A 72,089-nucleotide genomic window follows, 5' to 3' on the forward strand; every position below is an offset into this window, starting at 1 on the left:
TCCGATGGTATTTTAGATATGATTGCTTGGATGAGATGGTATGTCTAAGCTTGAGGAAGAAAATGTTAGTTTTGTTGTTTATATTGGTTTTATGGTTTGATGAGTATGTGTGAAGGTGAATTTTGGCATTCTTTGATGATCTGATGGCAGTATATGTGATATATGAGATATGACATGTGATGTGCAGATTTATATTATGATAAGGTTAAATCTTATTAAAGTAGCTTTTATAGTTGAATTGAGCTTATTTTTTGTATTACAAGTTGCTTGATTTTGCATGATGATAGTCTTGTAATATGGTTTATACTTGAAATACTCTTGATTATATATCATAAATAGCTATAGATGCATGTTGCCTTTGTATAAGTTTAATGGTTTAATATCACCCTTGTTTATGTTTGTAATGCCTCATAGTTACCTTGCATGGATTAGACCCCTTTGTATAGGATTGGACCTAGAAGTGAAGGTAGTGTACATACCTTGTAGGGTAATGATGAGGGTAGGAATGACCTAGAAATTACCTTACACTAGTGTTGAATGAATAGAAAGAGGCCTTATGGCTAAGTCTCCTCTATTGTTTTCCCCTAATGTTGTATGACGCTTGACGTTCATGGTATGGTTGAGACCTTATATGGTTGGGTAGTATAACCTATCTTGAATGTTATGGATTTCGTTTGGGTATTAGGCCTAGAGGAATGATGATGGTTGAGTGACATTGGTCTTAAAGTAGTTTACCCCATGCGGGGGATGATGATGTGATTAGTAATGTTAGGTATTTCTCTCTTGTCCTTCTATTCATACTTGAGCTTGAAAATTAAGAGTTCCTAGTAGCTTGTTCATGATAGGCGTCTTGCATAGAAGTATGAATGCATATTTTCCATATGTTATATATGTCTTAAATGACACAATGTTATGCATGTTTGGAGATTTTAAATTGAATGAAAAATATTTTTGATCAAATTCATATTTTCTAATGTTAATTGTGCATCTTGTTATGTTAGTTATGCATTTAAATTCATGAGATAAAGTATGAAACATTTTCATGTCACTTTTAATATGTGGTATTTTAAGCCTTTAATGAGAACCTGAGTCTCCTTAAAATGAAAAAAAATGATAAGTCTTTTGAAATTTATGTGACTTGTGATTTTGGAAGTATAATTGTAGGATCACTATTTAAAAGTGAAGTCATGTCTACATCGTGTGTTTGTGTGTGCCTATAAATTGTAATATTTTCCCTAAATGATGCATGTTTATGAAAGCTATTGTCATACTAGAAATTGAAACTATGTGAATGACTTTCTATTGTTGTGATGTGTGTGCTGTGAATTACCATTTTGACATTATTAGGAAGAAACTATGAGCATGCTTTGGTTAAAAAGTTGAGGATTACTCATTCAAAATGAATTTACCATTGTGTCTTGCTTGGGTATGAAATCATGAGACATGTAAGTGTGTTGTGGAGAAGTACATTTTTTCCTAAGCAAAACTAAGCATGGTATAGTTGAGTATGGCCCTCATGGAATTATGCCTAACTAATAAGGATCTTTGTTGATCTACTTGACTCAAGTCTATGTGCATTGAAGTATAAGTACTTACTTGTTTCTTCAGTAATGTGGAATCTGCCTATGTGTGATCATATAAGATGAATTCTTAATAAAATGAAATAAAAACACCATTTTAGGGTTAGGAGAAGGATGTTCCTCCTTTGAACATCACAAGAGACTATGTGTTTGAAGCATATAAGAGTGAGTGAATAGAGGTTTTGCTTGCTTGTTCTACATTGAGTTATAAGTGGTTTGAAGTTTGTGTTACTTGTAAGTTTGGTGCATTGACTTCTATGTTATGATGTTATGAATTTTATGGGCTTCACTATGTGTCATTGGAGTTCTTGTTGTGTTTAGAATGTTCAAAGTGTCATTCAACGATGAATGTTCCCAAGTGGGAGATATTGTAAGACCCCCATAATCAGTTAAGGTGCTTAGAGATTCACATGCGTAAAAAGGGTTAAAATATGTTAAAAACTGTTTTACATTGTGCATGCATGATTTGAAGTCATTTGGAAGTCAAACGTCTAAGAATGTCCCATAACGTTTGAAAGTTAGACTTGAGCGTGTGTATGTCTTGACATGTTTTTTACGTGTTTGTTTTCGTTGAAACTGATATATATTGTTCCTAACTTGTCAATGAATGTATTACGTAGAAAATGCCAGTTACGACTCCCCCTAGGGCCCTGCAAAAGGCACTCAAGGAGGACCACAAACACTACTTAGACACTACTTACTCCCCAAGGGCCCAACAAAAGGCACTCAAGGAGGACCAGAAACACTACTTAGGCACTCCCTTGAAAGTGTCAAACGACGGTCTTGAATGACGCCTTGTAGGTGGACCTATACCCCATCGATAGGGAGGCATTGTCCAACACTTAGCCTTGTTAAGACTCAAGCTAATTGAAAATCCTCAGACCTAAACGAGGGCCAACAGTATGGTCCGTCGTTGGGACTAAGGGACGTCGATGGTTGTTCGTCAATGCAGCCTGCTACAAGCTGCAAGGCTCACAGTTAAGTAAAAGGGTGAATAAGAAATTCAACCCACGTCCTAACCTGACACTAAGCATTTTATTTGGTTATTTTGGATATATTAAGTTGGTTTATAACATCAAACCCTCATACCCAATTCACTCATAAAAAACTAGACTTCTCTCCCAAACAAAACTCTATCTAGAAACCTCCATTGCAGATGAAACTCAAGAACAACTTTTATATTGGATGTTTATCACTTATTAATAAAGTTCTAATGGTTTTGTTCTACAATAGGGTATGTTAATCCTTCATCTTTAGATAATATTCTATATAAAGAGCTCTTTCCTAATGTTCTCAAAGAGAATTCATGATCAATCTTTCTAGCTTTCAATCTAGCCTTGGGTTCCTTTTCAAAACGACCTCAAAAGAATGATTATGATGAATTATGGATTAGATGCTTTTTCTAATGATATTTCCAATCCAATTACATAATTAACCCATGATCTCTTACAAACTATCGATTTAGCCTATGTGTGGGTTTTATGATCTTGATCTTATGTTCAATGAATTGTGATTCTATTATGTTGAATTGCATATATCTACTGCCTATTATGTATATTGATGGTGAATTGTTGATGAGTAATCCATGTGGATCAAGTTTTGAAGGTTTGAATGATATTAGCCTATGTTCTTCTATCTCTATAGATTGCTAATGTAGTGTATCCAAGGTGATTTCAATTCTAGGTAATTGTAGTATGATTTTGTTTAGGTTATGATATCTTTAGCTACTGCCCTATATTGAATTATTGATTAATTGTGAATATTGATCATCGATGATCAAAGCAAGGGGGGTTTATTTAGCTTTCTATGTTTATGTACTCTCTATTGAATTGGTGATATCGTGCACATGTTAGTATCATGTTAATGTATATTTAGATACTTCCCTATATGTTAATTGTTTATTAAATATGAATATGTATCAGTGATGATCAAAGGTTGATGAATTGGTAAGTTTTACTCTATTCCTCTAATTTTCTATGTAATGTCTACTTGAATTGTCGTTGTATGGCACAGTCCACTTCTGGTGGCGATGTTTACTTCACGTTCATCTTTATATGTGTGTTTCATGTCCTTGAAGGAAATATGATGATATATGAGTGTGTGGTTATGATCATTACACTATGTGAAGCTTATGCCTAGTTCTCAATCTTGTAGCATGTTCTAGGTATTGATGATGTTTTCTATAATTGAATGAACTTGTTAGGGTGATGTTTAGGTGCTTCCATTAAATCCAAAAATTATTAATGACCCCTTACCTATGTACCCCTTTATGAATGTGTGATTAGCTATGGTTAAGGAGTTTTGAATACAAGTGTTGAAGTAATCTTGTCTCCGATGCTAACTTATGATGTGTGGTCTATGCTTGGATGTGTATTGTGGTCCTAACATGGTTGCTGCTTCAATATGTTGTTGATAGCCAATATGTGATCATGTTTACCAATGTACACACACCTCATGCATACTTATAAGTAGTACAGGTTCATGGTGTCTAATGAAAGGATATTCTTATATGCACTAATGTCTACTACTATGCACTTAAAGTATATGTCCATGAAGTATGTTATGTATCCCTTAACTAGGATAACTTGATAGTTGTACTACTATGGACAAGCGTATAGGACCTTGTCTATGCATTGCACATGTGTGCCTTGATAGGATAGTTCCTAGGTTTGTGATTTATGTACATGAATATGAATGTATGAGCATGTTATGAATATTTCTTATATGCTATGATGTCAAGTTTATGATATGATGAAGTATGAATGTGCATAATGTCTACATGTGTGTTATATGAAAGGAATGTTCTTATAGTTACACATATACTCTTATGCAAGAATGAAATACAAGTATAAACATGTGTGGTCAAAGGGTGTTTATGCGAAAGGTTTGATCATACACACACACAAACACACACACACACACACACACACATACACACACATACACATACACACACACATATATATAGACAACGCATGAACGTATGTCTATGATGCTTGTCTGATGATCTAGTCAATAGAGTGGCTATTGGAAGGTGTTGCCAAGAGTACCCTAAAATAGATGGTGCTTTATATATATTTTGTCCATGTGCAAGTACTTCTTAGATGATTTAGGTTGATGTACTCTTATCTATGAGCTAAGCATATGAGGGGTTAACTCTCCTAATCCTATATTTTCTAATGTAATGATAATAAAGGATTTTCAAAAGAGGAAACTTAGCTTAGCACCGAGTGAACTTAGATGATGGTGCCCCTTCCCAATGTGGGAAGGCTTGTTCACTATAGTCCACACGAGGTGGATAACTACAATGCCTCAATAGGCCTACAGAGGGTTTCCATAAGTGGATAAATTTAATGCCTTAATAGGCATAAAGAGGGTTTTCATATATATCTCCAAGTTCCATAAACTATGCTTGCCACATAGGATCTAGCAAGTGTTATTACCTAATATGCTAGCATGATGTTAATGTTCTACCTTAGCAAGGTCGAGCCCCTTCCCTTGGTGTAAGTCTCTACAACCCCAAATATCCATGTTTAAACCCATGGTCTTAGTGTCAGTTAAGTCTAAGTTTCCCTAAAGTAAAATGGACAATGGAAGTAAAGAAAGGACCCTAACTAGGATAACCTAAGGGAAGTTGCTTAGTGTAGGTAAGGCATGGTACTTCACCTATGCATTGCACATGTAGTTCTTAAAGGGAGTTCTTGGAAGGTCTTCTAAAGTATATGATTTTGTTTATGTCCTTTCCATGACATCGTAGTGTTGTCTACTTGTTATGATGATATACATGGTATGAGTCTGTATTATGTGCTCTTACCATATATGCATAATGTGGGTCTTAGTGACTATAAGAAGAAGGTCTTTCTTGGCATGTACGGAGTTCCATTTACTTGATTTGTTAATTATGAAGTAAATGATAATGCTTGCAGTCTCTTGATGAGTTTACTAAGTAGGTGTGAGGTTATGTGACTTCACATGTACATTTCACTAGTAGGTTAGATTGGGATTATGAGTAAGGTCTTATGATGATTGAGTGATGTGAAGTCTAAATATGCCATTTGATTGACTAATGCCTTGTATGAGTATATTGGTAGTCTTGACTTGTATGAAGTCTTGTAATGAGTTCTTCTATGTGGTCCATAAAGTGTGTTGAGACAAATGTGAGGTATATTTCTTATTGTATAAAATGGTCCTACGAATCCTTATGTCTAATTTATGAAGGTTGTATGTATGAGTATCCAGTGGCCTAAGGTGCTACTCAAGTGTGGATAGTGTAATGAGATATTATCTATACATTTCACCATGTATCTCCAGAGGGTTACTTGGGAAGCAAAGGAATTAAGGATGAAAGGGTTTACTATAGAAGGAAAGAACGCTTACAGTAAAAGGGAAAGTGGTTACAGTAAAATGATGCAAAATATGTCTTAAATGCAATGTGTGGTTTTATATAATATATTACCATTGAATATTCCTATATGAAGTATGTAAATTGTATGATTTGAATTGTATCAAAGTTTTATTAAGTTTTCACAAAAAGTCATGATTCATGGTTTGAAGTAAAATGTCTCTTTTAAATGTATGTTTTGTATGGTTTCATACTTAGTTAAATCTTGTACTAACTCCAGTCTTCTTCACCTTTTTACAAAAAGTGTAGGTTATGAATGTTTAAAGGATGTCTCTATGGTTAAAATCTTGAAATGTGATTCCCAATCTCAAGGAATGGAATCCTTAAGTCCAAGGATTTTCTAAGTTATGTCTTACTGTAAAGTGTTGTTATAGTATACTTATGATTTATGTTATAAGGGTCGTGTCCCTAATGTTCTATAATGATGTTGAGTCTAAGATGTCAAAGAGAATTAGAGTCTAACTATGCATTATGATATTTTATATATAATGGAAGTGATAGTTCTAGCATATGATGTGCAATGAAAGTTTTAAATTTTTCGATGAATTTACCTATGAAAATGTGATGAATAATAACTATGGGCTTGTATAAGACCTCCAACAGGTCAAGTATGTCATGTTACTTCTAGGGGGTGCTCCCCGGTCGTGACATCGTGTATACCGGTCGTGACATCGTGTATACTTTGGAATCCTCTATCGGCTCTAGCGCTCCTAATCAAGATGTCTCGTCTGATGAGGCCACTAGATCTGAAGAAGTTCCACTCCATCAGATTGATCAACTGGACCCGGTAGCGATTAACCTAATTAATGGTGTGCAGAAAGGTAATGGAAAATCTATCCAGATTCCAGAATGAAAAATGCTAAGGAAAAAAATAGCCCGCACCATCACAAAATAGCACCGAGTTCTTATAGGGAGTCTCCATACAGTGCCATAGATTCACCAGTTGTTTCAATGACACTAATGTGAGTTGATGGCTCGTGATGCTGGGACATACAGTGAGGAGATTGTGCGGGAGTTCTATGCATCCTATGATGCCACTCTCCGAGGGTCTATTTACAAAAGGGTCAAGCCCACATCATGGTCCGAGGTGTGTTGGTGAACATATCTCCTACCACCACTAGTTTATATCTTAATAGCCTCAACCCTCACCCCACTTTGGCAAGCAACACGGTCGACTTCAATTAAACATGGAACATTGTGCCGACTAGGGCCTTCAGAAGGAATGCAGAATAAAAGGAGGCTTTCCTATTATAGCTAGATAGGCACATGGCTCAAGGCAGAGAAAAATGTGTTCTTTCACCTCGAGTAGGCATTCAAAAGGCCACCCTCAAATTGGTGGCCAAGTTCTTCTGGATCCTAGTACCAAATAGAATGTCACTAATTAAGACCGACAACATTATTACTTGGGATAGACAAGTCATGGTGGTTGTAATGGTCACATGGATTGCGTTTGATTTCCCTGGCCTACTATTGGTGGAGATACATGAAAAAGTGTTCAAACTGACCACCACGTACACATTTCCTTGTATGATTTTTAAGAACTGAAGGAATGTTAGAGCACCTATATTGTATGTCAAAATATGTGCATTCTATAAAGATGATGGATATTGGGTTGGTACATTATGGGACAATGTTGAAGCACCACGTGAGGGACTCGAGTCGAAGTTCCTTTGGGAACTAATCTTTTAGATGCGTAGGAACATATGAGGAAATATGGGCCTTCAACCCATACTGATGATGCACCAACATCCTCCTCACAAGAAGCTAGTCAAGCTCCAAGCTCATCTAGAGCAACTTTGTGATTTGGAGCCACTATGTAACAACTGGTCCAACTCCATAAATTAGAGGTTTATATGGCCACCTTGTTGAACCACATCAAGCCCTTGATACAGAAGTTGATTGGCGAGTCCAAAGAGTTGACAAAATAATTGAAGAAACTACGGGCCAAAAGGTCAAAGTAGTTCACAAGTTTCTCAATGCCTTCGAGTTGTGAGTTTTAGAAATCCCTTTTCCTATTTATGACATGCATACCTTCCATACCGAGCTAGCTAGTCTCTAGGTGGATTTTTATGCAATCCTTGCTACACCGACTAATGAGCCACAGGCTGCACCCTCTGCACTTGGCGATGAATCAGTCTGGGGTGGACAATTTAGTGGAGATGATGCAGAGGAGCAGCCTGTGCCTATATGTGCCCGAGTTAAGAGGCTATGATGTAGTTTGAAATATAAGTGCAAGGAGGAGGAAAGGGCCAACAAGCAACAAAACATTCTAGAGAAAAAGGCAAAGAAGGACTCTATCATAGATGAGCACCTGATACAGAAGATGGTTCGTGAGATGGTGGTTTGGGCATCGAGTTTTATGCCCATTACTAGGTTTCACCTACTGTTCCTGAGGATGTGAGCACCACCGAGGGTGCATTGAGATCGTTGGATTTCACTATTGAGGGTGTTGCGACTAGAGATGTGGTCACTAGTGATTGTGGCTCCACTATTGTAGCGGAGTCCGGGTAACCGAACCAACCCGCATATTGATGACTCTAAGGCGCTATGCGCCGCAGGTTTGCTTCACCCTAATACATATTTTAAAATTATTTTTGTATGCACTGGACCTATTTTTTGTTGGGGGTGGGGTAAATGAATTGTGAGTGATAGGGTGAATTTTGAATAACTCAACTCATAGTCCTCTGTTGGGGGTTTCTTGCCTGTGTTCTTCTGCTGCAATAAACTGTTTAATCTTCTGATGAACACACATGTTTAGGAATTGTATGTAGAGGCATGATAAAGAATGAAGCATGATGGCATAATCTTGTTGAAAAATGATACCCATCAAAAAGTGCAAAAAATCATAATGTGTTAGATCTAAGTATGACATGATAATGACCAAACTTGATCTGATGAATTAGCCAGAACATGCATTGGGTAAGCTGATAGTCTGAGAACTAAACTATGCACCAAGAGTGTGTGAGAATTGTTGATGATTCAAGCAATGTTGTGATAATCTAGAAGTTGCTGGTTAATCTTGCGAAGATAATCCACTCTAGAGTCTAGGAAGTGGTTATAGGCCTTTGTTCTAAATAGTCCACTAAATGCGTTAATGAATCCAACGTAATGACACGAATGTTCCCTTCAATGCATATACTCTGACCCTTAACGATACCACTTCTTTCAAAACCCCTACTACACCTTCCCATAATCTTGTGTCTTGGTTCAGATCCCTTCTTAAACATGTGCGCCTCGACTTAAGGTAAAAAACTAAGTTGAGAGTGGCTAATGCAAAAGTGACATCAATCTTTTCTCTGATCCATCCTAGGGTATTTTACAACTCGGCTAATGGAAAATCCATAATGTTAGGGTGTCTATGAAAGAAAAAATCAACAAAAAATGGGTATAAAAAAATCTTTGCGTTGACAAGAAAAGTAAGAAGAAGATCTAATTTTGTGTTTGAGAAATTGAGGAAAATCGCTAAATGTGAATGATATGAAGTAAAATGCGAGAAAAAAGAAAAAAAGATATAAAGAGATTCATTGTCTAAAATTCACATCCACGGTTGAAAGGAATCAAGGGGGAGAAGAAAAAATGAAAAAAAGTTAGAGAATGTCTAAAAAGAAAGGACAAAAAAGATGTATAAAAGCCTAAGGAAGGTAGAAAGTCACTAAAAGGACCCTAAAGTACTACACCTGACCTCAAGCCTACGCTACAGGCCGAGAAATTCTCATAGTGATCCTAGAACCTAGGTTTGGAGAGTCTAGCCGTAAAAATAAGGGCAAGCCTATGGTATTGAGTACTAACTGTGATTTGAACATACTTTTACACAGGATTGTTTAATGAATCCTTCTACTCAAAATCATAAGTATTGTTTGAAAAAAAGGAATTTCTATTGAAGTAGGGGCACTAGTGACATTATCGAAAAGTCTGTGCGTTGGGGATACTGAAATAATGCATGTTGTGTGTTGATTGGTATATTTCTTCGTCATATTTGGATCCAGAAAAATTATCTTGTTGATTATTTAAGAAAAGGGAATTATATTTAACCTTTAAATGAGAGAGTCGGGGTAGAAAGCTATGTGATTACCTATGCTTGAATTGCTTGGTTATACACTAGTGTCGTTTAGAGTATTAGTATGTCGCTTCAGGATAGAAACGATTTGAAGTTGAGGGTGTTTATGTACTGTGAGTTTACGATACTTTTAATGTATTTCGCTTATGAGTTCTCTCGGTCAAGGGCCTAATTCTGTTAGTTTTATGTGATTTTTGTTATGATTTCGAGAGGTAAACTCAATGTGGGGATTTGAGGATACATCTGAAGGAAGTGCAGAAAAGGGCATATAAAGAGGAAACTTACAAACCGTAGGTTGAGTTACTCTCCCGAAGATTATGAGTGTAGAGGGGCATATAGGGAAGTGTTGATAATCAAGAGTTTTGATTAGGTGTGGAACCACGGTGATGACTTAAGAACGTTAGAGTGAACTATGAAATGTACTGAAACTCCATATAAGTGATATGAGAAGTGGTCCCTACTGCTAGCTCGTAGAAGTTGATAGATATTTTGAAGATTATGAATGTTTAAAATTGCCTAAGTCCTGAGGCAATGAAGAAACCTACAGATCATAGATTGACATACAGATCGCAGGTTCACCTCGTAGCATGAAGACGCGTCTTGCAGTTTTATTTGCTTATTCCATTTCCTTTCTATTTCAAACATAGTTTTTTTTATATATATGGGTTGTAAAACTCGGTTTTGGGGGTTAAGATTTTATTATTCTTGATTGTTTATTGCTTTATGAGATTAACTAGCAAACTTTTTGCAATCGTTGATTTCTAAAGTGCGTTCTGAAGATTTTTGTTTTTGCAATTATCATTGACATTTCGGGTTTAGTGTTCTTATTACATAAATTGATGATTCATTCATCTAATAACATGAATCACGTTCTTGATAATATGGGTAAATAAATCCACAACTAGGGTTGTGGGAAACATAAGTGATTAACAAAGTATGAATAGTAATAAAGTAATTTTTAAATATTGTTATCGCACGCATTGATAATTCTTTCATTTAGAAATCTATTTAACGGTGGCCAATATTAGAACTCCCGTTTTGCTAATTGCTTGACTAAGGAGGTAGTTAATAAGAAAAGAATTATCAACACTAATTTAATGTGATAGTATCTTATAGTCTAGTGTCGATTGGTGCAAGGGTGAAAACTAAGTCACATTGATGTGATGTCTAATATTAGGTAAAGTTAAGGGTTAGTAAATTATATATACATAGCTAGAAAAAAAGATGAGGGGTGAATTTCATTAGATACCGGACCAAGGATTTAAAGATACCTAACTTATCACTCTGCATGTAATACTTTAGAAAAGGGTTGCTACTACTAGGATTAATACATTATGATCTCGTGGGGAACACTTATGACCTAGTTCTCTTCCCATCTTTATAACAATTAAAGTTTCAATCCTGCTCACTAATTACATACAAAATTTTCCAAATTTGTTTCACAACTTCCCTCTTTAATTATTTGTTTTTGGATATAGGTTAGCTAAATGAGTATAATCGTTAGTTAAGTTAAATGCTAAACCATATTCCTCTTAGGATCAACCCAACCTACAAGTTGGGTTCTTTACTTGATAAAGATCGCTTATGCCTCTTCAGGGAGGTGTAATTTGAGTGTGTCATCCCTATCCATGAGTTTCTCATCTTTAACCTATTGCACACAGACCTTTATTCTCTATATATCCATGTTCCTAATTAGTATTGTTATGCTGCCCTCCTTGCTTGATAGCCGGGAAAACCTAACAACAAACATACTCATTCCACTCCTCATATTTTTAACCATATTCGGAGTATAACGAGATAATTGGGTGAACTTCAACCCATACTCATGAACACTAAAAGAATCCTGCTTAAGGGTAAGAAATTCTCATACCTAGTCTCTTTCAGTTCCTAGGGAAAGAATCGCCCCATGAAGGCATCCTCAAAACATGCCCAACTCACAGGTGGTGCATCCTCAACTCTACCTTTTTTCCACTAGTCAAACGAAGTCCTAGAAATATTTTTGAGTTGATACACTATTATTTCAACTCAGTCAATATCGACAAAATGCATAACCTCAAATACCTTCTTCAGTTCCTTAACAAAAATTTATGGATCCTCTAAGTGCTTGAACCCATGAAACTTGGAGAATTAATCCTTGAGAACTCTCGAATACTCAAAGTATCATTCACTTCCTGTATAGCTCCTTGTTGTCGCCCGTACTTGTTAGTCACAACTTGATGTAGGATCCTTATCGCTTATCTAACTCAGCATTAGTAAACTCCCTTTGATTTTGAACTTCAGGTGCATTTTGTACCCCTTTTTCCTTAACATTCCTCCTAGCAGGACGACCTCGAACAACTCTTCATAGAGGCGTGATTCAATGAAAAAAACAAGCACGAATTAGAAAGAAATATTTTAGATATCAAACTCTAACGCACGAAATGAGTGTGAAACAAGTGAGATAATTTTCCTAGGTGTTGCAGCCTCTTAATTATAGATGTGACCCACTTCATAATGATAACTAGGACTCTACAGACATGGCATGATAGACTCCCTCGGATTCTTAAATACTAGGCTCTGATATTAAGTTTGTCACACCCGAGCCTACACCCCGGATGTGGCTGACACTTAAGAACCATTGTTGGACCCATGAAAACCATTAATATGGGTTAATTATTTAGTGGAAGAGCTAAGCATTAAATATATATCTCATACATAACGTATGAAATAATATCATAGCCAAAATAGCAACTCAAGCCTTAAATGTATAAATATTAAATTAATAAGACAAAAAAACAATAACTGTCTGTATATGAAGCCTCTAAAACGAAGTAAGATGTCGGGACAGGACCCCCGACAATCCTAACAATGAAATACTAAAATCAACGAAAAAGGATTCTGACGGGATGGAAGAAGGCTCACCAACTGACTCTGAGTGCTCAACCTTATCAACGAGCTGCTGGATGCTAATCCTAGTTACCTACTTTTACATCATAAAACAATGCAGACCAACTAGCATCAGTTCATTTAATGTTTGATCATGCGATTTAAAATGTTAAACATAACTTAAGCTTGAAAATGATCTAAAAGGAACACTAACCTTGGCTTTACTCAACTCATGAATAAGTCAACTCAAAATCTAGTGTAAAACAACATAATAGTATAATTTATTCAAAGCATCTAGAATAGTAAATAACAACTCAACTTGTTAAATATATGCAATTAAAAACTCAACTTTACTCATGTATCAAAGTAATATAATTTCTATGGGAGATTCTCTAACTGAGAACCACCACTCTTAGCCTAAGTGGTGATCCAATTTCTTACCGATGCTATCAGAATTGTCTTGTACTTTGCCGTTATGTAGGACACCTTAACTAAGTGGATCCACTTGTATATTCTAAAAGAATCATAAGGAGTCATTTAAAAAATATGATAATTTACTAACCACGATGGTTACATGGTTTATAGAGACTTGAGTTAATAAGAATTCACATGCGTATATCGGTGCTCAATACTCCTCCCAAAATATTTGTAGCTCATATGTTTTTTAATAAACAAACTTGTTTATTTGGTTTGAGATAATTACTCAAAAATTAGCTTAAAAGCTTTGTTGGAACCGATGCCCTTTTTCTTGTTTATATGCGAAAACAATTTAAACTCTTGGGATACTTTCTTTCCTAATAACTTCAGGAGAAATGAACTCAACTCTTTGCTAACTTAAAACTTAAGTCTTAGACCAAAGTTAAAACTTTTGTGAATGAATTTTGAAAAACTTAAATGAACTTCTCTTGACTGCTTCTTGACTTCTAAACTTGACTCTTAACTTTCCTTGAATTGAATGATGGATTCAAGGATTGTGATTTGTGATAGGAAAGATTTTATATTGTTTAACAGTACTTTTAAATAGCTAAACATGAGAAAAGATTAAAACAAATTATTGTTTGAGAGCAGGTCCATGATGCAGAGATGAATTTAAATTTTGATCACGAAAATACTTTTTGAGGCAGAATGGTCCGTGACCGCTCTACGACACAAAGGAATTTATCCCAAATCAGTGGAGCAGGTTCACGACGCGGAACCTGTTACAAGATGTGCCCGACTAATTTTCTTATGTTATTTTCCAGCCCCAAAATTTAGTGTTTCTACCAAATTATTTGTAGATTCAAATACCCAGAAAAATGTACCTATAATGATCTCAGAAACATCTCAATTTCAGCCTAGTTCAAGAACAATATAAAATTCAACAATATATATCAAGAACATTTACTTTCAAACACTTTTGACATAAATTCACGCTTAAATAAAAATATTTGGCATGTGGGTTAATGAACCCTACGTTATGAAAGATTTACATACCCCGTATGATTAAATCCTTGGCAAAATCCACACTAAATTTCCCAAGAGGTTGACGACCTTTGACCTCTTTCTCTTCCTTTCTCCTCTTTTTTCTTTTTTCTAAGCCGTAGCGTGAATTTCAAATTTTTTAAACTTATCTAATTCTGATTTAACCCTAAATTAATAACCAACAGCAAAACAAAACAATTGAGCAAGAAAAATACTAAAATTCCCTTCTAAAATTTGGATTAGACTTTCCTTATCTAAACAACCTAACTTCAAAACGGCATATCTCACTCATGCGAACTCATAATCGCACAAACTTGGCGTCGTCGAAAGGTAATTCAACAATGTTTCCTATGGTATGTGGAGAACATCTAACTCATCCCGAGCTAGGATTTATGGTCGTTTGAAGTTGACCATAAATTTATTTTAAAGATACTTAAAATTTTCCAGATTTTCATTATTCTTTCGAAATTGACTATTTCCTCTTTTGAACTCCTTTTTAGTTCTTTCTAGCTACATGGTGTTGCATATTCACAGTGAGTACTGTGTTTTTCCTCACTCCCTACATCTTAATTAAGTCGGTAAAAGATTAATATATGGTTATACCTTTAGTTTCAATTTATTTTAAATGCGTTAAGTTATTGATTCTGAATTCTAGATTCTTGATATGTCTTGCACTATATTATGCATAATTATTGGGTTGTGGTTCATGCTTTTATTCAAATGAATCCTAGTTAATAATATTTTGTTGAAAGACTTTGGGCAATTATTTTCATGCATTGATTTTGGAATTTTATAGTGAGCTCTAGAATATTTTAAAGTATCTTTTGGGAAGAGTTTAAGGAATCACAAATGGATCCAAAAGTACTATTTTTTACATTGATAATTAACTATTATTTATGATTAATATAATAGTCGAGTATTCCATCAATCTTTAAGCAGTATGAAATCTTAATATTCCATCAAATGTTTATGCAATATGACTTTCCAAGTTATCCATGATAAAATCACAATATGATTCTAGATATATTTTTTTATGGTTACAACCTAACAACAATGTATTTCAAGGGTTTGAATGAAACTTCTATGCATAAAAATGTATTATTTTTACATGATAAAGAGATCACTATTTTCATAAAAGTATAATGAATTTTCAGACTATTTCAGAAAAGATTTAATACAACTCCAAATACCTTTTATAGAGGCCTTTTGAGAAATTATCTCAACCTAGAGTGTCCTTTTATTTGATCTTTATGTATATTTTAGGAATAGTATTAAACACTGATTTGGGGTAAGAGCTCAGATAAATCAAGCATCATAAACTACGTAGCCTACATAGATAGGATCATACCGCAAGACAGACGACTCCTCACCTACCTCAAGAGAACATTTCATGGATCTATCATACAAGTTGCAATCTATACTACGGCTAGGTATAAGGAAGCTCTGGCAACGCAGGTAAGACATTGTATCATCATAAGGCTCATAGTGATGAGTGTCGGTTAGAGACATTCTCCAGTATAGAAAAGTAAAGTGTGTGTGTGTGTGTATTATATATATATATATATATATATATATATATATATATATATATATATATATATATATATATTTCAGTTCAATATTTATAATTGTTGCATTCCTACAATAAGAGCTTAAATGATTTTCATCATGATTTAGTTCAACATTTTACTTCAGTTATTTGTGTTATTCAACCTATTATAGACTCATACATTCAATGTACATTTTTCATTCGACCTACATCATTTCATGGTGTCAATTTAGGTACTGAGGATCATCAATAAAAGATTCTTTGAGATCACATCATCCCCTTATCCGCTTTTAGTGAGACTTCTTACTTTCTGAGGACTAAAATTTTATGATTTTCTATAATAATGCTTTGAGGTGTCGTGGGTATTTTTCTGACACCTATCTTTATACACTAGAGACTTTATAGATAGAAAATCTTTGTCTGCCTTGTAGTGTTCAATGTCAGATATTTTAATTAAAACTTTATGTTTAATACTCGATGTTTTCAAATAAATTTAAGATTTAATAAGTTGTGTTAAAAATCTTCAATTTAAATGCTTTGTATGCTTGATCTAGTCTTCCAGTTGTAGTCAACAAGGATGAGGGTTCACTTGGGAAGATCAATGTTTCTCAAATGACAGCCATTTCTAGGGTGTAGACGTGGAGTGTGACACATCTTTATATTGCACTATCTTTGACTAGTGAATTGCTAAGCTTATAGTGTGTTTGTGCTCGTCATGCATCTACAAGCTTTGAGCTGAAATCACCTGAAGACGACGATGTCCAATCTGAGTCAATGGACAACCAAGATTAGCAGATCTTGAGATTTTGTATATTTTTATGTCTGATTTGTATACGTATTATTAAATCTATACGTATTATTAAATCTGATAAGTTGTTTTTTTTTGTATATGAGCATATAGTTTGTTTGTATCTCAAATTATTTGTATTTATTAAAGAATTAATAATAGACATTTGAATTTTTATTATTATGATTTATATACATCAGGGGTGACTCAATGCTATCAGAGGCCTAATGCAAAATTGCAACTAGAGGACTAAAGTCTAAATGAACTTAATATGCTTGCATTTTTAAATGCAACGTATCTTATATTTTCTATATAAATGATTTATTCGATTTTATGAATTGATGAAAAAAATTTGCTTACTCGGACAATTATTGCATAAATTATTAACAATGAATTTAATTCAAGAAGTTGATAATTTTGTATACCCCTTGTTTTACTATGCTTATTGTAATGCATGAAAATCTAAGAAGAAATAGAAAAAGAATTTACATTTCACTTTGTTCAACACTTTTGAACTACTGATTAATTTTTTGATAGAGTATTACTCCAACTTATCAAAAATTTAAAGAAGAGAGTGTAAAAGGAGTTAAAAAAAATAGAATAATATGAATATTCGCATAGAGGCAGTGAGAAAATAAAACAATTCTTTTTTATTTCTTCTATTTAAATGGGATTAATAAGAATAAAATGATGATATCTTTTAAAAAATATATATTTTATTATAAATAATTAATTTTTTCTTTAAAAAATTAACATGTAATTCATTATTTGTAAAAAATTGAGGCCCCCTAAAATTTGGGGAATAAGGCCTTTTTAAAAAGGGATAGGAGTCTGCCCTTATATATACTAACAATTGTACAATATAGCTATTGTTCTTTTAACATTGTGGAAGTTGTAGTTCTTATGTATAATCCAATTATATTACTTTAGCAGTTACAAAAATCAATTGATAAAATATAATTCAATATGATTTTTTGCTATTTCTTTAAAAAAAAATAAGTTCTTATAAATATAATGAGTGATTCATGTGATTCGTTTCCTTGATTCGTGGGAGTATGCATTAGTCACGGGACCATTCCACAATTATCCCAAAATTATCGTGTCTATCATTAATTCAATTGAGTCTTATTTGTGTTCATATTTAATAGTCACGGGATACATACAAATTGTGACATGGGTAACTATTCAAATTATAGCTACATCTATTGGAGCAAAACTATGAAAATAAAATTTCCAAGGATTTCAAAGGTTGTTGGAACAAAACCAACTTCATAATTGACATTTACACATTCGTCCCTGTTATTGATGCGAAGAGAATTCTTTTCGTCAAATTCCTCCTCAATCGAACATTTTTACTCATAATCCCCTGATTCACCTATCTTATGCATTGTCATAATCCATTTTCTTCTTATTCTTCCGTTTTTCTCCATTACATATTCTTAATAAAGCAATCAGCTCCTCATTTATCTTTCTTAATCAACTTTTTCATTGTTGAACTAGCTGTTTTTATTGCCTTCTCAATCTTTTTTTTGCGTCCTTTAATTCAGTTGGCACAGTTGTATGAGTTGGGGTGACAGTATATGTTGCTGAGCATCTACAACTGCTAGAATTGGAGCTAACTGCTCATCTTATACCATTAGTTGTACTGCAACAGAAGAAAAAGTGCTCAGAAGGTATCGTATTCTAGATTCTACATATAGACGAAACTGTGATATGCATGAAAACCACAACAGTTGAAGATTTCACTTTAAATGTGTAGTTCCAAATACTCTTGTGTGATTTCTTTGGGATATTTCTTTGTTTAATCTAATTTTATCCTAATATGGGACTAGATATAATTGATACGTCCAAAACATGAGTGGAGTTATAGTAAACAAATAGGTATATAAAAATTATTATACGTTATATAATACTGCAAATGTATATATTTCAAACAAGTTCTTTTTTATTATAGTTTTGAAATTTTTATCAATTGAATCGATTGTTATCTAAACTATCAAAATATTGTACAATTAGTAGAAATATCAAAAATAATAATTGAGACTTCATTTGATTGAGTATATCAATTAGTGTATTATTTTTACGTGTATATATTTTGTATTACCTTTAATTACAAAAATAGGTTTAAAACATATTGATTGTTAGACTTCTAAAGGCATTCAAAATTAAGACAAAGAAAGACTTTATAAATTTAACAATTTGACAATCTAAATAGTTTGAGCTGGAAATGTCTAAGAGGCTTCCGAGAATTGAATAGAATAATGTTGGAAAATTAATTTTAAAATATAGCTCATTCTAATTTAAGTCAATTAACAAAAAAAGAAGTAGAAATGTAAGACCTTATTTTTCAGGTACCTAAAGCATTGCTTCAATGACATTCGCGTTGAGCCGCCCCTTGCATATAATATCCTGATGTTTAATGCTATTTTTATTTAATATGTGTTCCAATGACTACATGTTCCCAGAGTATGTTGGGAATTTTTTTTAAAATGCCAATATTATGAAATTTAATCTGATCTCTTAGCTACACTTTCAATATTTATTTAATATGTCAACATTTTAGTTTGTTATGGATCTGATTTATGTATTTGTTTTAGTTGTTTGATTTGAAAGACTTAGAATAATTTAATAACAAAAAGTGGGAAATCTGGGGAGAGTATTAAAAAAAGGAAATGTATAACTTTAAATTCTAATCAGTTACAAATGCAAAAGAATCTTCTTTCTCATTCGATTGGATCAACCATTTCAATCTTATTTTTTCTCCATTATCAAGATTTTGATTATGAATGGTTAAATTAATGAAATCAACAAGTGCAACATACTGCCAAATATATATTTCTTTTATTTGTATTAGAAAATATATTACTAATTGTATCTAAATATAATCTAATAATTACATATGAATATGATTTATGAAAAGATACAAGATTCTGAAAAAATGACATACATGGTAGTGTCACGAACCATCCTAGCTGGCCGTGCGGACACCATTCTGACAACTTATCTAGGAGAATACTCATATTCCAATAGTTAAACAAGCAGAAAAATTAAAAGAAAATAGAGATAATAACAATAATATGATTATTTAAAAAATATCTTTAGATACACTTTGGTTAAAATTTGATAAATAATTTAACTCTCATGGGTCTAGTCTAAACAGATACAAGATCCACTAAGTGTAGAGATGGACAAGATAAATAAAAGACATAGCTCCCATCATGCGGAAGGAAAAATAGAAGCTCCTGAATAATTTCATCATATTCACCTAACGAAACATCACCAACCTGCATCAAGACTATATCGAAAGACATAGCCAAATTAATATCGCTACAAATACTCATACTTGTAGGTATCATTTCGTCAACCTGATGCCCCCAGATAACATAGTTATCAAGTAGTAAAATCATGAATTAACCACTCACTTCTCGACCTTCTTAGTCAACCTACATACCAGGCTCTTGTTCATACGATAATCATTCTAAGACATTGACAATCCCTAGTTAAACTCCAAATATTCCAACTAACCGATCCAGTGGTACCCTTAATACCCCTATACATTACTCTATAATGCTCATATAGTACGCTACAATAAACTTCCTTACCCCTAAACTCAATATCTTTCGCCAAGGTCAAATTCACCTATGCATATTTGATCACATACACTACCCCTACTTATCATTCACAATTAAAACACACGAACAACCCTCGCTATCCATTACTCGTCCCTTGAACCCTTTTCCCTTCCACTATACCCATGAGTTTGTTCAACACAAGGATTATCAAATATAATCCTTCATAACATATAACCTCTAAGAATAACATATGTAAGTCAACACAAACATATTATCACATGCAAATATAAAATCGACATGAAGAACGACAATATATTTTTTAAGTATAAAATATCACAATTATATCAAATAATTGGCCCTCTTATGGAACCCAAACCCAAATAATTTACACACCAAAACGTGGTACCCGATCCCATATTCATGCCATAACGTGGCAATCTGATCCCATCTTTTATGCCAGAATGTGGAAATCCTATCCTAGTTAGTTATGTCGGAACGTGGCAATCTAATCCTAGTTAGTTGTGTCGGAAGTTAGCGATCCAATCCATTAACACACCACAATCACAAGCACAAGTATACTCTCAAGTCATACAATTAAAAACTGATTCATGACATACAATAATTTGTCCATCCCCAGTTATGACAAGTGTGATCAGTATTGCAACATTCATGTAGACACGTGTATAATAATGAAGCAATAACATACATACATCCAACAATTATAGAATCACAACCCTCACCTACAATGGGTTCCTCGTCACGCACATCATACAGTTGCTAATTTGACCATACTCAACCCTAATTCATCTCTTAAGGATTTTTTCTAAGGTTTGAAATATAGATCATTCGATTCACGAAGGCCTACACATAATCCTATCATCGACTTACATAGATTAAACCGTGAGCATAATTTTTTACTACTCAATTCATAATAACCTAGCCAACCTAGGCACCAAACCTTTGCACAAAGTTTTTATTTTAATTCTAGTTTTTCCAAGCCTCGCAATGGTGAATTTGGTCAAAAATCTGCAAGATCTCACCATCCTCATGCTAGAAATCTCCTTCTCCTTCCTTCCCAAGCTTACAGCCTCCCTGTTGAGGTTTTTAAGGTTTTCTACGACTTAGTTTTATATTTTATGAAGGTAGATAAAATAGGATTTCTCATAATTTACGTTATGCCTTGCTTATCCCTCCATGGCCTAGATGTCGTAGGAGCAATTACCCTGCTTTTGCTGTCCAACGCCAAATTTTTTTGCAATTTTTTGTCCTTACGAACAACTTTTTTAGGTCGTTATAAAAGTTATCAATTTACCCCTTATTCGTCCCCGAACGACCAATATGCACCCAACTGAACTTTTACTAACCGCTTGGTTTATAACGAATTTATGATAGGGGGATGATTTTTGGTTCTCAATCCTAATTTATGATAGGTCAGATGCCTTAGGAGACCGGTTAGGGATATGACACAATTTTTAAGAAAACAAAATATGTGTCCCAAAATACATATCCTAATCTTAACAGGGAGACATCCCTCCAGTTGTCACCTGATATCTCCCACCGTGGAGGTAGATCGAAAATAGAAAAGTGGGAAGGGGGGAATCATTTTCCTCATTTTCCCTTTTTTTTAATTCAAAAGCACCACGAAAATCTATCGACTTGATTTATTCAGACTCAAAATTAAAGGTAATTTTTGCATTTCTCGAAGTCTCTACTTCATTACACAATGTACGATTGTATGACTGCATTTAATAGGTTAGAATCGAGTAATGGAAATGTTTCAAAAATGAAGTAGGCTGCTTAATTTATTAGAACAACATAGCATGGTCACTTCCAAAATGTCCCCAAGGATACCACAATGTCCAGGGCGTAAGGATTTTATGAAAATATGGTTAAATCGATACAAAAATGGGTGGGGGAAGTTGAAAACATCTCTTGGCATAAACTCAAAATTTACACTGTTTTAGGGGTTTATTTACCAAAATCATTGCATATTCGGGTTCTAGGATACTTATATTACTCTAATCTGCTGCTGTTTAAAATGGGGGTTTTGGTATGAAAAGGAGCCATGGTCACGCGTGGTGTTCGTCCTAGTTGATGGTTACTTTGGCGACCTTCATCCCACTATGGAGGCCTTCTTATTCTCCAAGGGCGGGATTTGGGCCACTATAGAGGGATGCGCCAGACCAATGGTCTACACCATTAACACAATATTTTCCCTTTTTTAAAAAATTATTTTTCCTTACACCAGCTACCCTAAGGCATCCTAACTTATATTAACTTATTGCAGACTATCTAAAATAAAGGTCACAGTGAAGATAATGTACCCTTCATCCGATTCCCCAAGGTCGTGATTCGAGAGAGGCATAATGACTACCTTAAGACAAGTTTATATTCTGAAAGAGGTTTTGTGATTTACATGATAGAGAAGAAGGAGCCTACCTTCTATGCTCATCTGGTAGAGTTGGGGTGCGATCCACTGACCGAGGCTTCCCCTGCCGCTCGATCTCATTGGGTGCGGGAGTTCTATATATCTTACCCATCGTCCGCTAGGATGACCCTAGCCCCATTATCCGCATTCGAGGGTTTGACATCTCTGTTAACGCCACTAATATTAGAGGTAACAGAGGCCCCGAACAATGAATACGAGGCCAAGATATAGATGATGGATCTAGAGAGGCTAAGAGACAGTCTTATTAAGCCTATCTGTCGGGATAGAGTCTATTGGGCTACTGCTGAGGTTGTTACTAGAATGAATTAGTCACCTGAGGCTAATAGGTAGCAATATTTGGTAACTAGAAGGATCTGTCGATCGGTCCACCGCATAAATGTGACCTTTCCATAGAATTTGGTGGTGTCCTGCTCCATAGAGGGTATACTGCTGAATGTGGGGGTGCAAATCATCTCGAAATGGAAGATACTCTATCGGGGAAACACGAAGGTGTTCTTTCTCCCAGGTCTTAATACTTCCATGTGCATGCGGACAAGAGTGCCACTTTTTGACCCCTATTAGGTACTTCCCATTGATCCCCCTTCACGCTCTTTTGGTTAGAAATGGCTTTAGCAAGAGTAGGAGGACACTCATGTCTAGAAGCTGTAAGGCGGTCATGGATTCGGACGATGAGGACCCACTCTCAGGTGCACGAGTTAAAGAGGATTTGAGGCTGTTTTGAATGACTTCACCTTGGTTCCACCCAGCACTACCTTGTAAGTTGAGATTCTCCGTCGCTAGCTGCGCTAGGAGAGGAAAAGAACCTAGCAAGGGACCATTTGATGATTTGTCTCTTAAAGGTAGAAAAAATCATGTATACCTGTATCGCTCTCAGGTAAGAGATGCCCAAAGTGAAGAAGGATGATTACGTTTAGTTTTTGGAGCTGAAGGAGGTCGTGACCATCTTGGTTCAGTGGAGAAGTTATATTCCGACACTGACACATCTTGGTCGGGGGGTTCCTGAGTTTCTTTCTTTTTCCTTCTTGGGCATGTACATTTTTAAGATACGTTGTTTTTTTTATCTTTTTGACTCTCTTAAGTTATGTACGCACATGGAAGCTAGTTTTGGCTATTTTAAGAAACCTTATATTTAATCTTAAAGTTTTATGATATAGTACTTCTGCCGTTAAACATTATTAGACGGGTAGGGGTGAGTTTGGATATCATCGGAGTTTGAAATTATGGATTAGGGAAAATAGGGTGACAAGTTAAGGTTTTGCCTCGCCTTATCCCGCTTTGGCAAGAAAATGCAGCACTGGCGGCCTCACTATGGCAGGAATTATCCCTCCCCTGCAGCTCAGATGGAACCTTAACCTTGGGTCAACAATTTCCTTGTTCTTTTAGTGTTCAAAATTTTCCACAAGGTCCCCATATTTACCTATCATGTTTTTAGACTAATTTTTATAACTAGGTTATCATAGCCCACCCTCCAATCAATCTCACTATACACAATTCGATTTATTTTTGTCAATTAAGCACCAGTACTTATACATCCATGAATACACCCCAACATTTACAACTCGAATAACTTGCACGAATTAGCGAACACATTGTTCATAAAAATGTTTAGACATATGGTTTTCAATGCACAAAATCGTCTCCTAACATTCAACAATTTCAACCTTCCATGCATAATTACTTCATTCAACAAGAAGCACTCATTACAGTTCACAAGACACAATGCACAGAAAATTTTCAATTCATTAGTTGTTTCATCCCATAGATGACCATTACCAGTCATCCATGCCTTTTACAACCCTAAGGCTAAAAACCAATTGAAACCTTCCCAGTTCCATTCAACTTGTTGGTGTCCCTTCAAAAATATAAAAGATGTCTAGTTCACTTCAATGATAAAATAATTGGAATTGTGAGAAACCAATTGGACTCAACTCATACCTCAAGAGACACTAGCATGAAAGCAGATAATAGGGGGAACAATTTACTAGAATGTTTCGTATCTTACTGAAGATTAGATGAAACGTCAACACAACAATCCGTAGGTGTCTAGTCCATCATTTTTCTCTTGAATTGGGAGATCGGTAACCTTGACTAGGATACAAATTTTTCACGACCCAACCCACTGATCAGTGCGAGCACCCCCTGTAACACAAAAGTAGGAGTACCCTCATATTCCAATAGTTAAACATGCAGTAAAGTTTAAAGAAAATAGGGATAATGACAGCAGTATTATTTCATAAATAATATCTTTAGACATACTTTTAGTTAAAACTTTTAAAGTAATTTAACAACTCTCATGGATCTAGTCTGAACATGTACAAAAGCTACTAACTCAAGATAAATAAAAGAGATAACTCTCACCACGGGGAAGGAAAAATAGAACTTGCTGGAGTATTTATTCGTTTTCATCTATTGGAACATCGCCAACCTGCATGTAGACTATGTAGAAAGACATTATTAGAGTTGTATCAGTACAAACACATGTACATGTAGGCATCATCGGTCAACCCGACGCCCTCACATAACATAAGTAATCAACTAATAAGATTAACCACCCGCTTCTCCACCTTCTCAGTTAACCTATCTACAAGTTTCTTGATTATAACGTAATTGTTCTAACATATTGACAATCGCCAATTACACCCCTTAAACATTTCAACTAACTACTCCCCTCGTATCCTTAATACCCAGCTACATTACTCAATCATTGTAACATAGTACACTACAACAAACTTTCTAACCCCTAAACGCAATCTCATTCCCAAGGTGAAACCCACCTAAGAATATATCATAACATACATTACCACTACTTCTCTTTCACAATTACAAAACACGAACAACCTTCACTACACATTACATGCGCCTTTTACCCTTTTCCCTTCTATTATACCTCACGAGTTCATAAATTGTAAGTACATATACCTTCTAAGTGCAAAATATAAGTAAACACAACCACATCATCACAGGTAAATATAGAAGATATAGAATAACATTGACATGAAGAACAACAACCCATATTAATATTCTCAAATATTAGGGTTATGTCAAATAGTTGATCCTCTCATAGAACCCAAATCGAAACTATTAGCATACGGGAACATCGTAGTCGATCCTATAGTTACACAAAAATATGGCAATCAGATCCAACAACTTAAGGATAAAAAGAGGCATTGACCTATTACATAGATGGTGTGATTTGATTCTTTTTTTTTTATATTTCTTCATTTCTCTAAGTCTTACGAGGATAAAAACACATGATTCAAGAAAAAATCTATGTTTTTGGGAGGTGAGGTTTGGAAATATAACATTTTCTTAGAGCGTTTTAACCGATCTCATAGTTATATCGGAACATGAAAATCTGATCCCATCTTTTTTGTGAGATTGTGGTAATCTGATCCAAGTTAGTAATTTTAGAACGTGGCAATACAATCCAGGTTTGTTATGTCAGAACGTGGAAATCCGTTCATTAACAGACCACAATCACAAACGCAAGTATACTCTAAAGTCATACAATCAAAAAGTGGTTCATGGCATATAGTCATTCATCTATGTCATTTACAACGAGTGTGATCAATATTGCAACATTCATATACACACAAGAATCATAATGAAACAAAAACACACACACATCCCACAATCATATAATCACAACCATGGCCCACAATGGGTTCCTTGTCACGAACATCATGCAAACCCTAATTCGACTATACTCAGCCCTAATTCATCTCTTAAGGCTACTTTCTATGGTTTGAATAATAGAATATCTAGTGCATGAAGGCCTACACATAATCCAATAATTGATTTATATATATATATTATGAAGAGAGCACAAATTTAAAATACTCAATTCATAAAAACCTAGTCTACCTGGGCGCCAAGCAGTTGGATGGAGTTTTGACTTTGAATCCAGGTTTTTTGGGCTTAGCGGTTGTGAATTTTGCCAAGAATCCGCAAGATCTCACCTTCCTCACACTAGAAATTTCCTTCTCCTTCTTTCCCAAGATTACATCTGCCTTTCTGAAGTTTCTAAGGTGTTTTAACTCAATACTAAGTTAAATCTAACTATGTCTTAAAATAGCCTCTAAACTAGACTAGAAATACCTTGACAAGCCCCAGCTAAATGTAGCAAATACTAAAACTAAATGACTAAAGACTAAAATGAAACTAGCGACTGTTGTCCACGGAGAATGAGACTCACCACTGAATCTGCTGAACTAGAGATCGGTAAATCGATCTATGCGTGATCTGGATGCTGAGAACCTGAACCTACATCACGAGAATATGTAGCGCACGTATGCGTCAGTACTTGAAAGGTATTGAGCATGTAGGATAGAGTAAAGCTGAAATAAAACATAAGTAAAAAAGCACAAAAATAAGTATCATAATCTGAACGTGATGTGCTGATTTGAGAGCTGACAGGATGCAATGACCAATTTCTAATATGTTGAAACTGAATACTAAATATACTGATAAATGGTCAATGCAGAGAGTCTGACTGAACCGTGGGAGCTACTAATTACCTATAATAAAACCACATGAGCTGAATGTGGAGTCCGGTGTATATGCCCCATCAACAGGACCCAATATACCCTTCCAAAGGTATAAAGGCATACTGGCGTGATCACTAATGTGATTTCCCACAGAGGGGACTAACAACCTACTAGGCTAGTAGTTCTGGGACTATAGGGTACGCTAAACCCTAGACCAACTAGGTATTATGCTAGTCCTTATGAATTCTAAAATTAACTTATTATATCTCAATTACTATAAATGCTTGATAGGTCGAAACTTAACATGCAAACTGAGGATTCAACAACTAATCTGGTAATTATGCACTTATAACTGAGGCATGTATATCTGAAGTGTCCTAAATATATGACGTAGCTTGTGTAATTCAAGAACTAAAAAATACAAAGCTAGGGTTCTGAAATTCATGCAATAATCTGAACATAATATTCTTATTTGGAACATATATTTAATAAATTCATGAAGTTATATCAAAGTTCTAGAAACCCTAGGTTTAATAATGATAAGAGAATTAAGAAATGACTGAAACTAAGGACTCAATGGGTGAATGGAACCCACTAGTAAAATCCCACATACCTGGTGATGAAATCCACGGAAGAATACTTAAGTTTCGGGGTAGGAACTGATGGAGCTTTTGAAATTCTTGAGCTAGGGTTCTTGAGCTTTTTGTTTCTCCTCTCTTGCTTCTAATTTTCAAAATTTGATTTTATGATTTGACATGGATATGTTTTAATTATGTTTCTAGTCTTGAAGTGACTACAATATGATGATTTAGGGTCAAAACGATGTATCTTAGGGTTTAAACAACGTGGAAAGATCAAAAATACCCCTGTGAAGGTTGCTGTAAGGCCTCACAACGGCAAGGACTGACGGTTCGTCGTGCGCCCGACGCCTCGTTCTAGGGTCTGTCGTGATGGCCTGTTCGATAGGCATTTACTAAAATGGGAATAACTTTTTACTCGGAGGTCTTATTTTAGAAAGGTTGGTGATATGGAAAGATAATTCAATTATCTATCTACGAGTAGGTCATGGGAGACTTAATTCATTTTGTGCTAAGAGTTATGATCTTTTTAAGTTGACCCAAATTCATTTCCCCTTATCTTGCTGCAAATTTTCCACCTACGGTCAGAGATAAGGACCTTAGGTCCACATACGAACCATACTGGTCATTTATAGCGCTTGTCAGAGAGTGGTTGAAGAGAGTCTTGATCGACGGTCACGGACTACGGACCGTCGTTTGACCGACGGACCGTAAGTCCGTCCGTCGTCGAAGACTTAACCAATTTTTCTAGGCTGAATTTTTTGGGAGTTTCTCATCCCATCGACGGTAGTGCAGGACGGACTGTGGTTCAGGCTACGGTCCGTCGATGCCACCGTTGGTAGCACCTGCAGATTTTTCTGAAAAAACTAATTTTTGGTCTTTTTTGGCTACGGAATGTTACATTATCTCTCCCTTGGGAACATTCTTCCTTGAATGGAGACTAAACTAGATGAAATAGAGGGAGAATGATGCAAAACCCATTACTAAACACTCAGAACTGAGTTCTGACAAATTGAGTTCTAAGTACAAGCAATTATGTTAAAAATGAAAGTACAAACTGAGGGAACAGGATTCTAAAATTGAATTTACGCATGAATGACTATAAAACAGAAGAGGAACTATTACCTCAAGCTGGAGTGGAATCGGAAGGAAAAAGGTAAGGATACTTGGCTTTCTTGGCTGCTTCTTCTTCCCAAGTAGCTCCCTCTTTGGACTGACTCCTCCATAAAACCTTGACTGAAGCCTCTTCTTTGTTTCTGAGCCTTCTAACCTGACGGTCAAGAATCTCAACTGGTACATTATCATAAGAGAGACTATTTTTCACCGCCACACTCTCTAATGGCACTATAGAGGCTGGGTCACCTACGCACTTCTTCAAGAGTGAGATGTGAAAGACCGGATGCACTACTGCTAATTTTTTTGGCAACTCTAACTCATATGGCACCTTGCCAATCCTTTTCAAGATCTTTTAGGTCCTACATATCAAGGACTCAGATTCCCTTTCTTTCCAAATCTCATCACCCATTTCATAGGTGAGACTTTCAGAAAAACCCAATCATCAACTTGAAACTCTAATTCCCTTCTTCTTACATCTGCATAAGAAATTTCACGACTTTGGGTTGTCTTAAGTCTATTATTAATGAGTTCCACTTTCTCCATAGCATGAAGGACTGACTCTGGCCTTATCAAAGTTGCTTCACCTACTTCAATCTAACCAACAGGAGATCTACATCTACACCCACATAAATCCTCATAAGGGGCCATATGAATGTTGGAATGGTAGCTATTATTGTAAGCAAAATCAATAAGAGGAAGGTGATCATCCCAACTACCTTTGAAATCGATCACACAAGATCTCAATGTATCCTCTAAGGTCTGAATGGTACGCTTTGCCTGCCCATCCATCTGTGGATGAAATGTTTTACTAAGGTTAGCTTGAGTACCAAAACTTTTTTGAAATGACTTTAAGAAAATAGAGGTAAACAGAGGACCTCTACCTGAGATGATAGACAAAGGAACCCCATGCAACCTCACAATTTAGTAAGCTAAAGCTTGGGATAGTACTCTGCCAAATATGTAGTCTTGACCGCCAAAAAGAGAGAAGACTTAGCATCTTATCATCTATAACCCAAATTGAGTCATGTTGTCTGCGAGTACGAGGTAACCCTGTGATGAAATCCATATTGATCATATCCCACTTCCAAGTAGGAATATCAATCTCTTAAGTCAAACCTCCCGGTGTTCGATGTTCTACCTTGACTTGCTGGCAATTGGGACACTTAATCACAAAGTCTGCTATATCCCTCTCCATGCCATTCTACCAATAGACTTTACGCAGATCGCGGTACATCTTAGTGGAACGTGGATGAATAGAATACCTAGAGTTATAAACTTCTGCAAGAATATGCTTCCTAAACTCTCCCACATCAGGAACAGACAATCTACCTTGGTAGCGAAGTACACCATCCCCCCCTTGGGAGAAAACCTCCACTCTCTTATTGTTGACTGCACCCTTTTGTTCAAGCAATATCGGATCACTCTTTTGCTTTTCCTTCACCTCCACTACCAATGATGATTCTGCCCCATTCTGAACTGTTACACCGTTGTCTGATATGCTCATAAGGCTAACTCCCAAGCGAGCAAGCCTGTGAACATCCGTTACTAGCGCCTTTATTTTTTCCCTCAACATGGGCTACACTACCCATAGATAATCTATTAAGAGCATCGGCCACTACATTCGCCTTTGCAGGTTTATAATGCACACTCATATCATAATCCTTAAGGAACTCAATCCATCTCCTCTGGCGAAGATTCATCACTTTCTGGGTGAACACATACTAAAGTCTCCTATGATCGGTGAACACATCTACATGAACACCATACAAGTAGTGTCTCCATACCTTCAGTGCAAACATCAGTGCTGCAAGCTCGAGGTCATGAGTTGGATAGTTCTTCTCATGCACCTTAAACTTTCTAGAGTCATAAGATATAACCTTATCGCTTTTCATCAACACATAACCATGTCAACTCTTGATGCATCACAATAGATCAAATAATCATCTGAACCCTCTGGTAGAGTCGAGACAGGAGCTGTAGTCAATTTAGTTTTCAATTCTGTGAAGCTTTTGTCACAATCATTTGACCATTTGAATGTGACCATCTTCTGAGTTAACCTAGTCAATGGTGAGGCTATGGATGAAAATCCTTTCATGAACCTTCTGTAATAACCTGCTCGACCTAAGAAACTTCTTATAACTGTACCAAAGGTAGGTCTGGGCCATTGTTTCACAACTTCTATCTTCTGCGAATCCACTCGGATTCCTTCGCTAGATACAATGTGACCAATACATGCCTAGAATGACATTAAAGTATAACATTTCTACCTCTACTAGATCTACTGAGGTGAATTTCTGAGATATTGCAATAGGGTAATATCTGTATACCCTTTTAGCTATAATTGGCTCACCGAGTGGAGTGGAGACTGAGAAAGGTTCAGAGAATTTTTTTTGTACTAACACTGAATTGGACTGCTATACTGAGTTACAAAAGACAAAGTCATGTCTGTTGTGTTTCCACTAAGTAAACCATATGTGAGTCACATCCTTGAGTTTGTAGGATGGCAATCTCACTTATCACTACCAGTTACTGAAATCACACCAAACATTTTCTTGACTTCATCAATAAACTTCTATGAGTCCTTACAAATATGCGACCTTAAAAACATAGACGGATTCATCCTAACAAAATCACAAACTCTGGCTTCCATTGATCGATCATTTCTATTTGTAGGAACTAGAACCTACTGATTGTTCTGGTTGGTCAAACTCTTAGCCAAAAGATGAATTGATTTTCTGAAATTCTGCATTTGAAATTCCTTATCTGGTACTAGAGGAACTGTGTTAGCATTACATGCATTAGCATTCCATGCCTAAGTTCTACGAGAAGGAATGATCTTAAGCGCTCAATGTCGAGTTATACTGGAATTAGATCATACCTTACGCACGATAAGAGTAACAAGAAGGTGAAGTTTTTCCTAAAACACATCATACACTCTCTCTCATTAGATGTGTTGCACTTCATACCCATGAAAAATACTCTACTTAGTGCAGCTTTTTCAGACATCCTAGGACTCTTAAACCTAGTGCTCTGATACAAGTTTTTTTCACGCCCCGAGCTACCCCTGAGACGCGGACACGAAACTTAGGACCACAAGTGATCCCAATCTAACCCTGCTGGCATGATCATGAGGATACTAAAGATAATAAAATATTGCGGAAGCTAAATCATACGTAAAATGAAAAGATGGGGAATACCCATATTCTATAAATGAGATATTTGAAAACAATGAGTTTAATACAAAACAAATATTAACTCAATACTAAGCTGAATCTTACTATGTCTTAAAATAACATCTAAACTAGACTAGAAATACTGGGACGAGCGCCAGCTAAATCTAGCAAAAACTAAAACTAAATGACTTAAGATTGAAATGAAACTCATGACTGTTGTCCTAGGAGAATGAGGACTCACCACTGAATCTGCAGAATGGTGATCGAGAAATCTATTTATGCGTGATCTGGATGCTGAGAACCTGAACCTACATCACGATAAGATGTAGCGCACGTATGCGTCAGTACGTGAAAGGTACTGAGCATGTAGGATAGAGTAAAGCTGAAATAAAACAAAAGTGAAAAAGCACAAAAACAAGTATAATAATCTGAATATGATGTGCTGATTTCAGAGCTAACTAGATGCAATGACCAATTTATAACATACTAAAATTGAAAACTAAATACACTGATAAATTGTCAAGGAGAGAGTCTGACTGAACCGTGGGATCTACTAATAATCGATAATAAAACTACATGAGCTAAATGTGGAGACTGATGTATACGCCCCAGCGAGAGGACCCAATATACCCTGCAAAAGGTAAAGGCATGCTGGCGTGATCAATAAACTGATTGCCCACAAAGGAGACTTACAACCTACTAGGCTAGTAGTTTTGTGACTATTGGGTACGCTAAACCCTAGTCCAACTCAGTATTATGCGACTCCCAATGAATTCTGTAAATTGCCTGATTATCTCCGAATTTCTGTAAATACTGGATAGCTCAAAACTTAACATGTTAACTGAGAATGCAACAATTAATCTGGTAATTATGCATTTATAACTGAGGCATGTATATCTGAAGTGTCTGAAATATATGACCTAGCATGTGTAATTTAAGAACTAAAGAAATACAAAGCTAGGGTTCTGAAGTTCATGCGATAATCTAAATAATAACATGATAATCTGATTTGGAACATATATTTAATAAATTGATGAAGTTATATCAAAGTTCTAGAAACCCTAGGTTCAATAATGATAAGAGAATCAAGAACTGACTGAATCTAGGGACCCAATGGGTGAAAGAAACCCACTAGTGAAATCCCACATACCTAGTGATGTAATCAACGGAAAAATACTTAAGTTTTGGGGCTGGAACTGCTGGAGCATGAGGAGTTTTTGAAATAGGGTTCTTGAGATTTTTTTTCTCCTTTATTGCTTCTAATTTTCTATGTGTTGATTTAATGATTTGACATGTATATGTTTTAATCATGTTTCTAGGTTTAAACTGACTAAAATTTGATGATTTAGGGTAAAAATGATGTAACTTAGGGTTTAAGCCGAGTGGAAAAGGTCAAAAACACCCATGGGAAGGTTGATGTCAGGTCTCACAACAGCCAGGAATGACGGTCCGTCGTGCACCCGACGCCCCGCATTGGGTCCGTTGTGAGTTCGTGTTCGATAGGCCTTAACTAAAATTGGAATAGCGTTTTACTCGGAGGTCTGATTATAGCAAGGTTGGTGGCTATGGAAAGATAATTCAATTAGTTTTTATGGGTAGGTCATACGAGACCTAACTCATTTTGTTCTAAGAGTGATGATCATTTTAAGTTGACCCAACTACATTTCCCCTTAACTTGCTACAAGTTTTCCACCTACTGTCAGACTTACATATTGTAGGTCCACCTATGAACCATACTGGTCATCTATAGCTCTTGTCAGAGAGTGGTTGAAGAGAGTCTTGATCGATGGTCACGGACTATGGACCGTCGTTTGACCTACACACCCTAAGTCCGTCTGTCGTTAAAGACTTAACCAATTTTTCTAGGCTGAATTTTTGGGAGTTTCTGATCCCATTGACGGTTGTGCCAAACGGGTCGTGGTTCAGGCTACGGTCTGTTGATGTCACTGTTTGTAGCACCTGCAGATTTTTTTAAAAATCTATTTTTTGGTCTGTTTTGGCCATGGGGTGTTACATTATCTCCCCCTAGGGAACATTCGTCCTCGAACAAAGACTAAACTAGCTGAAATAGAGGGGGAGAGATGTAAACCCCACTACTAAACACTCAGAACTGAGTTCTGACTAAATTGAGTTCTGAGTACAGTCAATTACGCTAACAATGAAAGTACAAATTGAGGGAACATGATTCTAAAACTGAATTTACGCATGAATGACTGTGAAACTAAAGAGGAACTATTATTTCAAGCTGGAGTGGAATCGGAAGGAAATAGGTAAGGATACATGGCTTTCATGGCTGCTTTTGCTATAGCTCCCTTTACGGACTGACTCCTCCACAAAACCTTGACTGAAGCGACTTCTTTGTTTCTCAACCTTTTAACTTGAAGTTCAAGAATCTCAACTGGTACATCCTCATAAGAAAGACTATCTTTCACCGCCACACTCGCTAATGGCACTGTAGATGCTGGATCACCCACGCACTTCTTCAAGAGTGAGATGTAGAAGACCGGATGCAATGCTGCTAATTTTGTTGGCAACTCTAACTCATATGCATCCTTGCCAATCTTTTTCAAGATCTTGTAAGGACCTACATAACTAGGACTGAGCTTCTCTTCTTTCCAAATCTCATCAACCCTTTCATAGGTGAGACTTTCACAATAAACCAATCATCAACTTGGAACTCTACTTCCCTTCTCCTTACATCTGCATAAGATTTTTGACGACATTGGGATGTCTTAAGTCTATCTCTAATGAGTTGTACTTTCTCCATAGCATAAACGACTGACTCTGGCCTTATCAAAGCTGTTTCACCTACTTTAAACCAACCAACAAGAGATCTACATCTACGCCCATATAAAGACTCATAAGGGGCCATCTTAATGCCGGAATGGTAGCTATTATTGTAGGTAAATTCAATAATAGGAAGGTGGTCATCCCAACTACCTTTGAAATCGATCACGCGAGCTCTAAATATATCCTCTAAGGTCTGAATTGTACGCTCTGCCTGCCACCCGTCTGTGGATGAAATGTTGTACTGAGGTTAACTTGAGTAACAAGACCTTTTTTAAATGACTTCCAGCAATGAGAGGTAAATTGAGGACCTCTACCTGATTTAATGATTTTACTTGGAAATGTTTTAATTATGTTTCTAGGCTTAAATTGATTAAAATCTGATTATTTAGGTTCAAAACGATGTAACTTAGGGTTTGAATGGAGTGAGAAAGGTCAAAAAGGCTCTTCAGATTGGGCCTCACGATGGCCAGGACTAACGGTCCGTTGTGCGCCCGACACCCCATCGTTGGGTTCGTCATGAGGGTCTATTCGTCAGGCGTTTACTAAAATGGGCATAACTTTTTACTCGGAGGTCCAATTTTATGAAGATCGGTGGATATAAAAAGATAATTCAATTATCTATCTGTGGGTAGATAATGGGACACCTAATTCATTGTGTGCTAAAAGTGATGATAATTTTAAGTTGACCCAACTACATTTCCCCTTAACTGGATGCAGATTTTCCACCAATGGAGCGTAGGTCCACCAATGAATCATGCTTGTCATCCATAGATCTTGTTAGAGAGTGGTTGAAGAGAGTCTTGATTGACGGTCACGGACTACGCACCGTCATTTGACCTACTGGCCGTAAGTTCGTCCGTCGTCCAAGACTTAACCAATTTTTCTGTGTTGAAATTTTTGGGAGTTTCTGATCCCATCAATGGTTGTGCAGGACGGACCGTGGTTCAGGCTATGGTTTGTCGATGCCACCCTTGGTAGCACCTGCAAATTTTTCTAAAAAAATAAATTTTGGTCTCTTTTGTCTACGGGGTGTTACACATAACCTTACCACTAGATTAAAGGTTTCACATAAAGGACCCTCTTAACATCATTAAAGGTCTCATGTCATTCATTCATACAAGACAAAGAGGCTATAGAATCCTAAGTCAAGAAATCCCATATTCACATTCATACTTGCATCAAGTAAGAGACAGAAGTCAATCAAGACAAGACACACCATACTTCACTCTAACACATATTACATGTCATTCTAGAAGCACATAGAAATAATTATTATCATCTTTAATTCATCCTATACACTACCATATCATTATCAATATGACCATCATAGACTCATACAGTCAAGTAGGAATAACCATGCATCTATCCTAAGACTATCCAGATAAAGACATTAGCATACTCTGACATGATCACCTAAATAGCATCAATAGAAGAACACATATACTTTCACATTACTTATCATGTAGATAGATATCATCAAACTTTACATAATCAACTACACAAATCATTGTAATACTTCAAGTAGTGACGACAAGGTCATGATAATCATAATACATAAAGAACCGCCGAGAAGGCCACATCAATTCATATATCACCGCCACAATAAGTGGACCATACATAATCATAGTAATACACAATATATACATAATATTAAGAGAGTTAGGGAAGCATACCACCCATTCAATCTTACCACTTTAATCTAAAGTTGAATCATCCAATTCAATACCAATAGGTCCTTTCCCATGGCCATGAGCATCAATTCAATTAATAAACTATAATGCTCATTGAATCTAGGTCAATTCGAGACAACCTAGATATCATTTCAATACAAATATTACATCGATAAATTGCCCATAGAAAACTACACTAGAAGTCATAAGCATTATGGCAATATCAATGCAATAAACTTGACATTGCATGGATCTAAGAAAATACAATATTCAATTGATCAAATTGAAACAGACTATAAACCAACCAACCATAATCCATACATGAATCAAAAACCCATAACAATCCACACTTGAATTCATTAATATCAAAGCATGATCACATATCCATATTTTAGTCAAATTGAGAGATTTGAGAAGGTCAAGGGTTCATGGAGAATTTCATTGGAAAAGATCAATTATACATAAATTATATCATATATTAATGTTTGAAAATAGTTAATGCAAGAACCCAAGACTTGGAGTAGAAATTGGACTTTTTTTTTATCTTTTTGAAATCTTTCAAAATCATCTTTGAATTTAACTGTAAGGTGATATCAATACTTATATGAAGAACTTTATAGATTATTATAATAATCCAATGATAATTGAAGAAGAAAATCAATTGAAGATCCATCTTCAAGCTCTATATTCACCTTAAGATCTCATGGAGGTTTTTGAAGAAACTTTGATAGGGAATGAGTTTTGATTTTTGTGCTAGGGCTATAATAAGAGTTTTATGACTTATATACTCATAAAATATCCTTAAACACCCAAAATTAATGTCCTCCTATTCTATAAGACTTTGGGTGAATTTCCCAAAAAAACCCAAGCCTTAACAGAAAAGCTGGTAGATTTCACAGAACCATCGACGCCGAGCATTGACGGTCCATAGGTGAGACCATGCCCCGTCAATGGGGTTTTGTTGATTGCTCCTGCAACTCCTCAACCTGCAGACTTGTATTCTCCATCTACTCCCTAAGTAGACGAGCTGTTGTTCCATCGACTGGCCATCGTTTGGGTCGTCATTTAGCATAGCATGCAAGATTCCATGCAGCTTCAAGTCTTGAGTTGGGGTCCTCCTCTAGGGGCCCTTGTGGGTCCTATATGGAGTTGTACCTGGACGTTTACAACCCATATATGTTCATATACGAGTTAAAGACCTACCTCATTAATTTCATCCAAACGAACGCATAAAACTCAATGAAACATGCATAGACACACAAGGTCGTTTCAAGGCAAACCTTTCGAACGTTATGGATGTTCTTGGACGTTTGACCTCCAAACTTCATGAAACATGACACAATGACTATAAACACCATAATAACTCATATAATCACGTCATTAACTCTTTAAACACAAAATTAGGCACATAACCACATAGGTCACTTAGTCATCGAACGCCTTGGTCATCCCTTGACGTTTCACTTCCAAATCACCTAAAACTCTAGATACTGCCTCAAAAAACATTATATACCATTTTAGGATGTTAGAACATCCTGAAAAACATGTTAGGATATAGCTTCACCTAAGTCATTTAAGGGTGTTATAATATACCGTCATCCTTTACGAACAACAAAACAATTCACAATTTTCAAGATATCAAAGTTATATCAAGTAGTTGGTCTTCTCATTGAACCCAAAACCTAAACAGTTAGTGTATGAGAATATGGTATCCGATACAATGTTTATGTCAGAACGTGACAACCAATTCCAATTAGTTTAGCTGGAACATTGAACCGATCCCAATTAGTTATGCCGGAACATGGAAAGTGATCCATTCCAGACACCACAATCAGAAGTATATTTTTAACATAATAACCAATAATTGATTCATGAAATATAATTATTTATCAATCTAATTTATATTAAGTGTGACCAATAATGCAACATTAGAGACATACATGTTTCATACTGAAGAAAGAACAAACATACTTCACACAATCATAGAAGCAAAACTATCACCTACCTCGAATCAACGCTTGAATCCCCTAAGTCATTGGAAATCTTCCCTTTTCAAATTCTTTCGGCTTGTTCTACGTCTACAAAAATAAATTTATACGCACGGATCAACAATAAAAGGTCTAATTATCCTGATAATAACGAATTCAAAAATGCTAGACCAAACCCATGTTCCCCATACCCATATTAGGGTTTCCACATATTTCTCAGATAAAAACCCTCCCCCATCAATAATTACCCAAGACTCTAATTTATACGTATGAAAGCCCGGATTCATGGAGTAATCATACCTTTAGACTCAAGAGTATTGAAAAACTGTGAAAAACATACCAGGATCGTTCCTTAGCCTTCGTAGTAAAAAAGTTCAGAATAAAACCTTTTTTAAGTTTTATTTCTGATTTAAGTCGTGTCTGTCCCACTATGGTTGTCCCAACCCACCATAGATGCCCTGCTCTGGCTGGAATAATTCCACCACAGCGGCTTGCATGGAAATAGTGAGAAAATTTAAGAATTCTAAACTCTATTTTAGAAAAGACAATCATCCTATGACACTTAGAAAATACGAATTCACGCTATGACAAGTTTTGGGAGTTCTACTCTCCTGCATTCAATTTCGTAAAGTTGTATCGTTTCCTTAATGTCTTACATATCCACTCACGTAATAAATTAATTAATAGATTTCTCATTTATTAACATATTTAACTATACTTTACTATATCTAATTTTGTCCGAATCTGGACTAGGCCAAGAAATCTCATGTAACTATTATGGATCCAATTATTTCCCCATTGGAATTTCCCTAACGATGGAAATCAGGTAAGTATAGTAGATACTAATTTACCAATTACTCATCCCTGAGTGATTATCTAGGAAAGACTGGCTAAACTAAGGGTAAAGTAGCATATGAAACGTCGAATTAGTGGGGATATTTGTCTCTCATATCTGTAGCTTCTAGACATCGTGATCAAGAATCTCAACTTGTTCTTCCTCCTACTGAAGGTCTTGATTAATAACACTGATTCACACATCCTCCCATACAAGCCTAAATGAAGTCATCACAATACTTTAGTGATAATTACTGTTGTATGTACACTAAGTTAACCACAAAGTTATTTCCAATAACCGCCAAAGTTGATCGTACACATGTATGCAACATGTTATCAAGGAATTTGACGCAAATATCAGGACGGATCCTTTCTCACATAACCAAGATAAAATCCTAAATCAAAACTAGCCACAATTAGAGGTTAACCTCAACCAACCAACACACAATCATAATAGCCGAACAATCATAGTTCTTATCAAAATCTCTATCTCATAACCCAATTTGCCATTAGTTTCAACTTATTAAAATTTTTCGTCTATACAGATAATATATTCATGAGGGTATGTCCAAGCATAAAAACCCTCCAGCAACACTAACAAAATAATATATTTAGAAATTATAGATTACATCCTTTGAATAGTAGAATTGGACCCAATGATTCCTACATCCAACCACATATAATCAATACATCATTTTGATGACAAGATGAATATTAAGATTGTTAGAGAACCATAAATTCGCATATTAGCACTTCCATAGGATCTCATAAGCAAGGTAGTACATGTAGAACCACTAAAATGCTTTACAGTTCCAAGACAACACCATTTATGTCATTTGGAATAACCAAATGTTTGCAATCTTCCAACTCAACCAAGAGAATATCGCAGGATTTCGTACCCTTATCCACCAGTCATTTCCACCCACAAAAGTGAAAACACACAATATCATAGCTAGTTAATCATACTCGCAATACTTACTATTATCATAAGCACTACGACAATTTACTTTATTACAAACCAACACTTTTTAAAAGAAACCTTTCTTAGGTACTTAACGATCTGTAGTAATAAGCATTACGACTTTACCCTGGTGTATGTCCTTTCAAAGGTTCAATACCTGATATAATTTATCATTTATCAGCTTTCCAATTCATACCTTGAAAAATTATACTATTACAAATGTAGACTTATAATGAAAAATCTGAACTGTAAATCTAATCGTATAATATAGTTTTTTCCTTGTCTATCAACAATAACATGTACCTTTGAAGATTCTTATGAATTCTTCGGTCCTTCCATATAATTAAATGCATCTCCATCGACCATAAAATATCCTTCACTAAAAGTTCTATCGTACTCATTGATAATCTAAAAATCAAAACCAAAGTACTTATCATCAAACTCATTCTAATGTCAGTACTTTTCTTTCTCAAGTCCTTTCGAATAGTTTTTAACCAAGTTGAGGAACTTGTAATACTATGACAATAACCACAATAAAATGGACGAAATCACATGTCTCTGAACCTAATTATGTACCTATCTAAAGGTATCTCTTTAGCCCTTCCAATCAAATAAATAATATTGCTTGAGCCTTTCTCTAAACGGTATACTACATCCCACTATTTTTCTTCTTTATGACTCTATCTCTTTTAATTTCTATTCAAATGGTGTCCCATAATCTCTTAATTACAACCACATTATTTATTAAATATTATAAAACCAGTCTTAGATACTAACAAGTCATAATTACTATACAAAACTTCACCTAACAAACAATTTTATTATATAGTTGCATGCCATCACCATCCATCACGAACTGTCATTACCAATACGCTCAGTCAACCTTTACTATCACTCTGAAAACAACTTTTCCATCAATATCAAGTAAACTCATCAAATTCAATGTACAAACCCAATTTTTATATGCTTTCTTACTAAAATACATCAATTTCCTTCACCCAATTTTATGCTCATTGAGACTTTCTTTTTCCATAAGCTTCTCATTCGAGTATCAATCTACTCCTTTATGGGTTAAGATAAAATCATAGGTCCTTGTACTACCTCGTCCTTCATAACAAACAGGACTTGAGCACCCTACAAGGATCACTAGGATGGATGAAACAATTATCAAGAAGGTCTTAGATTTGAGCTTTAAGCTCACTCAATTATACCACCACATGAATACACCTAATAGAGAGAGGATATTCGACCTTACGATCCCAAATATGAGACAATTAAGCAAAAGAACCTTGCCTCACATATTTCCTACCTCGTACAAAAGATATGACCTTAATGTACATAATCTTGTACCCCCTTCACACTCCAGCCTTTAACTACCTGGGAGCTCAAGAGTTACGACTTAGCATTACGATTCAGCGCAACATTATAGGGAATAACTAAGTCATGCCTAAGATTATATCAAGTCATTTATACCCCGGATAACCGAATCCACCAAATTCTGAAAATCCACAACACAACAGAACCACACTATATACATGGGTGACTATGATTGACTATTCAACAAAGTAGAAAAATGAAAAAGGTCATCAAGTTTATCACAAATCTTATCAAATTTTTTGTAAATCACACTAATATATAAGAATAGGTAGAGTCGAATCAAAGAACACATTAGATATTCGGTCACAAACAACAATAGTACTTGTGATTCCCATATCTGAACCTCAACCTCGGTCTTGCCCAGAAAGGTATAGAATACAGCCATGTCATCTTGATATATAATCAATCCATGAAATCATAGTATAACTTCTAACCTCAATTGATATCTAATAATTTCATCATTCATTAAACAACCCATACATGTTATGATAACAATACTAAATTGTGACAACCAAATAGTGTTTATTGGCACCCACACTATGACTTAGTGGGAGAAAACTACTAGCAACAATAAAAAATAAACCTAGAAACTAAGGCATTTAAGTTACAAAAGCAAGTCAAATTTACTAAATACAAGGTTCCGTTATTAGATAAAGATCTAATAACTAACTAAAAATGTGTAAGAGAAACCTAGATTATGAAATTCAATGTACCAAAACTAAAAAAAAGAACCAAAGCTAATAAGAATTTCTACTGAACTAACTAACTAACTAAAACCAGGCCTAGGTCTAAAAATGGTTGACATAGACTAAAGAGAATTCCATGGCAGCCCAAACGATGTGGCTCATGCTTGAACTCGAATCAATCATTGATCTCCTAAGTAAATTTTGTCAACAGTCGCGTGAAGATGCTGTGTACTTAATAAAAAAAAATAAGAGCAAGTGAAGAATCAGTACACAACCAGTGTGTGTTGGTAAGATCACTTGTCTATCCCACTAGTGTAACTTATACAAGCAATTAGAATATATAATATATGCAAAAGTATTATCATATAAAATATTATCATAACAATATAAATCAAAATTCACATGCTTCCTCACATAGTTTATTCTCTCTTAGAACCCAAAGTCAAACCATTAGCATAATGAATCGTGGCAATACAATTCCTACGTAAATTTTATGTCAAAACGTGGCAACACATCCCAATTAGCATGAAGGAACATGGCAATCTAATCAAAGTTAGTGTGTCAGAACATGGAATTCGATCCCAATAACAAATCAAAATAACACATCAATATCTCACATTCAAGTCATGATTTCAGGGCATCGATATCCATATAACTTATTTCAACAACAATGACCAATATTGCAGCATGCATACATATACAAGTATCACAACCAAACAAAAAAGTGTATGTCACACAATAATAAAATCAGAACAATCACCTACCTCGAAGCAAGCTTTAAACCCTAGCAAACTTGATCCTTCCCTTGCAGGATTCTTTTCGCTTATTCGTGGTCCATAAACAACAATTTATAAACGTGAATCAATAAAGAAACACAAAATTCTCGAAACACTAACAAACTATGAAACCTAGTTAAAACTCAAGACCATAACTAGTCATTTATTGTTAAATCCACCATATGATTCTTAAAAGATCCTTATCCATCAATATTGACCTGTTCTGAAACATTCTACGGATCGAAAAATGAATTTGGAGAGTGAAAATTTTACTGCTAGCTTCAAGAATTTTAACGCCCCAAAATGAAGTGAGGTGAACTACAGCCTCGTGGTTGTTTCTTGAGTTGATTTTAAGTTAAAATAACTTAGTTTTGTGTCCTTACGGATTGTGTGAAGTTTTATTATGTTTGGAGTTCAATCGACCAAGAATGTCCATAATGTTTGGAAAGTACGCCTTAGAATGTACTAATGTGTCTTGTTGTGTTTAGACGAGTTTTAGGTGTTCGTTTTACTTGAAACTTGCATTGGATTTTCTTAAGACCTAGACAACTTAGTGTAGGGGTTTAACGTTCGGGCACGACCCCACCTAGTACCCACAAGGGGCCCTAGATGAAGGGCCCAAGATTTAGTCAAAATCTGCCAAAAATCAAAGGCCATCAACGACCCTAAGGACAGTAAGTTGTTCCCTCAATAGTCAGTAGACCTAGGGGGTCAATAAGAACAGTGAGTTCAGTTGTCTATGATACATGTTAGAATGATAAAGATTTTGATGATTGACAATTACATAAATAGATGAAAGAAACAAGTTGTACAGATCTGTTCCTTACAGATCGAATTTGATTTGGATAAGGAGAACATCAACCACGTGAATTAGAAGTTATAAAGCTATGAAATTATTATTTTTTTTGAAAAGAAACAACTACAAAAAGTTTCCTTTTATAAAGGAGTTCAAAGCCAATCGGAAGAAGGAAAACTAATTCCTATTTAAGGAAATTGTGTTTTCTTATTTATTTAAGGAAATTGTGCTTTCTTATTTATTTAAGGAAATTCTGTAGAAAAGGAATCCACGTAGAAGTCAACAAGGATTTATAGAAGGAAAATACAAGTTGAATTATACAAGGATTTGTTGAAGTTCTGATCTATAAATAGGGAGCTATTTGCATAAAAAAATTGTGCATTTACATAGAGAGAAGATCAAAACACGATCACGAACTTTGAAAGAGTTTTGAGATTTATTGGGAGTGTAGCAATTTGTGAGGAAAAATTGTAAGATCGTAAGCAAGAGTCTTGTTTACAATTTGTGTTATGTGAGTAGAAGTTGTTCGACAAGTTGTAGAACTTGAAGAACATTGAAGATATAAGACCATGGGGTTTTTGTTTCTTTGGATAGCTAGAAATTAGAGTTTATAATTTCTTAGCTAGGAATTAGAGTTTATAATTCCTCTAGGAATTAGAGTTTATAATTCCTTAGGTTACATAGTTTTGTAATCTTTTGTTGAGACTTGAAATTTAATAAAGTGGAGTTAAATCCTACAAAGGTGTAGGTCGTGGTTTTCACCCTTGTGAATTGGAGTTTTCCCGGATAAAATATTGTGTCATTCTTTTATTTACTTTACAAAACGTAACTGCTTTAATTTCTCAAAGAAACATATAGAATAAACCCGTTCCTAAGGCAAATTTGGGGGTCAAAATTCCAGTACTACATTTTGAGCTATGTATCCACCAACGAGACCCTAGCAATGGTCTGTTGGCTCACTGATGGTCCGTTGGTGAAGATTCGTTTGTGAGGCCTGCCAAGTCTATGAAGTTTCTTCCAACTTTGGGTGTTTTATGTAAATGCACCCCAAGTCTTTTAAGACCCTGAGTGGATAATTTTAGTTTTTTTAAGGTTATATTCAAATATTTTTAAACCATAGACCTAGACAAGACCACTCTATTGAAAATATTCAAACTCTCTCTCTCTCTAGAGAAAAACTCTCTCAAGACTCCATTAAAAGCTAGAGGTCAATGAAGGATAGGAGGGCTGATTGGACGTGTCTCTTCATCAAAAAATCTTGGATTTTGCTTCCTTAAGTGAGGTATGGTATCCATTCTTGAATATCTTTTCATTCAAGAAGCCAACTTCCAAAAAGGTTTTCAAAAGGATTTCTAAACTTAAACTTCTTCTAACATCAATTTCTAGTCTTCTCTTATTTAAGATCAAATGGTTTAGATGTATTTAGTTTGGGTTGAATTGATGATTTTGATGTTAAAACTCTAATGGAACTCTTGTTTATTCACACTTCAACTTTTAGCTTGAAAATGGGTTATGTGAGGGTGATTTGTGTAGGGTATGAACTTGGGTCATCTTGTATCTGTCATGTTGGTGTAGATACTGACTTAAGGGCCTTAATATGGTGAAATATTGATAAATTTCTTATAAGTGACGATGGTTTGATTTGATGTTGTGTAGCTTTCATTATGTAGTTCTTATTATGAATTGATGTTGAGTGGTATGGTCCATATTATGGAAGGCGGTGCTAATAGATGAACTTGATTATATTTAGTATGTTTTGAATATGTAATCTTGAAGTTATAATATGTGAAATGAAGATATTTTGGAAATGATTCTTGTATTGTGTTTGGTGTAGCTTGAATTGCATGTTTGACCTAGTTTATGTCTAAATGAAGTACATGATTATGAGAATCATGTAGAGTGTGTAACTTGATGAATCAAAGTTAAAGTATGTGCAGAACTTGATAAGAATGAAATGATGCTTATATGCAAGGTTTGCACACATACACACACACACACTTCAAAGAATGTATTATTCCAAGTAGAGTAAAAAGGAGAATCTTAACATGGACACACTTGAGATGAGTAATTATCGTTATTAGAGAGTGACTTACCTAGTAGTAGTCTCCTTATCCCTTAACTATGTGCCCGCATAGTTGTAGCTATTGGAAAAGCCTTGTAAATGCTAAGAAGCATGACCTTACACTAGGAAAGTAAGGATCCCTCATCCGATATGGGTTAATATCGGAATTCCACGTCTAGCTCTCATGGTCATTGTCGGTTAATCTAACTCCCACAAAAGAATTGATTTGAAACTAGTTAACTTGTATATTGTTACTGTGTGTGTGTGTCATGAAATGCTAGATCTACACTAGTTACCTAGTAGGAGCACTAAGTGGGAGTAGAAGTATGGGATGCGATTCTCACATTGCACTTGGTGTGACCTATACTTACTATGAGAGAAGATTACTTTCATGAATTCGTGTGATTGAGTACTATGGTGTGGTGTTATGGATTATTATTGTGGAGTACTTGAGTAAATGGAATCCATTAGGAGCACTAAGTGGGAGTAGTAGTATGGGATGCTACTTTCACATTGCACTTAGTGTGACCTATATTTCCATGAGTGTTTTGCATATGTTATCCAAGGGCGTGGATTTTATTTCGAACGAAGTAAGCCTATGAATTGGTTGTTTTAAGGGTCGCTTTGGTGTTCTTTGAAGGGAGGTGTTATGGAGATCCCTTTTTGAATCACCTTAGGGATTCTTAGGATAACCTTGGGTTACAGAAATTTCAAAGGAAATAAATTTCATACGACTTGGACCGTGCCATCACCGTAAGGTATTCATTGTAAACATTCAAAATGTTCAATGTAATGTTATAATCAATTTTACAGTATGTTTTAGTAGTTCACTATAATTTTTTTATGCTAATTGTTAAGCTTTCTGAAATTCACTGTAAAGTGTTCTTTTGGTTCAAAATTATGTGACTTATTCCTAAGTATTAAATGATGGTCCTTATGTTGATTTGCTTCTAAATTCATGAATATTATAGTTAAATTGCATGAAATATTTTACTAAAATTTTCCTTTTTGCATGTTTTTGCATATGCCATTCTTAGTACATTGTTGTACTAACCCCATACTTTCATATACCTTATGAGTATAGGTTGGAAGCCTTTTGGAGGATCAGAGTTGAAGCTTGGGAATTCCATCTCTCAAGAATTGGGTATGTCCTCATATATTCGAGGACATAGTTTATGTTTCCTAGTTTCTTCATTAAGACTCAATTTGTATTTCCTTTTTATCGCAAAAAGTCGTTCCTCTAAGATTTTAAGTTGTGTCTTTAAGTTGGCTTGTGACGATAAGATTTCCTAGTATTTATGACAGACTAATTTTATTATTATTATCGTGAAAAGTTTTAATTTCTCTTTACTTTTCTTTCTTTAGGTTATGAACGCTAGTTAGAGGGCTTGTACAAGATCCCAAAGGGTCAAGAACGCCCGATCACGATTCAAAAGTTTCCCTAACTTCTAGGGCGTGCTTTCGGGTCGTGGAAGACTTGGTATCAGAGCCTAAGGTTTTGTTAAATAGTTTAAGGTATAATAGTCTCAAAAGCCACATCTAGTAGTATCTTGGTCATTGGTGTGAGTCGTGACACATCCATGGACAAGAGGCTATAGGATGGTAGAAGCTTCACTTTCTTTTTTATTCTAGTATCGCGCCTTACACTTGTGTTTATAAGGTGTCTTTTATTAAACACTTCTCTTTGTGTTTTTAGGACATGAATAGGAGGAGATCGACCGCTAGAAGAGAGGAGGGTGGTGTACCTAATAAGAGGATCCCTCTCCTTGACCAAGTTCTCATTGTTGGCCTAGAGGAGGAAGATAATGTGGAGGTTCCCCTTCAAGAACCTCAAGTGCCTCCGGAACCCCAAGGACATCAAGTGCCTCCTATGACTCAAGATCCTTTTGTTGATGGTGATATGACTAATGCGGAGCTGCGGGTTGCCCTAATTAACTTGACCCAACTCATGAAGGCTCAAGCTCATGTTGTCAACAATCACTTTGTGGGCCAAGCTAACCAAAAATATAGGTTCCAACCAAATGCTAGTACTCCCACCTCTAGAATTCGGGATTTCATGAGGATGAACCCTCCCCCTTTCCACGGAACTAAGGTGGATGAAGATCCACAAGGCTTCATAGCTATGTTTTTCAAAGTGGTAGATGCTATGGGTGTGACTCCTAGGGAGAAAGCAAATTTAGCTGCTTACTAACTCAATGATGTGGATGAAGTGTGGTTTGAGCAATGGAGGAGTTAGAGACCCCTAAAAAGAGGGTTGGTTAATTGGGAAGAATTCAAAGAGGCTTTTCTAGATAGTTTCTTTTCGCTAGAGTTGAAGGAAAAGAAGATGGTTGAGTTCATGAACCTTCGTCAAGGTCAAATGAGTGTGCAAGAGTACTCTCTCAAATTCACCCAACTCTCTAAGTATGACCCAACCATGGTAGCCAACCCTAGGGATAGGATGAAAATTTTTGTGATGGGTGTGTCTAGGTTGGTGGAGAAAGAGTGTCATACGACAATGCTTCTTAATGATATGGATATCTCTAGGCTCATGGTTTATGCACAACAAATTGAGGAGTCCAAAATTAGGGAGATAAGGCAAGAGGGTAAAAGGTCTAGGTCAGATGATTGTAGCCACCAAAGGCTTAAGAAGAGATTTTATCCCCAAGATTCTTCTATGGGAAACAAGGATAGGGCTCCACTTCAACATTCTCAAGGTGGTGGTCATTCCTATGAAAGGTCTCGGTGCCCTACTAGCGAAAAGCAACATGGGGATAAGTGTCTTGCCGGAATGGATGGTTTTTTTGCATGTATAAGAGACACAAGATGAGGTACTCGCCAAACTTCAAATCAAGGGGGAAAGATGCCAGTCAAGCTTCCCTAGATGCTAATGCTCCCAAGAAGAACCCTTCCTATGGGATGGGGGCTAGAAAGGATAATTAATCTGGATTGATGGTTTTGGTAAGTCTTAACTCTTTGTTATTTTTGCCTTTGTTTTATGAAGTGATATTATATGGTTTTATAGTTCATATGATCATGTCATCTTGATGAATTACTTAAATAATGATTTTTTTAAAAGTTTTGGTAACTTGGCAATAAACTTCACTGTAAGAATGTTGATTTTTGAGAAAAATTGTATTTTATTGAATTGAAGTTTCAATGTCTGTAAAAGTATTGTTTATGAGAATGTTTAACGTTGGTTAAGGTAGTTCCTCCATAAAATAAGACTAAGAGAGAATTCTGACTTCTTAAAGTTTTGATAAAAGAGTTTGTGCTGCTAAGTGTTTGAAAGTGTGAAAGGATGCTATTCGTTCGTTGATTCTTTGATTTTTGAGTTCTTTGATCATTATTGAAGTGTTTTATGTGGTTCTAAGTGAGTCCTTGTTATTCTTAAAGTTTAAGTGTCATTCGAGGACGAATGTTATTCAAAGTGGGGAAGAATGTAACGCCCCAAAACGAACAAAGGTTAACTAAATCCTCGTGGTTGTTTCTTGAGTTGATCTCAAGTTAAACTAAGTTAGTTTAGTGTCCTTAGTAAGTGTATGAATTTTGGTTAAGTTTGGAGTTCAATCGACCAAGAACGTCAATGACGTCCAAAAAGTATGTCTTAGAATGTACTAGTGTGTCTTGTTGTGTTTACACGAGTTTTACGTGTTCATTTTGCTTGAAACTTGCATTCGATGTTCCTAAGACCTCTAAGACTTAGTTTATGGCTTTAACGTCCGGTAGACACCCCACCTAGGACCCACAAGGGTCCCTAAATCAAGGGTCCAAGACTTGTGCAAAATCTGCCAAAAAGTTGTGGCCATCGACGACCCTAAGGACGGTCCGTTGGCCCCTAACCGGTCCATCTAACTACGCGTCCATTGGACCACTGAGTTCAGTTTTCAATGATCCATTTGGATCTAAGTATCCATCGATGATACCCTACCAACAGTCTGTTGGCTCACCGATGGTCCGTTGGTGAAGCTTCGTTTGTGAGGCCTTCCAAGTCTGTGAAGTTGCTGCCAACTTGGGGTGTTATATATAAATATACCCCAAGTATTTTAAGAACCTAGGTGGATAATTTTTGTTTTTTTGAGTTTATATCAAAATAGTTTAAACCTTAGACCTAGACAAGAACCCTCTCTTTAATATATTTAAACTCTCTCTTTCTCTCTAAAGACAAACTCTCTCAAGACTCCATTGAAACCTAGAGGTCTAGGAAGGATAGGAGGGTGGTTGGACGTGTCGCTTCATAAAAAATTCTTGGATTTGTATTCCTTAAGTGAGGTATGGTACCCATTCTTGAATATTTTTTCCTTCAAGAAGCCAATTTCCAAAAAGGTTTTCAAAAGGGTTTTCAAACTCAAACTTCTTCTAACTTTGATTCTAGTAGGGGTCTTCTTGTATTTAAGTTATAATGGTTTAAATCTATTTAGTTTGGGTTGAATTTATAATTTTGATGTTAAAACTCTAACGAAACTATTTTTTATGCATACTTCAACTTGTGGCTTGAAAATGGGTTATGTGAGCATGATTTGGGTAGGGTATGAATTTGGGTCTTCTTGTATCTATCATGTTGGTGTAGATACTGACCTAAAGGCCTTAATATTGCGAAATATTGATAAATTTCTTATGAGTGATGATGGTTTGATTTGAATTTGAGTTGCTTTTATCATATAGTTCTTATTATGTATTGATATTGAGTGGTATGGTCCATCTTATGGATGGCGGTGCTAATTAATGAACTTGATATTATTTAGTATGTTTTGAATATGTAATCATGAAGGTCTAATATGTGAAATGAAGAGACATTGGAAATGGGTCTTGTATTGTGTTTGGTGTAGCTAGAATTGCATGTTTGACCTAGTTTATGTTTAAATGAAGTACATGATTATGAAAAGCATGTAGAGTGTGTAACTTGATGAATCAAGGTTAAAGTATGTGTAGAAATCTATGAGAATAATATCATGCTTATATGCAAGGTGTGCACATGTATACACACACACACTTTTAAAGAATGTATTCTGCCAATTTGAGTATAAAGGGGAATCTAGAGGTGGACACGCTTCGTGAGTTGAGATGAAGTATCTAGTAGGAACCTCTACATTCTTAGTGAGCATTCTATGATAGACTATTATGTTGACAAATCCGTGGGGAGTTATGCCTAGCACAGAGAAAATATGAAGGGGAGGTGGACTACACTTCGTGAGTTGAGATTTTGTAGTCCAAAGTACCTCTTGAGATGAGTACTCCTAGTTAGTAGAGAGTGAGTTACCTAGTATAGTCTCCTTATCCCTTAACTATGTGCACGCATAGGTGTAGCTAATGTAAAAGCCACGCAAACGCTAAGAAGCATGACGTTACACTAGGCAAGTAAAGATCTCTCATCCGGTATGGGGTAATATCGGGATTCCATGTCTAGATCTCATGGTCTTTGTCTTATAATCTAACTCCCATAAAAGAATTGATTTGAAACTAGTTAACTTGTATATTGTTGATATTCTGTATGTATGTCGTGAAGTGCTCGATCCACACTAGTTACCTAGTAGGAGCACTAAGTGGGAGTATTAGTATGGGATGCTATTCTCACATTACACTTGGTGTGACCTATACCTACTATTGGAGAAGAGTACTTTTATGAAATCCGTGTGAATGAGTACTATGGTGTGGTGTTATGGATTATTATTATGGAGTACTTGAGTAAATGGAATCCATTAGGATCACTAAGCAGGATTAGTAGTATGAAATTCTACTCTCACATTGCACTTAATGTGAACTATATTTCCATGAGTGTTTTGAATATATTATCCAAGGCGTAGATTTGATTTCTAATGAAGTAAGCCTAAGATTTGATGGTTTTAAGTGTCGCTTTAGTATGCTTTAAAAGGAGGTGTTATGGAGATCCCTTCTTGGCTCACCTTAGAGAGTCTTAGGATAACCTTGGGTTAGGGCAACTTCAAAGGAAAAAGAGTTCATATGACTTGGACCGTGCCATTCACTGTAAGGTCTTCAATGTAAGAATTCAAAATGTTCACTATAGTGCTATATTCAATTTTACAGTATTTTTTAGTAGTTCACCGTATTGTTTTTATGCTCACGGTTAGGGTTTATGAAATTCACTGTCAAGTATGCTTTTGGTTCAAAATTATATGAGTTATTCCTTAAGTTCTAAATGATGATTCTTCTATTGATTTGCTTCTAAATTCATGAATGTTATTTTTAAAATGCATCAAATGTCATTTTACTATAATATCCCTTTTTGCATGTTTTTGCATATGCCATACTTAGTACATTGTTGTATTAACCCCATACTTTCATATACCTTATGAGTTTAGGTTGGAAGCCTTTTGGAGGATCGGAGTTGAATCTTGGGAATTCTATCTATCAAGAATCGGGTATGTCCTCATATATTCGAGAACATAGTTTATGCTTCTTAGTTTCTTTATTAAGCCTTTATTTGTATTTCCTTTTTATTGTAAAGGGTCGTACCCCTAAGATTTTAATTTGTGTATTTAAGTTGGCTTGTCACGATAAGATTTCCTAGAATTTATGAAAGACATATTTTATTATAATTATCGTGAAAAGTTTTAATTCCGCACTACTTTTCATGCTTTAGATTATGAACGCTAGTTAGAGGATTATACAAGACCCCAAAGGGTCAAGTACGCCCGTTCACGATTCGAAGGTTTTCCCTATCTTCTTGAAGGTGCTTTCGGGTCGTGACAAGAATAGTTGAAAATGAGTTGTAATAGCTCGAGAGTCGCCTCTTAACTCAAAAAGTACAAATTAAGGCCGTATAAGGGCTTTGTATACGATTTAAAAACCCTCCATCCCACTATAGTGGCACTCATCGTTCTGTAGCGACACTAATCACGCTGCACCTACACAAAGTGAACAAGTGACCTCCACCTCGAAAAATCCCAATATTCTTCAATTTCATCTTCGCTTCGCCCATTACAGCATTAACCATACTGCTGTAGCGGCAGGAAAAGAGGCAATTAGATTCTAAGGGATTTTCAATTTACCCCTTTCACAACATACACTTAACCCACTACGCTTAGAAAGTGCCCATAAAATTAATGTCAATTATTGATTATCTACTTATCCAAATTCAATTCCGTAAAGTCATACGAATTCATTAAATGGTTACCTATCCATTCATGTAATAAAATCCACATTTACTCCAATCGGTTTCTACCATATCTTCCTACTTTTTTATTACTCCCAATTCCTCGAAATCTTGACAAGGTTTGGAAAATCCTAGTACTACGAATAAGTTTTTCCAGCCAAATTTTTTCCTCATTGGCATTTCAATAATGAAGAAACTCGGTTGTTACCATATATACGAGTTTACCTATCACTTGTCCCTGATTGATCAACTAAGGAAAGGTAGGACAAAAAAGGAACAAGGTAGTACTTGAGTCTACCAACAATCGGGGTTACTTGTCTCACATATCCTTCTCGATCTCCCAAGTATCTTCCTCAACTCGACGATGCTTCTATTGAACTTTCACAAACTTAATATCTTTGGTCCCCATCACCGAACATCACGATAAAGAATAACAACTAGTTCCTCATCATATTGGAGGTTCTTGTCTACCAGTGTATAGTCCCACTTAATGATATAGCCACCATCAATGTGATATCTCTTCGACATAGACACATGAAATATAGAGTGTACAAGAGGAAAATTTAGAGGTAGTGACAATACACCTTATACCGGCCCTACTCGTTAAAAATTCTCAAAGGCACGGATATAACGAGGACTCAACATATCCTTCTTAGCAAAACTAATCACCACCCTTCACGGGTGAAACCTTGAGATGAACATTTTGCACCCGTCTGGAACTTCCATATCTCTCAAATTGTGATCCGCATACTTCTTTTGTCTACTCTATGCAACGAGAAGTTTAGGTTGAATGCTTCTCACTTTATCTTAGAGTCTTTAACAAGGTCAACTCACAAAGGTTTTACATCTCTCGATTCAAACAAACCTATGTGGGATCTACACCCTCTCCTATATAATGTCTCAAATGGTGCCATAGCAATTCTAGAGTGATAACTATTATTATAGGAGTACTCACATAGGGGTAGGAACTTATCTCAATGCCCTCCAAAGTCATTTGCACAATCTCTCAACATGTCCTCCAACACTTGTATAGTCCTTTCTGATTGTCCATCCGTCTGGGATGGAAGACTGTACTAAAAGTGAGTTCACTTCGTCCAAAGCTTGGAAGTGAAAAGGGTACCACGGTCTGAGATGATGGAAAGGGGCACACCAAGCACCCTCACTATATCTTTTACATAAATCCTAGACAAATGTTTAGCATTGTAATCAACCCTTAACGGAATGAAATGGGATGACTTGGTCAACCTATCAACTAAAAACCAAATAGAATCCAATTTCCCCATAGTCTTTGGAAGAACGACCATGAAATCCATGGCTATCATTTTCCACTTCCATTTCTGAATTCACATCTTTTGAAGTATCCTTGCTGGCATTTGATGTTTATACTTCAATTGTTGACTAATCTTCTCAATGTCTTGTCTTTTACCCGACCACCAATAAACTCGTATCCGATCTCTATCATCTTGGTCACACTCAGATGAATAGAATATCGTGAGTCGCCAGCCTCTGCCAATAATCTTGGGATAAAATGATCAACTCTTGGAATAAATATTCTACCCTTATAGTTGAGCACACCATCCACATCTGGAGTGGTTCATTGAGACTAACATATGGCAACCTTTTTTCAAAGCTCATTTAAATCTAAATCTTCAAATATCTTGACCTTGATTTCCTTTATGAACATGGACTTAGCTTCAATGCTATCTAACATCCCGCATCATTCCGAAATGCCCAACTACATGAACATAGACCCTAAGGTCTGAATATTTCCATGGCCAAGAGTCGCTTGATTCCACTCAAGTGAAATAAACTACCTATACTTACTGTTTTTTTGACTCAAAACGTCTTTTACAATATTTGCCTTACCCGGACTGTATTGAATAGTCATATCTTAATTTTTGAGTAATTCCATCCATCTTCGTTATCTCGACTTTAAATCCTTTTGAGTAAATACATGCTGCAAACTACGATGATTAGTAAATACCTCATACTTCACTCCATACAAATAATTTTGCAAAATCCTAAGAGCAAATACCATCGCTGCAAACTCCAAATCATGAGTGGGATGATTCCTCTCATGCACCTTCAATTAATGCTAGGCATAAGCTATGACATTCTTATCCTGAATCGACACAGCACCCAATGCAGAATGTGAAGCATCACAATAATCAACAAAAGTCCTTACCCTCAATCGATAATGTTTGAATAGGTGCGGTGGTCAAAAGATTCCTAAGATATTGGAAGTTCTTCTCACATTTTCAGTCCATTAAAACTGCACCTCCTTGTTTGTCAGATTGGTCGAGTGAGTAGAAATTGAAGCAAAATTCTTATACACAATGACGATAGTAACTAGCAAGTCCCACAAAACTCCTAACCTCAGTCACCAAACTAGGTCATACCCATTGCGCAACCTCTTCAACCTTTTTGGGATCAACCCTTACCACTTCTTTTGACACCACATGCTCTAAAAATGCAAGTAACTTCAACTAAAATTCGCACATGAAATATTTTACATTTAACATTTCCTTTCCAAGGTTACTTAAAATAGTACGAAGATTGTTAGCATGCTCTCTTCACTTTTCGAATAAACCCAAATGTCATCGATAAAGGCTGTCAAAAAAGTGTCAACAAAGATCTTGAATACTTCTTTCAACAAGCTCATGAAATCTACAGGCGCATTTGTCCCCCCAAACGAATAAACAAAAAATCATAGAGACCATAATGAGTCCAAAACGTCGTCTTGGTTATATCTTCAAGCCTAATTTTTAATTGATGATACCAAAATCCTGAATAAATCTTAGGGAAAACCGATGCACCTTGTAATTGGTCAAAAATATCATCTATCGTAAGTAAGGGGTACCAATTTCGAATAGTGATCTTATTCAACTTCTGATAATCTATGCACATCATCATTCTACCATCATTATTCTTACCAAATAAAATTGGAGCAACCTCGGGAAGAATTAGGATGAATAAAACCCTTATCAAGAAGCTCTTAGATTTGAGCCTTATGCTCTCTCAACTCTGCCAGAGCCATGCGATATGAATGGATATAAACGAGGCGCGTACCAGGCTCTAATTCAATACAAAAATCTATGTCTCTACTCGGAGGCATGCTGTGAAAATAATTTGGACAAACTTTATTAAATTTGTACACAACCGAAATAGACCCAATAGATGGAGCATTAATTTTAGCATCGCTAACATGAGCCGAACAAGCTAAACAACATTGCTCTCCTAATTGTCTATCCTGGATTGAAGATATAGTCTTAACTTCCCTAGGCTAGTACACCACTTCTAACTCTAATTTTTTCCTTCCCAAAATTTCCAGAGTCACAAACTTCATATTAAAACTAAGAACAACATAATATGGAGACAACCAAGTCATTCCTAAGATTATGTCAAAGTCAGCCATATCCAAGATAACCAAATCATCCCAAGTCTCAAATACCATAAACAAAATACGCAGGAACGATAAACATGAGTGACTATGACTGACTCACTAACCGGGGTAAAAACACGTATATGATCATCAAGAATATCACACAACTTCTCCAAATAAAAGACAAATATCATAACACATAAGAATAAATTGAACTCAGAGCAAATAATACATTAGCCATTCTATCTAAGGCAAGAAGAAAACATGTGTTCACTACATCAAATGTCTCTACCTCATTCTTGCTCGGAAAGGCACAACTGTGAGCTCTATGATCAACATGAGCTACTTCCCTTCCTAGTTGCACGTCACTTCTACCTCCGTTACTATTTCCTCTACATCTACCGCCTCTCTGTTCTCCTCATCGTCCTACTTGTGAACGTCACCTATCATTATAACCATTTCCCGTGTGTACAATTTCTCGAGAAGGTTGTTGTCTGGACTCAAATGAACGCAGTTGTAGGCAGTTTCTCATCATGTGTGCCCAAGTTCTGCACAACTAATGGAAGTGCAGCCACCAGATGGCCTGGTGCTCGCCACATGCCCAACGCTCTGATCATCTTAAAAATTATTAGGAGGAGTCCCTGAATACTTACAAGTAGAGGAGGGCATAGCTGACTAAATTGCCTTGTCCACGAGACTAGGTCAACCAGATCCTCTAGCATAGGATCCCTGAACATTTCCATTACTCTTGGCCCTCTTAGACAACGCCCTAGCTTGACCGTCTCGGTTCCCACCCCCTACCTTCTTGACATAATCAGTCACTTCACTGGAGCTCCTTCCTTCAGAAATCATGTGAACAGATAACATTTGTATCTCAAAATCTTAACCTTTAACAAATAACTAGATCCTCTCCTTTTCAGTGATAACCAATTGGGTAGCATATCTAGATAAAGCATGGAACAAGGCTTCATAAGCAGCAACATACATACTTCCCTATTTTAATGTCATAACCTCATCCCTCTTACGATATCTCAAAGTCCTAGGCACATAGTTATCTAAGAACAAGACCTGAAATATGGTCCAAGTAAGTGGAGGTAATATAGAGGCTCTACATTCCATAATAGATCTCCACCATTGCTTTGTCTCACCTTGAAGTTTAAAAGAAAAGAACTCAACCCCATGTGGGTGAATGATACCCAACTTATTCAACCGCTCATAACAATCCAATATGAACTCATAAGCATTATGCCTCCAAACAAATAAATACCGGGGTTTGAGCTTCAAAAACTTAGTCAACATATGTTGTTGATTACCAGTCATCATAAAACCCAACAAAGGATGGAAGAAAACATCATTACCTACCTCTCCCACCATCATGGGTACAACGTTTGCAACGGAATGATTCACGGGGGCTTTAGAAGGTGGAATCATCCCCAAACCAGCCTACCCTTTCAAAAATTACATGATATGTTGAGATGACACCGGATCAACTGGAGGGATTCCTGTAGCTTCAACCTGCATTCCTTCCAAATTTTCAACTTCATCAACATTCTCAAACTCATCGTCCTCTTCTATCTCTTCGATATGCACCAAAAGGTTATCATTTATCGAAAGATAGTAAATTTGAACCTCATTCACAACATGCGCCCCTCTTTCATGATCTCTACCCGAGCTCTTCCTCAACCTCTGCTTCAAGAACGACTCTGGTTGGGGGTTCCTTCGCTGGAGCATTAGCAGGAGCGACAGACCATACACAGTTTAACTTAGTATTAACTATCTGTGAATACAAGAGTGAAAGAAGATAGATACCCATTTGAATATCTAGATACCAATTTGAATCAAGTCATAGCACGAAAAAGATAAGAGAAAATGGAGATTTGCTAAAAAAACCAATAACATCTAGATGAAAAGTAAATGAATCCACGTACCATTACCTTATACTCTATTAAAATCCTTTGGGTACATTGAGATCAATGAACCTAGGCTCTGATACCAACTTTGTGAACCCAGGCCTTCATGATTGGCACTCATACTACAAATCGATGGTTCTTGGGAGAAGCAATACTAGAGACAAGCAAAAGAAATGAACCTACATACTAAAGGAATCAGAGTTCTGGAAGCAAGTTAAATTTATTAAAGCCAATAATTCATTACTAAATAAAGATCTAATTACCAACTAACAATACATAAGATAAAAACCTAGAATATGAAAGTCAATGTACCAAAACAAGAAACAAGAACCAACTCTAACCAGAATTTCTTTTGAACTATCTAAGTAAAACAAGGTCTAGCTCTGAAATAGTGGACATAGACTGAAGAGAGTTCCATGACATCCTAAAAAATGTGTCTCACCCTTGAACTCAAAGCGATCACCAATATCCTAAGCGAGGTCTGTCAACAATCGCTTGAAGATTCCTTGTACTCAATCAAAAAAAATAAGAGCAAGTGCAGAATCAGTACAAATCCACCTTGTTCTTGTAGGATTAGTGGCTATCCCACTAGTGTAACATAAACAAGCAATTACAACATTATGACACATACATAAATATATCATCATATTCAATATTGTCATAAGAATCAAGATCATAATTCACATGCTTCATCACATAGTTAGTTCTCTCACGGAACCCAAAGTCAAACCGTTAGCATGCCAAAATATGGCAATTCGATCCAAATTAGTGTGTCAAAATATGGCAGCCGATCCCAATCACACATCAAGATAAAACATTCAAGTCATAATTTCATGGTATCTATATTCACATATGTTATTTCAACATCTATGACCATATTGCTACATGCATATAGATACAAGTATCACAACCTAGCAAAACAAGTGTATATCACACAAGCATAGAATCACAACCATCACCAACATCAAAGCAAGAATCAACCACTAGACAACTTGATCCGTTCCTTTTCCGATTTATTCTATTTGTTCATGGCATACAACAACAAATCATATATGGGAATCAATAAAAAACACAAAATTCTTGGAATACTAACAAACTATGTACCCTTGTAAAAACCCACGACCCGAACTAGTCAATTTGGGTTAATTCCACTATAGGATTCTTCAAGAAATCTTCACCCATAAATATTGACCCATTAAAGTAATCTACTAATCGAAAATTGAATTCGGTGAGCGAAAAACTTACCTCTATCTTCAAGCATTGTGAAAAACGAGTTGGAATAGCCCAAGGGTTGTCTCTTAACTTAAAATGTCAAGAAGTACAAAATAAGGTCGTCTAATTGTTTTATTTAAAACCTAAAAACCTGCCATCCTTCTACAACAACAATCATTGCGTTGTAGTTGCATCGCTGCAGTGGCACAAAATGACGAGTGAGCTCCGCCTCAAAGAATCCAAAAATCATTTAATTTCATCTCCCCCTCGCTCGCTACAGCAACACCCATCCCGTTGTAGTGGGGTCGCTGCAACGAGAATCCCACTGCAACAGCAGGATGTGAAGTAGTGAGATCCTAAGTGATTTTCAATTTCCCCCTTCCACAACATACTCTTATCCCACTACGCTCAGAAAGTGCTCTTAATGCCAACGTCAATTCCTGATGATCTACTTATTACAATTCGATGTCCTAAATTTATAGGAATTCTTTAATACGTTATCTATTCATTCAAGTAATCAAATCCACATTTACTCCCCCATTTCTACTAGATCTTTTTACCCCTTATGACTCCAAATTACTCAAAATCTGGACAAGGGTGGGAAAATCCTACTAATACGAAGAAAAAAATTCGGCCCCAATTTTTGCCCCATTGGAATTTCTATAACGAGAAAATTTGGTTGTTACATAAATGCATTTTCCAAATTAATGGTGCTCATTATCTATGCGACATTTACCAAAACAATTGTGAATGTTGTCACCTATAAACTTGCATATGCAAATTTGACCTTAATCCATCAACAAGAGACGATAGTAGCTAGAGAGCCCCCACAAAATTCTTAATTTCAGTCGTAGAACTAGGTCGAATAGAATTCATGATTTCATCAATCGTTTGGGGATCTACCACTACCCCTTTCGTTGAAACTACACACCTGGAAAGTCAACGAAAGTCAATAAAATTTCACACTTAAAAAATTCCACACACACCTTTTTTGGTTTTCCTAAGCACATGGATGCTAGTTTTCTCTACTATTTTTTTACAGCATTCAATTTATTACAAGGTTTTATAGTGTATCCTCGATTGCTTAACATTGACTGGACTGCAGAGATAAGTTTGGATTCGATTAGGTTTCTATAAAGAGTCCTTGGAAAAACAGAAGAGACAAGCTTAAGGTTCTGTCTCACCATGTCCCGCTTTGTTGGGGAATTTTCGCTCTAGCAGCCTCGTGCTGGAAGAAAAATCCTTCCCCATAAGGTCAAACGGAAACAATTCCTAGAGAATTAATTTTTCTGCAATTCTCTTTTCTTAATCTCCCTACGGTTTTCAAATTTACTAAGCAATTTAGGATAATCCTTTGAGCTAGAATAATCATTGTCTACTCTGAGTCAATCGAATGATACAAATTCCAAATCATTCTCAATAATTCAACATCATAATTAACACATCCCCAGGATACACCTAGATACTGACACGATATTACTCAAGCGCAAGACACGTCCAGATCTGTCTCACAAATTTCCTCATAGATATAAACCCTCTTCTCAAATCTAGTCAAGATCATCTTTTCTCCATGGGTTTCAAGATAATTGCCTCTTGCATAACTTCAACAACTAAGGCAACATATTACACATATCAAGGCTCAAACACAGATTGTTTGTTCCAATAATCATCTCATCACATTCAAGAAATTACAACTTCATGGTTGCACTTAATTTATATAGTAAGAAGCGTGCATTCACAATTACAAAGATAAAACTCACAGTCAAGACCAAATTAATAGTTAGAATGGTCATCCATAACACTATGCAACATTTAAGGTTAGATACAAATTGGAATCATCTCAGTTCCAATTCACCGTACTTGTGCTCCTTCAGTCGTATACACGACGTCTGGTTCACTTTGCTTGACATACTAATTAAACTTACCTCATGCCTCAAGCGAAACTTCGCATGAAAGGACAGAAAAAGTGGAACAACTTCCTAGATTTCTTCCTAGCCTCCTGAAAAATAGATGTGGATGTCAACACACCAATCTGCAGGAGTTTAATCCATATTTTTGTCTTGTACTGGGAGACTGATAACCTGGTATCTGATACAAACTTCATCATGACCCAGACTATTTTCATTGGCACCCACATTAACCCTTTAATGGAAGAACCGTTAATACAACCCAAACTACACAAATTAACCAAAAACTATGCATTTAAGGATATGAAAGTATGTTTAGATGACAAAGTACAAAGTTCCCATAAACTTCAAAGGTTTAAGCAAATAACTTCACCAAAAATGCTAAAGTCTAAACCCTTAGAATCTGAAAGTAATTTTACAAAAACTCTACTAACGACAAGTTTAAGAACAAGGGATACAACCCTGAACCTAAACAAAACCTTAAAAAAAGTCTCAGTCCAAAATGAGTGGACTTAAACAAAATAGATCCATAGTAGTCTGAAAGAACTTGCTTACCATTGAATCTGGTCACCTCGTTGAGGTCTATCAATATACAAATGAAGATTCATGTCCTGAAGAACGAAAGAGAAAGTGTAGTATCAATACAAAACCGGTGTATTGGTAGGATTACATGACTATCCCATTATGTCCAATATAAGCAAATAATAACAACATAATAATAACATGCATATAGTGAACATATACAATACCATCATCATTTACAAAAATTAAGTATTGACAACTCTAAAGTTATCACAGTTATATCAAGTAGGTGGTTCTCTCATGGAACCCAAAGCCAAATAGTTAGCGTATTGGAACGTGGTATCAAATCCAATGTTAATGCCAATATAAGGCAATCTATCCATTCAACACACCACAATCACAACCACAACTATATTATTAACATCATACAATCAAGAAGTGATTCATGACATATAGTTTTTTATCTATCATTTACAACAAGTGTGATCAATAATAAAATATTTATATACGTACATGTATAATAATTATTGTCATGCCCCGAGCCTACACCTAAGGCAGAATTAACACTCGAGAATGACTGATGACCCCAAGTGAAACCTTGTCGGGCTTACTTACTTAGCGAAAGACTTAAAACGATAAAGATAAATCTAGGAAATAGAGTGGAATATTATAAAGAAACATTCAACATGGTCATGAAGGCAAACTGAAGTCTTAACATAAGATAATAACAATGAAAATACTAAAGAACTAACATATGACTGTCTATGAAGCCTCTAAAACAACTAATATGGATGTTGGGACAAAACCCCACGACATCCTAATGAACTAATAAAGTAGTTGAAACAAATAAAATAGAGTCCTCTGGAATGCAAGGAGACTTACCAACTGATTCCATAGTGCTCACTGGATTAATGATGTGCTTCGTGCTGATTCTTGTTACCTACGTCTACACCAAAAGATTATGCAAGCCTACTGAAATTAGTACAATGAATGTATGACTATGTTGTTTGGAATGTTAAACACAACATAGGGTTCAAAAGAATCTAAGTAACTTACTTGGATCAACACAACTAAACACAATTAAACTCAATTCAATATAAAAAAAGTTTTAAAAAAGTGCAATATAAGGAAAAGATATTTAAAACATGAAGTCAACTATGTGTGTATACAAAAAGATACATATAACTCTAAAATTTATGTCAAAATATAAGAAATTGTTATATAAAAATACAACTACTACCATGGGAGTTTCTCTAGCCGACAACGATCACGTAAGATCTACTGTAATGATACAACATTTTTCCTCACGCTTCCAAGGACATTTTATACCTTGTCGGGGTATAGAACCTGAACTACTAAGTTCATACACTAGTTTATGCTGAAAAGAACTAATGGAATCATCTAAAAAGTATGACCCTTTTCTACCCATAATGGTTACATGGTTATGGGGGTTGTGAGTTTTCTGAACTCTCTCCAATATCAATGCTCAATACTACTCCAAAAATATTATACTAGATCTTATGTTTAAAAACATACTTCATTCTGTGATTTGAGATGACATATCAACAACGTATCTCAAAGGATATCTTTGAAATCATTGTATTCTCTCTTACTTCATTTACAATGTGATACTCTTTTCTGCAAACTAGCTTAAAGGTTCTTGGAAATATCAGTTTCTATTCTTATTTAAATGTGAAAACATTTTATACCTGTTGGGAAGACATAGTCCGAAATAAATCTTTGATAAATGAACTTCAAATTTTACTCTATACTCAACTTGAGCTTTAAGTCTCATAAAAAGGTTAAAACATTTGTATAAGACGTGTGAAAACTTAACATACCTCTCTTGACTTGCTTCTTAACTTCTAGATTTGACTTTTAACTTTACTTGAATTGAAGTATGGATTAAAGGTTCATTATATCATGTTTATGGATGATAATATGATGTCTAGATGTACCTAAGAGTGTTAGAATCAACTATAAAATATAGGTACATTGCTAAGGAACTAATACGAAAAGAGGGGGCGGGAATGGGAAGAACTTGTGTCTCTTAGCTATTAGAGGAATATGGGAACCACCTCTTGAAGTTCAGAAACTGACTTGGAGTGATCTGGATGGTGCGATGCCCCAGTGGTGAAATTTTAGAAAGCCGCTTTTGGGGATCGAAGAGGCGCGATGCCAAGGACCATCCCTTGGTGTGTGACTTTTTTCCTCTGTTTTTCAACTCTAAACCCTCTATAATTCAATGGTTCTTTCCCCAAAAACATAGGATAATTTAAATACTCAATATATGATTTGATTCATATAAAAACCATATTGGAAACATGAATCAAATTGCAAGAAACCTTAACAACACAACCCATAAGAATTCAAATGAAATCATTAACAATGTTCATCAAGAACTCAATTTCTAATATTTCAAAGACTTAAATTCGTTGAATTAAAACATTATTGACGTGTGACTAAACTAATCCAATGATATATGATCTCATATAAATTGTAGGTATCACCGCTTGACGAAATCCAAAACCTAAATTCGACGATCTTGAGGAGTCTTCCTTCTCTTCTCCTTTACACTATCAATGTGATTTAATGAAATTAATGTTCTTCTACATTTATTTTTTCAAGAGTCATGCTTATATTTTATCACACAAACATCCTACAGGTTATAATGATTATAAGAATTGAATATTACAAGGAAACATTTTCCTAATGGATAGGTTTGAAAATATGTGGCCTATAGGGGCAACCAAATCAGAAAAATATTTTTATTTTGAGTATAGATGGGAAAAATTTATTAACGGCAATATCGTAGATCTTGGAGATTTCTTTATATTTTAGAACTAGAATTTTTTACTTTAAACTATCTAGAAGAATGGATGTGTAAAGAATGAAGTTGGGGGCATAAAACTTATTATGAGGGAGGAGGTAGTTGAAGATATGAATCTTGAATATCAAAATAGTTATACTAGGGTTATTGATAGAAAGAACATTTATTCTTCTGATGTTAGGGATGAGAATACCATGGTAGAAGAATAAGAAGATGAAGAAAGGAAAGTGAAAATACAAAGAGATTCTAGAGGAAGATGATGACAAGGAAGAAAAAGAAGAAGAAAATCATGATGAATTCAAAGAAGAGTAGGAAGAAAAGAAAGGACTAGCATATTTAAAAAATTAAACCACATTCCAAGGTTAAAAAAGTTAAAAATAATTAAAATACTATTTTTTTTATATTATATGCAATTCAATTTCTCTCTTGTTAGTATGTTACTACAAAAATGTCATCTACGAATATTTAGAATTGATCTTTTATTCGTATTAGTGTCATGATATATTTATAGAGAGAAGTTTTAAATGATTTTTTAAAAGATTTATTTTTTCACTCGCTCACAAAACAAGCCTTCTAAGGGAACAATTTTTTTAGTTTTTGGAATAAAAATAAAATAATCAAATTAAACATCAATTTTAAATACTTTTTATATGTGTCAAAAGTCTAATTTCTTTCTTAAAGTCCACGTTCAATGAAGACAACTTTGTACGATAAAATTTATAGACTAACTTTTAGTATCCATGTTATTTTTGTTTGTGAACTTTGCCAATTAAATTTCTTTTTGATACAAATAAATGCAAAAGTGTGACTGCCGGTAGGGTGAATATTCCTCATGAACAATTTGCTACATATATATTTTGAAGTGGACGTGCAACTAAGCCAATAAAACCCTTAATTTGTAACAAAAATACGTCCAGATAGGAGAAATAATCTAATAATTATTAACCTATAACTATTTTAGTTATTTTTTTATATTTCAATCTTATAATATTTTCCTTTAACAAAGTGCTTTGTCCTAGTTGTAGTACATTCTGCAGATGTGGTGAGAAATTACCAACTTGAACTCCATTCACGCATGACCATTTGTGATTCTGCTGGTAGAGAATTTGAGACATAACTCAAGATTTGGCAGGACGGTCGAATAACGCTAATTGGAGGACGACACAGTTTAAGTAAATGGAACCTTGTGAAAAAAAAGATGTGTATTTGTAAATTTGTGAGAGAAAAGCACAACAATTACCTTTACTTACAAGTTCACATTGTCCATGAAGGAGAATTCTCTCATCCCAACAAGAAATAATTTGTTGTTATTTACATGGCTTTTATGGACTTAAGTGTTTTTATGTGCTGAAAGATTTTTAAGACAATATGTATTGTTGTTTAGGACAAAATATTGAAGAATATTTTTTTGTTTGTATTGATCGGTCTGGAAGTTAAGCCAATTAATTGGAGCTAAGACTAGAGTTAAGTTTATTTACATTCGAATATTAAACTATTATTTGGTCTACAATGATCTATTGAAAACATAGAATGTCCATACTTCTGTTGCAAAATAATAAACTTCTTATGTCAATTCCTGCTTATATAATCAATATCTTAGGTAAAAATCTTGTACTTGTCTTTGAAATGATTTTCACTCAAAAAAGGTCTAATGTAGTGCTTTATGTAGTACCCTTGATAGAGCACGCAACGTTCCAAGAAGTTCACCTGCCTGGTCAAATTTTGTGTTTCTGAAGTTTGGTACTTGAGGTTGTACATTAATTAGTTCCTAAATAGTTGATTGAAAAGTCTTCGTGAGTATGATATCTGGACTAAAATTTTGTCATATTTGTATGATTGTATACACTCCGTGATCATTTGGACTCAAGAAGTTTGCAACTTCTTCATTGTTTAATCTTCAATTCTATTTCTTATTACGTTTTGTAAATTATGTCTTGATTTTTTCTATTAAAAAGCACAATCCCTATTGTCTTAGAGCACTCTTTGTTCTAATATATTTGGAAAATAAATATAATGTCCTTCAGATATTAGGATAACCGTTTCCTTATATGTTTGAGAGTACTTGGGATCTGTATATTAGGTATGTCGTTGAAGATTCCAAAGGATTGTATATTTCATCTATTTTTCATAGTGAAAAAATCTCTTTACTTTTGCTTTGAAGATTAGTGTAGCCTAACCTTGTTTATTCCTTGTGTTATTTTTCATTTCCATTTTCATTTTCTTGTGATAATGTTTTAGTTAATAACCCACATTATTTTAATACATCTTTTATCTTGTATTTTTCATTTATAGTACAAATAGATTAACACGTTAGTTGAGATTGTAGACTCTTATGATATTTATAGTATCAATGGGTGTTAGTTTATCTTGCTTATTTACAAATTTTTCCCTTTAAATAATAGAAAAAAAGTCATATTTGCGGTTGGAATGATAGTATTCTAATAATATGTCATGTTTTACTTAGTTGATTATAGGTTTAAAGTGAACGGTTTTATTTGGATTGTTTGGGAGTAATTCACTATAACATTTGATTGATTATTTTGGCAAATAAGGTCATGGTAATCTGTTTGTTTAGTGTTAATAATGCATTAGGTTTTTGAGTTTATTGAACAAATATGTCAACAATGGAAAATTTGACTCAAGAAAGAAATTTAAGGCCTTAAATACATAATAACATTACTAAAGGTAAGATCATTTTTTTAATTCAACGGCAGTTGCAATTGATAAAACAAATGAGAGAAAAGGGAAACAATTAGTTTGACATAGTAAAATAAATGTATTATAATCTTAAGCTCTAAAGAGGACACATATAATATATCATCTTGCATGTGGTCTTAACTTCGCATATAAAATAAGGAAATATAATTAAAATTATAAGGTAATATTTATGTGTCTTGACCTACACAGTTTTAATAAATATTAACCTTTAGTTAACCAAGACGGGTAGGCCTAAATTTATGATTTGACATGAAAAGCGAGATCACGTTTATGCGTTATAACCGGTGTATATAGAAGTCATGTTTAAACTTCACATGTTAGTGAAGACCAATAAAATTAATCTATTTAAGCACACCATAGGAATAATTAATGATTTAATTTGTCCAGCACTAATTTATGTAAACTATAAATTGATAAAAGCGATTGTGTTAGAACTACGTGATTCTGAAGTACCTCACACCTTTTAATGCATCACTAGAATTTCTTACCTAATCCATTGTTTTCATAAACTAATGCAAAGAGTCATTGCCTTTTCATTAAAGATTTAAAAAAAATACTTGGAACACCATAACTCAATTCTTAGTGACGACTCAATTTCGATTAAATAATATAATATCGTCACAATAATGTGATTTTAGTTGGATAAATCTGACAAAAAAATACATGACAATGTTATCTAACAAAATTCATATATGTAGGTGATGCTAAAAACATTATAATAATTGTGATTGTGGCTTCAACTTGGATATGGATATAACGATTCTTTGATGCAAGATTCTTGGGATTTTATTAGCGAGCCTCACCTACATGATAATACCATATTATCAGATTTGACATAATATATTTTATTAAATCGACACGTAAGTTAAGAGAACATATAACTCTCTCCAAATAGGTTATGTAGTAGTTAAGTTATACGACATAAGTTGTATAGTATACTTAAGACATAACTCGCTAGACATAAGTTTAGAAAATATTTTTCTAAATCAACATAAGCTTTAGTAGGAATTAAGTTATACAGTACAACATAACTTATTATATCTTTCAGACGATAACTTGTTGTTACAGAAATTGATCTTTTGACTCACACAACATGATTTTGCAAGGTTTAAGTTTTATAGTACGACATAATTTTTTATTCCTTTTGAGAAATAATTTATGTTTTGAAATTGAAATTTGACCTCCATACAAGTTCCAAAAGCTCGGGCCATGTTTTGATGGGTTAATATGGCTAACGTTAGATTATCCCGTAAATCTCCTTCAAACGGCCAGATGGTTAAAAACTTCAATTCTCATATATCTATGTACTCTTTTATTATCAAAAATCTACAAATTTATAAGAGGTCTTTTTTTTTCTCATTTTGTTATTTATTGCTAAGCTTATTTATTTCAAATGTTTCATTTTTCTTTACATCACATTTTCACTTTTGACATCAAAATACAAAGTATGATCCAATATTTTACTAAAATAGCTTTTGAAGTTATTTCTAATTAATTCAATAAGTTACTACATATCTTATAACTACGCTTTTGGTAGCATTACTTTTCTTTTATTAAGTCATTAAATTAGTGATAATTGTTAAATTACAAATGAGGAAAAAATTTTCTGACTTACAATAACTAATCACATTTCTCCATGCTGGTTATTCTACATTTGTTGCATGATAGAAAAAATGATAACTTTATCATTATTTACTACATGATAAAATTAAGTAGGTCTATTGGTTGACTAACTCAATTCTGTTCATCTTATTGGTGAAGGTTCAATTCTCGATCTCGTAATTACTTCTCTCATTTTTCCTCCACCTACTTTTATGTAATTGAAGAATTTTTTTTTGTTCAAAACAAAAGCTACACTACAAGAGGATAAATGCAAATGATTAATATATGAGATCTTCGAATTTTTGAAACCTTCTTTTCTTTTATATTTTCTTATTTATTTTAAAGAACCTTATAAGTAAAACAAATTTCATTGTAAATTCGACTGTTCTATTAAAGTGTGACAACCAAATTATAGTGACCTGGAAGATTAATTTTTAGATATTTTTAAATAACTATTTTACCCTTCCTGATGTCAACTCCGGTAAGTTTTGATTAGATTTTCAATTTGGTTTTAAATTATGAGTAATAATATGTGAGTTATAAAGCATGTTCAATTCAACAGGCTAAAGTTTCTTAAATGGGATTTTTGGTGTCTGCCCGAGTTTAGGTCACAGAATTGGTTTCTATTAATTCCAATATTCCGGAAATTGATTTCCATTAAATCCAAAAGATTGTAGGTTAGTCCAAGAGAATTATCGGTTTCAGATTCATACTCTTTTCATGTATTTGAGGTCCTAAGTAAGAAATTTGTGAAATATTAGTGTTTGGGTTGACTTTAGTCAACATTTGTGATTTAGATGCTCATATTAGATTTCTCACAGTTTAGTTAGATGAAGGGATAATTTTAGGTCTAAAGGAGGTTTTGCTTTAATTTAAGAGGTCTCAAGCTTGTTTTGGACTTTTTTAGGTGATATGTTTGTTCATTGCGACTTTCGGGTAAAGAAAACCTCAGATTTTTATTCAGGTTTTTCCATTAAGTTTGAAACGTCAAGTTTGGGAAAGTTACATATGTGTTTTGTATGTAATGGGTTCTCCACGAATCTCGAAGGTCCATTCGTCGATTATAGATTAGGTTGAATTTGTAAATGTCAATTATGCTTGGCATTCCTCCTAGGTCATCACTTGCGTAAACTTCTTGTAAACAAAGGCCAACGCACATCCACGAAGGTTCAAGTTATCTGACCATCACATTCGTGCGGAATCGCTCGCTTTCTCTACCATCGCATAAGTGAGGGTACGTTCATATCTCTACAAAGGAGGTTGTATCGGTCTTAGGTCCTTGGGAGGAAAAAATTTGTTGAAGAAGAAACTTGGGAAGCTGAAGAGGATGTGAAGAATACGTATCCATATGTCTTTGAATCAGAAGAGAATGAAGATTAAGGTACTAATTCTCTTCTAACTACTTTATAAACTATGAGTAAGAATGATTATTACTTGCTTTTGGATTTTGAAGTGTTAAACTTTATATTACCATTGTTAGCATAGTGAAAGAAATCTCATTCGAGGACGAATGTGCCCAAGGGGGTGATATTGTAACATCTCTAGCTCGTAATAGCCAATAATAAACAATAGGAAAATTCTGGAAAAAATTCCTAGTTTAAAAAGTGATTTGCAGTCATTTTCAAACAATCATAACTTCTAGATCATGTTGAGTTAGATTTAGTTCTTTATATAGTTGGAAAACCCCTGGAAAGATCTTTGCAACGGCGCTAAGTTTGCACAATTTCAAACTTGTCATTTCACCCAACTATTTCCTAATATATTTTAAGGGCTTATATGGAGTTAAAATAAGTTTTATTTATAATAAAAAGGTCATTTACGCTTTGAACTTTGAGAAGAAAAAAGAGAAGGAGAAAAAAAAGGAGAAACATTAAAATTCATTAACAACGCCAAGATCTTCGAGTGATATTCGTCGGGGGTGATCCATATTAAGGTATGTGAGATATTTCCATATTAGGTTAGTTCACCCATACACTAATTTGTTTAATTCAGTAAATTATGAGTAGATTGAATGATGGAAAGTGTAGTTCTTGAAAAACATCTTTGATTCTTGTTGGTTGAGTTGTTACATGACTTCAGTTGATTTGTTTCAGTTTCCGGGTTGTTTTAAAGGTGCAATATATTGGGTATTGAGGTTATTAGTGATCCTAAGTGTTTGGGACAAGTTCCATGGATATTTAGAAGGTTTAAATATGAAAAACGAAGAAGAAAAGTCAAAACTCCCGTTTGACAGGTCGCGCCTGCCAGTGCCCCACAGGACAGGCTCTGTCTGACAAGACCTGGTTCCCGCCCCAACCAAAGCCTCTCAGGACAGCCTCTTTTCATCACTCTCTGGCGCTCCACGCCTCTCAGAGCCCCAAGGACGCCTAGAATTCCTATTCTTAACCATCTTTTCGTACTAGTTCCTAAGTGATGTACCCACATTTCTTAGTTTATCCCAACACTCTAAGGTATATCTAAACATCATGAAATCATCCATAAATTTAAGATCATGAACCTTGAATCCATCAAATTCAAGGAAACTTAATATCACGGTCAAAGAAGTTAAGAGTCAAGTCTAAAAGTGAAGAAGCAAGTCAAAGTAAGTTCTTAAAAGTTTTCAAGAGTCTTAAACAAACATTTTAACTTTGTTTTGAGGCTCAAACTTCTAGTTGAGCAAAGAGTAATGAGTTGATAAAATTCTCAAAAGTTATAAGGGAACTAAGTATTCCCTAAGAGTTAAATTACAAAAGGAGCAAAGATTGAAGAGTTGAGTTCATTTCGCAAAAGTTATAATGGAACTATGTATTCCCTAGGAGTTACACATGTTTTCACATTTTTTTAGCAAGAAGGAAGCTAGACTACCAACAGAGTCTTTGTCTAGTTTTTAGTAAAGAGGAAACTATGATTTCCAAGAT

General features: G+C 35.1%; 1 protein-coding gene across 1 annotated transcript; it reads right to left on the reverse strand.

The window, feature by feature from the left end:
• Nucleotides 1-34,316: 34,316 nt before the first annotated feature.
• LOC138348890 (uncharacterized) lies at nucleotides 34,317-34,948 on the reverse strand. Its single transcript, XM_069298484.1, has 2 exons — nucleotides 34,860-34,948; nucleotides 34,317-34,707 (listed from the first exon to the last, which is right to left on the reverse strand). Exons 1-2 carry the CDS (start codon nucleotides 34,946-34,948, stop codon nucleotides 34,317-34,319), a joined length of 480 nt encoding a protein of 159 aa, XP_069154585.1.
• Between the last annotated feature and the right edge of the window lie 37,141 nt (nucleotides 34,949-72,089).

Source organism: Solanum lycopersicum, chromosome 5 (assembly GCF_036512215.1).
Source record: "Solanum lycopersicum chromosome 5, SLM_r2.1".
NCBI classification, from domain to species: Eukaryota; Viridiplantae; Streptophyta; class Magnoliopsida; order Solanales; family Solanaceae; genus Solanum; species Solanum lycopersicum.

Bases quoted from the DNA above. Each gene is read 5' to 3' on its own strand.
- LOC138348890 (XM_069298484.1), bottom strand. From the start codon at position 34,948: ATGGCCCCTTATGAGTCTTTATATGGGCGTAGATGTAGATCTCTTGTT. The intron at 34,708-34,859 runs GTCAGTCGTTTA...CACCTATGAAAG, and splicing joins ACAGCTTTGATAAGGCCAGA to GGTTGATGAGATTTGGAAAG.